At 40.7% G+C, this 60,948-nt stretch overlaps 1 protein-coding gene and 1 long non-coding RNA gene across 4 annotated transcripts in view; both read right to left on the bottom strand.

The window, feature by feature from the left end:
- Positions 1 to 659: 659 nt before the first annotated feature.
- On the bottom strand, positions 660 to 42,816 carry USP3 (ubiquitin specific peptidase 3). 3 transcript variants are annotated; one of them, XM_053987975.1, is made up of 15 exons: positions 42,395 to 42,815; positions 24,433 to 24,493; positions 22,555 to 22,686; positions 16,566 to 16,649; positions 14,391 to 14,472; positions 12,147 to 12,229; positions 11,485 to 11,598; positions 10,700 to 10,813; positions 5,175 to 5,321; positions 3,201 to 3,307; positions 2,950 to 3,030; positions 2,156 to 2,274; positions 1,891 to 2,004; positions 1,708 to 1,775; positions 660 to 908 (listed from the first exon to the last, which is right to left on the bottom strand). In XM_053987975.1, the coding sequence occupies exons 1-15, from the start codon at positions 42,522 to 42,524 to the stop codon at positions 743 to 745; spliced, it is 1,602 nt and encodes a 533-aa protein (XP_053843950.1). In that variant the 5' UTR covers positions 42,525 to 42,815; the 3' UTR covers positions 660 to 742. The 3 variants fall into 3 exon arrangements, with proteins under 3 accessions (XP_053843950.1, XP_053843951.1, XP_053843952.1); XM_053987976.1 differs by having other exon boundaries at positions 42,434 to 42,814; XM_053987977.1 differs by lacking the exon at positions 5,175 to 5,321 and having other exon boundaries at positions 42,395 to 42,816.
- Positions 42,817 to 60,725: 17,909 nt separating this feature from the next.
- The window catches only part of LOC128813168 (uncharacterized), a 7,166-nt gene continuing 6,943 nt past the window's right edge, over positions 60,726 to 60,948 (bottom strand). Inside the window, exon 4 of the long non-coding RNA XR_008438939.1 lies at positions 60,726 to 60,948. This exon is cut by the window's right edge and continues 719 nt beyond it. This is a non-coding gene — a long non-coding RNA (uncharacterized LOC128813168).

The raw sequence follows: 60,948 nt of genomic DNA, 5'->3' as shown, positions 1-60,948 counted from the left end.
TAAAGGGCAACATAATTTAGACAGGTAAAGATAATTGTTTTAAATTTGCAGGTAGTAGGGGGCAGCATATCTGAGCAGTACTGTAATTAAATTGCAGTATTGATATAATTGAACCAACTGTTTATTTACAATTATTCCTGAAAGTCACCAGCCTGAATACACACCAATATAGCAGCAATTACTTGGTCTATTTAATATTATGATGTTATATTGCCTCTCTTGTGCAGACAAAGGATGATTGGTCACTGTTTAAGTTTCTTGCACGAGGGAAAGTAATACGTGCAAACAATTCCTTGCTTTAAAGAGATTAATTAATATCTACGTAATAGGACTGAGAACAGCATGAAGTTGTATTGCTTTTCATGATCAAAAGCACATTTATCTTGCTTGTAAGGAGGACAAAGTTTTTTTTGATGTAAATGTGCCTCTAGAAAGTGAGAACTGAAAACATTACTATAAAAAAGTCAAATAACTATTTCATGAAACTATATATATAAAAAGTGAGTTATCACAACTAAAGCAGCAAATCCAAATCTGCTGAGGTTTTCTGGTATAACTAAAAAAAAGTTAGTTTGTGTCCAAGTTCAGTAAGTCAAATGCTACCATTGACACAACAAAACAAAAACCCACAAGAGGAAATTGCAAAGTGCACAATGAAATTAGTAAGTCTTGGATCAAGTATTTATGGAAAAATGGAAATGTTTGTCCGGTGGACTTGATAAGTAAGAATGCAAAGGAGGTATTAAAGTTTCTCTGCTCCAGGCTTGGCTTGGCGCTCCACATAGAAGAGGATGTAGGCCTTGGCCTTACCCACGGTCTCCTCGTCGGTCAGGGTTACAGTACTGTCATTGAAGTGGAACCAGCGGCCCTCGTGCGCCGCATACGCTGTGTAGTGGCCAGAACCAACACTGTGGAGCAGGCAGAGGGACAACAGTCAGGGACACTCCTCAGTGAAGCACCTTCTCCTGGGGCTAAGAGACTGCCAGCAGCCTGAGGAAGGAAGGTACCCACAGCCCTGCACAGCAGATGCTTCTTTTTTTGAGCTGTGGGGGCTTAAAGTTCTTCAAATTGAAGTTCTACAAGAACACATTGTCTTGTCCCTTCTACTGTTACTCTCAACAGATCTGTCCAGAGCTGGGAAAAGTTAAAAGACTCCCAGTAACTTTATTTCAAAATATGCCCAGCTCCATCCCTGGGCATGCCTGTGAGCCTTCACTGCTGTGGCAGGAAAGGTAATGGTGATGATATTTTTCACCATATGCATCTTTGGACGGCAGTTGTTCCAAGCATGCTCATACACTTCCTTAGCATAAATGCAAATGCACCTTCCAACATGAATAAAAAGAGGAAAAAAAATAATCCTGTTTTGTAGTAAGAATTTCAAAATGAGACATTAATTCCTGGAAGGCCCCCTGCCTCCTGCTCTTGGTTTAGGGTTTTTTTATTTGTAGAGGCACTAGATTATTTTAATTTCATCTCAAATATGTAGTCATTAACCCCAAAGGCTGCCAGGGGGCATTCACAGGCCTGACTCTATTGGACCTATTGAAATTAACTCAGCTTAGCTCCCTGCCACCTTATAAACTACGGCTTATTTCCCCCAGTTAAAATGCATGTCCTAGGGACAGAAACCCCTTCATTATCTCTGCATGCACCTGAGTGGGAGAAGGTCTGTGCCAGGAGGACAGGCTGGCTCCATGTACTCACCCTGAGCCATGATGCACAACCACAGCCACGAGGTCATACAGGCAGCTCTCTGGGCCACTGTTTTCAGGCTGTGGTAGGAAAAAAACAGAAAACTCCTCAAATCTCAGTAGCACTCTGTAATTTGTAATAGAGATGTATGCCATGGAACAAAGACCTGCAGGAGGCATCAGTAGGTCTTCTTACCTCTAACAAGTAGCATTTCATGTCTAGGCCTCGCAAGGGAAACTCAACATATGTATCAACCTTGTTTCTCAGATATGCTGTCCAGTGAAAGCGTTTCAAGTGTAAGCATAGCACCTACAGGGGGACAGGTATAAAAGGTGTGTTAGAGGAGGGGGCTGAACTCAATGCTGGACACTGCAATAGCCATGGGGAGGAAGAGGTCTCAGCTGAACCATTATTTCCTTTGACATTTTGTCACACTGATATTTCTCATGTTTATACAAACCTTTGGTAGTTTCTGAATCCAGAATTTTTTGGTGGACTTCTGTTTCTTTTTGCACTTGTGACACATGTACAACTCTGTCTCATCAAGTTCTTCCAGGTCTGTAAAACTGCGAAGACAATCTAGAAAAAGCAGATACATCAAGTGGTTTTTGTAACATGAAATACAACAAATACAGCAATATAGATGTGCTCATCTGCTGCAACCATTCTAGTTATATCCATCTAAGCAGCAAAAAAGCTGTGTAATGTTTTAATACAATAATGTGTTGTAACATGCAACCTTCCCTGTTCCTGAAAGCAGCTAGAAGTAGTTTGAAAGAAACAAACAGGCATTCCCAAAATCTCCATCTTCCAAACAAGATTCCATCCAACATTCAGCAAAACTGCTTTCAAACGAAGATAAATTATTTTATGTTGAATATTCAACTTTCAAAGCTTGTTTGGCTTTAGATACAAAGTGAACAGACGCAACAACAGGGTTTTGTTGAATATTTTCATGATTTTCAGCAAGTCTGTTCACAAATCTGTAAAAAATAACATCCTGTAAAAACTAAGGTCACTAACAGTACTGCTGCCCAACCTGCTGGACTGCATTGATTTAGTTTAAATGCAGAACCCCCAGGAGCCACCCTCACTGTGGGCACAGGCACATGCATCCGAGGACAGAGCCCCAGTGAACGCCCATAGGAAACACTACAGATCGGTGTCTGGAAGAGTGGACTACGTTAGAAATGCTCTGATTAGAAAAAAAATCCTCTTAGACCTGGTATGATTTCATTAGCCAGGCACTCTTACCTCGTAGCGTGCACATTGGTCCACTCTCTTGGTTTTTAGTACGTTTATTTCTGAACTGACTTGGAATATCTAGCGAAAGGTCTAGAAAAGCAGTGATTTAAAAAACAAAATTAGGGCTGAATAGAACAATGCCTAGTCTTTTCAGGCTGACACTCTGGGACTGTCACGTGACATCTAAATATATCAAACTTCAGATTTAATTTTCTGCTCTAAGTCACACAGTATTTGCAACACAAGAGGCAGCATCTTACCTAGGAATGGGTCAAACTTTCTAGATTCAGTCCCACATATTAGGCAGTTGACTTCATTTTGAAGAATGCCTCCGAAAATGGCAGTGACAACAGTTGACGCTCCATTTCTAGACAAACCACATCAGAGAAGTACAGTCAGCCAGAAAGCCTGAGCTGAATTCCCAACACCTGTCCAATGTTTGGTGCTCACACCTCCTGCTGTCAGGCCGAGCCAATGAAACAGGGACTGGGTGCTCCAGGCAGAACAGGCACTGCAGCTGCCCAGGGACACACACCTACACTGCTTTATCTTGGACCTAAAGAAAGAGTGAACTAGGGGGCTCTAAGCAGATGCTCACAGCACTGAAGGTGTTGTGCAGCTGGGTGCATTTCTATACTAGAGCTGTACTGGATGCTCACACAGGTCCAGGATTTTAACCCTGTAATTAAGACTTTATCTGAAACAAAAATTCTTTCTTCTTCGGTAGGTCAAGCATATTTTTGTTTTAACTCTACACCCTTTCTTATATGTGCTTTTGACTTCTTTGAGCACATTTCTGCACTTCACTGCCAATGGCAGCTTAAGTTGCATTAAGACACAATAAACAATGTGCAAGATCAGCATTGTTCTCTAAGCTTTCAATACTCTCCTACTGAATTTTTTTAGCAGATTGTGTAATGGGCCTGCTTCTCACAATCCAATTTAAAAAACATACAAAACAAATTTTAAGTTACATTATTATACAATACTAAGGCTTGCAGAAACCTGTGTTCCTTGCCTGCACTCCACCTACCTCTTTACAGCTCATCTCAACACTTCCTGAACAAGAGGAATAGCTGCTCAAATTGACTGGTGCACAAGAAGAGAGCTTTCACAGCCTATTTATTACTTTACTGGAAGCATTAAAGTGCCCTCACAAGAAGGGCAGCTTCCTGTCATCTTACCCCATGTCACTGAGCAATTGAACAGCCCTTCTCAAGACAAATTTACAATAGATAGGTGAACAAATGTTAAATTCTCCTGGGATTTTGACATCCAAAATACTGACAAAACAAAATCAGTTTAGATTTCAAATATATGTCAATTCTACAAACATTTTAAGATTCTTCTTTTTAAGCATCAGCAACGCAATATAAATGCAGTAAAGAGCACAGTCTGAACTTAGTTCCCTAGCTTTCCCTAACAAAGCATCTATAAAACCCTGCATCTCAGGCCTGCTTGCTCTGTCTTGATCAGTATAGAAGGAAAAACTCAAACTCTAGTTTTATGTAGGGAATTAAGGACTTAGGGATCAAATGTGCAGGCTGATCTGACAACTTTCCCTCCTGAAACAAATAAAAGGTTTTCTCACTTGTGAGACTTTCAATCTAAGAGAAAACACAGCTAGGACAGAGCTCGGAAAAAACAGTATTTTGAAAAGTACAGAAAGAAGAGTGAAACACCCAAATTACACCTGTTTCAAGGTACACAATAGCATGAAAATCAAAATTATGCACAAAACAAAAGCACCAACTGTAACTGTCAAGTGATACACGAGATCACCTGCTGGAAAACTGACTTCAAGCGCTAACTGCACTACTCATTTATCCAGGAGGTCTGCTCACAGTTTAAACATCAAAATCACTGGCCATCATTTTCACTCCTGCAGCATTCAGGCTATCACTCTAAGACAATTATATTGTCTGGGGAGAAGAAAGAATTCTATAGGGTATAGAAAATACAGTTTTTTATTTCTGAAAGACTAGTGAATTAAAATGTCTCCACAACTTAGCCTGTATGCTCACTCACACCTATGAAAACTGCTAATCTAAGACACTTCCTTTTGAAGGGACACCGATCGTGCAGAATGCTCATCTTCATAACCTACAGTTTTGCACTGCCTAAAGTTAGAAGCACTGAAGAAAACTTAAAACAAGGAAGCCTGAATCTGGAATTCCAGAGCCACCACATGCAAAGGCATGAAGGCTTTGAAGAAATTAAGAATTATTTCTTACATGCAACATTTGTTGCTTGCAGACAGGTTAGAATTTTCTTGCAAGATTACTGAACGTGAAACACCGTTGAAGCCACCCTGGAGTTCCAGGTGTAGATGGTCCAAAAGGTAACGCATGAACTCGTGGGCATCCTGTTGCTGGTATCCCCTTAAGAGAAAAAGAAACAACAGCAAAATTGCTTTACAGGCAACACACAGCAAGCACCAGGATCACAGGAAAAAAAACCCTTTGCCTGTTTAATCCTACTGAGCAGACTTTCCATATGTGCTTGGTACCAAGAAAGTTTTCCAAGTAGCCTCTGGAAAGACATGGCAATGCCCTGACAAGTGATTTTGGTCCTTTGCAGCTTGTGCTCTCTGCATGCCTCGTGTGAGAATGGAAAAACCTTTAAGAATATACAATTCAGATAGGAAGAGAAAGCAGCAGGGAGCAGCAGAAACCTGCCATGTGCTCACACAACACACTGGGCCTAATGGAGCTGCCACATTGTTATCTGGCCTCACCAGCCCTGCCGGTGCCAGGGGCATCCCAGGACTGCGTCCCTCTTAACTGAAATACACAATGGATCGCAGCAGTGGCTTCTCCTCTGTCTCCTTTGGTACTGACTATGTTTGATTTGTGCCTCAGCAGAACTGCTTTGAATCTCATTCAGGCAGGGCACTATTTGTCCCTGCTTTGAATCAGCCACAGATTAAGGTCAATATATTGTAATCTCAAACCTGGTAAGATTCTAAAGAAAGACACCACAAAATGTATTGTTCATGTGGGATGCAGTCAGTATTTCCGAGTGGTTCTCACTCAGTCACTGATCCCACTCACTTTGCAAGTATAAGTGTTTGTTTGTCTGTTTAGTCCCCTCCTCACCAAAGGCAGGAATTTAGTCTCTAGGTTTGTTTTCCACATGCATCTTTCAGCAGCAATATGAAGTCTGAAATAATTAGGATGAGAGTACCATTTCTTCTAGGATGAGAACTACAGCCATGCTCAGAGTTGCACACTTCCCCTGCATAACTCATTCTCTGGGAGAGGGAGGAAATAGTGGGGGTATTCAGAGCATCTCTTGAGTATTTAGATTTGGTAGGACAGGGCTCCAGTCTCACATGTGCTGTTCCATCAGCAGCAATGCTGCTCAATCACTGTTATTATTTCACCACTAAGAAACCTTACCGAAAAGAACAGAGAAGCCATCAGGGTAAAACATGCCTTTTAAGTTATTTAAGCTAAATCATGCATCAAATTCAACAAACAACTGCTGTTCACTTGCCATTAAGCTGCACACTGAGACAAAGCATGATAGGCTACATAGTGAAACACTGAAAGCTTTGTGCAACACTGACACAAGTATGTGCAGGTCATTGTAGGCCTAAGCTACAGAAATCCCTACACAGCAAGAGCTGGCTTCCCCTCCACCTCCTGTCTGTTCTCATGAACTGTTTTATCAGGCCTCCCCTTTTCCACCTCACTACTCTGCCTAAGTGCTGGCAATAACTGTCAGGTAGGAATGTCTGGGAGAAAAATACAAATGGGTATATAAATGTGAGTACTCAGGGGAGGGAAAATCTTATAAGATTCATGGCAGAGTACCCAGAGGTGGAGAGAAATGCTAACAGACTGCAACAGAAATACGCAATGTGAGGCTGATGTGCTTAGTGAGGAGCACAGATGTGTCCAATAAGAGTATTGCTAAGAGATAACAGAATAAAAATAAACATTTTCACCTTGTAGGATTACAGTAATGCTTTCTTCCAAAGCAGCAGCTTTAAAATGAAATCAAGGAATCTGTATATAGGCACATGGGCAGCACTGCCTACCTTTTACAACAGAAAACCCAGCACCCAGAACCACTGCTGTGCTTCAACAGGCCACCATCTCTTGGCCTGTACAGCCAAGATAGGACTTACTGTCCCAAAGCTGCAAAGTAATTATACATTTGGTAAAACAAAGTAGTAAAACCAAACTCTGCTTCAAAGCTGCATGTTAATTATGCAAGGCTTTGAAGTTGCTACCATAGGATTTGCTTCGTTTACTGAATACAGGTTTCTTCATTAACTACATAAGCAACCACATTAAACAGCCGAAGATTAAATGTATGGAAAGTCTTTGCTTCAGACACCTTTTCGACATGAAATTCCTCTAAAAGAGCTTGGCACACTTGGTCTGCAACAAATGAGTCTCAGGAATTGTTCCACATTGTTGGCTGTGCTCCTGGTGCATGTATTTATACTTGCATGGAAGTATGCTAATTATAGATGGAAAATTCTTTGGATTTGTTAAGATGCATAATTATAGATACAGATCTTTAAAAGGACACGATGATATGCACAATGCACTGTTTAAAATAAATTATGTTAAAGCCCTTCAGCAAAAAGCAGAGTTACTCTGATAGTCTGCTTGTGTAACAAAACTGATGTCCATCCACCTGAAGCAATTCAATTCAAGCCCACTCCCAACACCTTTTCCCAGTGACAAGAGGATAGGATATAAAGAGGATCAGTTACCAGGAAAATAGAGTACACTAGTTATACAGCAGTAAATCAGCAAAACACACATCTTGCAACTTGGCATGAGGCTGCAGAACTGCAGCACAACTGCAGTCAGGGAGCAGGAGAGCCCAGAGGCCCTGAAGCTGTGCCTGTAGTTATTACAAATGGCATTCTCTACTCCCTGCTGCAGAGTGAGGCAAAGGGACACAGAGGGCAGCAGAAGCAGCAGCTTCTTCTATAGCCCTCCTCAGGGAGAGCGTTCACAGTCCTTCACTTTAACAACCAAAATCTCATTGGACTAAAACAACTGAACCTATTTCCAGCTGCTCCTCCCTTGCCCCACCACTTCAGGCTACATAAGCACACCCCAAAGTGGCTGGTGTGCTGCTAGCAGACTGCTGGCTCCATCTTTCTTCCACACATCTGGCCACCTGCCTTCTCCTCCCCATCTCCCAGGGACCACACAAGACGCAACTGGAATTTCAGCATCATTAGCTTTTAGAAGGTTCAACTAAGCACTGAATAAATTCAAATTTTCTCCCTGCATCATGTGGGAGTAGGGACCTGCTAACAGTGGCTGACTCTATTCTCCATTTGATTTTATGAGTTCCCTTATCCATTAATTGTGGACATGCTCCCAGAAAACTGGGAATAAAAAGGGAAGAGGGAGAACCCCCAAAAAGAGCACTTTTTCTTTTAAAAGCTGTGATAGAATCCACAGTGCTGAAAATGTGCTTGAGGAACTTCAAGGAACAGGTTCGTCACTTGGTCTAACAAAAATTATAGAGAAGCCTGTAATAGGGAAACTGGCCACAGACATAAGGGATGGTATTTCCTTGCCTATAATGTTTTGGTCACTTCTGGCAACTACTGGTATTAAACTTCCTTGATTCTCGTAAGCCAAATGAAACATAACTAGCAGCGTGAAGTACAGAATAAACAGATTTATGTTTTTTGGGTTATTCATTGAGCAGATGTGTTACCAGCATCTTTTCAGCACTGCTAGAGATATAACAGGTAAGAGAACATCTTTATTATGTGAGAACATGGAGCAACTGTAGTGGTTTTGGTTTGCCAATCTGAGTTTTTTGGTTAACACACCAATTAATGCAGTGGGTTTAGCCCTGGCCAAACACCAGTGTACTCACTAGAATTATTTATTCATTTTTTGCTGCAAGATAAGGATTAGGAGGAGAGCAAAGCAGGCTCAAAACTTTAAAGGGTATAAAGAAAACTGTATTGACCAAACTAAAAGAAAAATAATAAGCAATCAGAATAAACCTTCAGAACACTTCTCCTCCTTCCAACTCTTCTTTCTTTTCTCTCTGACAACGTAAAGAAACAAAATTTGGTATTTTCAGTCAGTTCATTACTTTTAAAATACTCTTTCTTCAGTTTACTTAGGGAGAGGAGTCTTCCTTGCCACGTCATGGAGATTTTTTCACAAGAAACAGTTCTTTCATGGTTTTAATTTTCACTAATAGCAGCCACCTGGAAATTTACAATTGTGAAGTCTCTCCTACTTTTGGTAGTTTTTTCACAACTACTATCATGAGTCATTTCAGTTTATTGGGGTGCAGTTTTAAGGATGAGCTGTTCTAGTATAGAGACAAAAGTTTTCTTCATCTATTTTTGGGAAACAGAGGTCTCTTCTTCTATCCCTGGGACAAGGTTTTCATCTCTTTCATTTCACTTTTTCTAAGCTTTTCATCACATTACAGCTACTTCGACATCTGCTTGCTTTAGTATTGGTGCTTCTGCTCATGGCTGTGGTTAGAACACTACATCTCTCCAAGGCATTTTATGAGTTATAGGGAAAAAGAGTCTGATGCATTAATTATATCTTCATCATAGCTTTATAAGAGAATTTTAGCCTAAGACTAGGGCTTTTTTTTTTTTAATCTATTTGGGCTTTGGCTCTTTTTTCTTATAGATGTTGGTGTCTTAATATTGTCCTTTTTACGTGCTTTTAATTTTCTTTTTTTTGCAGTGGGAGAAGTGGCACTGGCAGGTTTCTTTGTTTTTAAATGGAATTTTAGCACTGAAAGAGTTAATTTTATTTGGGCTTTGCATTAGGAAACAGCTTTTTCTTGTTGGTCACATGATTTCTGCCAGGCAGTGGCTGTGGAGGCTCGCAGCGTTGATTTCTGCTGTTTCTGCTCTTCTGAATGGGATTTCATTGTTAGTGGTGATTTCACAGAGGCGTATTTCACTTTTTTAAGTGGTTTAACAGGGTGTCAGTATTTACAATTAGCTAGCTGATTGGTTTTGTCGGGTCCAAAGGAAGCTGTTAAGGTTTTTATAGAGAATTACTTCCATAGTTGGTGGCTCTTTCCTTAACTAAAAACCAAACAATGTTAAACTACACCAGCAACTTACCTTCATCACAATATATCCTAACAGGTTTTAGTGCTCCTTTGAAAGAGGTTCAGGGGTCAGGACAGGGAGACCTTGGAGAGGAATAATACTTGGGTTTACTTGGGTAATCTTCTTTTCCACTTTCTCTTTATCGTCCGTTTTGTAAGTATGGGCCCAAAATGCTTATTATGCACAGGATTTTTCTTTTATAGCCCTTATATCATGTCCAGCTAGTGACTACTGTATTTTGAGAGAATCAAGGAAGTTTCAGCCAGTATGTTTGCATTTAGACCTGTAGGTGCTGTATCTTTTTTAATCTACCTACATAATTTTCTTATTGCAGCCAAGCCTGAGTTCTGTCAACACCCTGCACTTGGCACTTACCAACCAGTCAATAGCTTGATTGTTTCAGAGCACTAGCTCAAAGGTACAACTACCAGTGTTTCTCATGTGAGAGCTCTATCCTCTCTGAAACTGCTACATGTCGTAGGGCAGAAGGAAAAAGCAAGCACTACTGATGAACAGAAAACTGTTGATCAAAGCAAAGATCCTTTTCAAAGCACATCTGTAGGCATATGGAAAGCTGCACAAAGTGCATCCTGTGGATGCAGCCCATTTTAGAGTAGGACACCAGCAATATGTGGTTGCAATCAAGAATAATGTTATTTTTTAAAAAAAACTTACCTAAAATTTGGCATTATTTTCCAAACAACGTAAAATAAAGACTCTGGACTAAATGCAGTTTGGCTTCCTTGCCATAAAGCACAGAGTGTCTTTCTGAATTCTTCCACAAGTGAACTGTAAAGAAAGTAAGAGCTGGTGTTTAATGTGCGTTTGTTTAGAGCCCTTAGAGGTTTACTTGTTCAATGGTACAAGTATGAGACATTAGCTGGGTTAAGACTGTAACAACTGGGTAAATATCCTTTCCAGTAGCTTCAAAGATTTTATGTCCAAAATCCTACTCAAAATTGTTGAAGACACACAGATTCAGAAAATTATATTTCAGATGTTCAGGACACACTCATGTGAATACCTATGCACTGTTTGTCATTTTAGTGCTGACTCTTCTAACATCATCCTTTTAACACTTGCTCAAACAACCTATAGATCATCAATCACCTAATCCTGGACTTTCTGCAGTAGCAGTCACAGTAGGTTGACTTGCAGTCACATCCTCATGACCCTATTTTAGCTGGAAGTCAGTAGCCTAATGTCTGCAGCACATATCAAGAGGACTTCTTAACATGATTTAACATGTCACACTCCAGCACTACCTGATGTATCTGATTGCAGCATCAGACCTGTAACAGCAAGCTGCAAGTGATACAAGTTTCTTTCTTTGTAGACAACGATTCTCCTGTGTCTCTGTCCCCTGTGAATTGTGTAATACCAAAAGTGTCTAATGGCCCCAGCAGCCCAAACTTGCTGTTCCTGCACAGTGAAGAACTCACAAGTCATACACAGCTTACACATTATTATCCCCCTGGCTCCTGGTGTGGTAAGTTCGCCGCCCTGCCGTCTTCCCATTCCTCAGCTCCACTGCAGGCAACTCTTTGAAGTAACAGCAAAACTGCTGAATGTTACTAGGAAAAACGAAGTAAGAATGAAATCCTTAAAGGGCAGAGAAAAAAGGATAATATGTATTCTGGAGCTTGTTCTTTGAAATGCATAAATACCACTTCATGCAGTGATATAGGAATGCAATCTCAAACAAGAGACAAGAAACACTGTAGCAAATACCTTCTGTCAGTAACTACGCAGATCTGCAAATATCACTATCATTGCAGCTTCCTAAAATAATTACATTTTGGCTCTGTTTTGACTAAGACATACCCTACCAGATTGAGCTATCATTCCTAACAACCCAGACTTGCATTTGCTGAGGAAGTTAACGTATTTTACTGGCCTCAGCAGTGAAGGGGCACTTTCCTGTTCTGCCAAGGACATGGCACATTTCCTGTGGAACGCTGTACCACAGGATGTGCCTCACACCATGAAACACAACTTTATCAACCCACGCACTCCTGCAAATTCAGGTACATTTCTGTCCAGTGGGAACATGCCAAATTCACCTGCCCAATGCTGCAGCACACAAGCCCCCTGAGACTGGTGGGAGATCTGTGGAAGGTACCTGAGTGACTGAAGGATTGCGTTCATGAAACAAGTGTTCCCCAGGTTCCGAAGGCCTGTGGCACAAAGGGCAGTGGTGCTTCCCTAGAATGAGAACAGTTAGGTTATAGAAAGATTTACCACTGCTCCACCACCTTCCCTCCCTCCAGAGCCATCACTGTTGGATCAAGCACAGATCTGAACAATAACCAACTACACTGAATGCAGCTGCAAAGCCAAAGCACCTACCTCAGCAGCTCAAACTACCCTGAAGCTCCATCTTGACATGAAAACTCTTTCTTACTCATTCCATGTCAAGAGAAAACTATACTACATCTTTTCCTGTGCAAATAAATCCAGAATAGGACAACACAGTTAATCGCAGGCTCTTGTTGCCAAGGATTTGTGAGTGTGTATATTAAATATTCACACTCCAAGTTCAGTGAGAACTGGACAACAATTTCCCTACAGTGCCTTTGAAAAATGAAAGTAGCAATCCTCATCCATCTCTTCCCACGTCTAATATGCACAGTGTGGCCACCTCCAGGTTGTTTTTAGGTCACCAGCACTAGTCTGAGTCTCAGTGGGATTCTGTGGTGGCCAGAAGGGCTTTTGAAAGACAAGACAACAGCATTTATTTGGGAAATAAACAGTCAAGTTAGACTGTGCAAAGAAGAGGCAAAGAGTTGAGAAAAGAGAAGCAAAATACACACCATTTACAGCCTAGAACAATGAACTCACTGATGAGCTTGCTTTTTGTCGAATTAACTCCAGGGTGGGTGGGGAGGAAAGGGAAGAAAAATGTGGACAACACTGCATTTATGATTCTAGAATCTGCAACATTTGGACACATTCCACTATCCACAAAATACCACACTGGAAGTTCATCAAATTTCTGGGCATTCCTCATTGTTCTAACAGAATTGAAAAGCTGGGCTATCTCAAAGTGCAACCACCACAGTGTCCTGAGCACATTCTTTGCTCACTCTTACCCCAAGCACCACAGCACAGCACTAATGCACACAGCATTACCCCTGCAGTTCAAGATAAGATTCAATATGCCAACAATAAAAAAGAATCTGTTGTTAGAGGCAATACAGAAGTAGTCAAAAAACTGACAAAACAGCACAAAGTAGGAAGAATAAAATAAGCATGTAGTTCAAGCTTCCTGTCTTGTCCTTATCTAAATGTTGCCTGGAAATTTTCTTTTGGTTTTTACCGGCTTTCAGTTTTTCAGACAATGATGCTGTGGACAATGATAGCAAGAAAGCCCCACTATTTCTCCCAGGCTTCCTCAATCTCTGCAAGATTGGGACAGTACAGGAAGTGCAGACAGCACATTCAGACAACCCCAAACTGACTATAATAGTGCATTTTTTAAAGTAACTAAACTCCTCCAGACTTTGCCAAACAGCAAAGTGCTGCTTTTCTCCACCCCAGGCTCTTATTCCCATTCACATCCTCTCGGGCAGTTGTTCCTATGGCTAAAGGAGCTGCTGCTCCAGCTCTCTTTGGTGACACTGCTGTCCCACAGCCTAAAAGCTCGGCTCCATCTCTCCCCCATTTTTCAAAGGGCGAAAATGAACCAGTTGAATACAGCTGGGTCAGTATCTCCCCTCTCCATTCTCAAATTCTGGCAGAAATTATGAAAATAAGAAACTCCCTTAATCCAATCTGTGCAAGAGAGACATCTGACTTGTGATTATTCTTTGTTTGGAAGAAATGATGCAGCCCTTCAGCCATCTAGCCAGGACTGGATCTTCCTCTCCTGGGTGCTATCCTGCAGATCTGAAGTTAAAATAGCAAGAAGATGAAATGAGGAGAGGAGAAGAAAAGCTTAAAAATAGTCCATTGTTTCCTCTTGAAAGCAAGTTTTACTGAGCTCTTTTAAAAAACTGGTAACATTTTTTACTTTTTCCTAACAATTACTCTTAGCCTCCCTCAAGAATGTACCTCCTCCTTTGCCTTCTGTACCTGGGAAAATAAAAACCCAAAAAACCAAAAAATGACAAAAGCTCCTTGCCTGCTAAGAAAAGCAAAGCTCCATCTTGACATGAAACCCTTCTGAAGCCCAGGAAAGCTCAAGTCTACATCAACAGAAATGCAGCAGGGTATCAGTCATGTTTGTGCGTGAAGGGGCTTTTTCAGGTGTGTGGCCAGAAGATGCTAAAGTGCACCAAGCACAATTTCGGCCTAGGCCAACTATAAAACTCAGCAGGTTTACAAAAACCCTTTAAACTCACTGTACCAGATCTGTTGTACTTACATTTACTTTCAATAACTTGCTGTTCAGAGATGGGTTTTCCAATAGTTTTCTTTTCCTATGTCTGTCTGATGTAAAGGCTGAACTGTTGGAAAGCAATTAAAAGCAGTTATTTACCAGAAAAAACTAGGTATTGTGTGGAATGGACCAGAGAAAATCAACTCATGGTTAACAAAGTGATTCCATCTGTCACCAGTTGTCACTGACAGCAAAAAGGCTCCCCACTGATGCAGTCTGAAATTGGCTTCATCTCCCTCATGGCACAGCCCCACGGCCCACCAGTAAGTTAATGCAGGATGTTCTGCTCAGGGATGTGTGTCCTCAAGAGTGGCCTTAGTAGCAGCTACTTGTCGTCTAAAATATTAATCCTTCTCCTAGGTCAAAGAAATTTAGGTCTTCTGTCAGGAAAATCATCTAAGCCTTTAAAGATACAACTTCAAAAATCAGGACAAAATTAAGTTACCAAAAATCAAGAATATGTGAATGTTAGTACTTGCATATTATAGCTGACTTCTCTTACTTAAATAAAAATACATGAAGTTATAACATTTGTGTAATACTAAGTTACAAAAATAACTGCTTAGTCTTTTGCACATCAATGGAAATTAATGGCCCCTCAATCAAACCAGTTGATGATTTCTCTCTAATTTGATCCTGAAATCATAGCTTGCTTCAGGGTTTGGTTGTGTCCTAGGGTGACGTTATGGTGCTTGTATCCCAAATCGTGTGTTCTGTTCATGCCTGATATTATGTTCTGTGCCTTCAGGACTGACTCTGAAAGTGAAGGATTGTTTTGTCTTGTTATCAGCTGGCTCACCTCCCCCCATGGTCTGTGTCTAGGAGAGGCTTGGCTGGCTTGGCTTGCTTGCTTTTGCTTTGCTTTTGCTTATTAGTTTAGCTAGGCAGTCCAATTTTTACCCTGGACTGTTTTTTTCCCTTCCCTTTCCCTTTCCTGAATATCATCTAAACCTGCTCTGGACCTGGACCTGGGAAACATCAAGAAACACCAAGAGTCTGCATTTTGTGACCTGCAGCAGCCATCCCCAGCGCCAGAGACTGATAGCTGGGCGACCACTCCCAGGAGAGACTTTCTGAATTTGTCATCTCTTCAGAACGGTGAAAGGGTTTTGTCATCTGGTGTTGTTTTTTTGTATTGGGCAGTGTATTTGCTTGTTAAATAAACAGAGTTTTTTTTGCACTTCTCTCTGAGGAAATCCTTCCCGAACCAGGTGGGGGAGGGGCTGTGGGGGGTTTGCTTTCTGGGGGCTCCTTCCGGAGGTCTTCTCCCAAATTTGCCCTAATCTAGGACAGGTTGGTAGGTTTTTTCTTTTTCTTTTTTTTTAATTAAAACGCCCTCCAAGCATTCAAAAATCACCATTACACAGAATGGAAACCTGCACTGTATCTTTTACCTCCCAAGAAGTTAGATCACTTGGATGTTTCCAATTCACTTCTTGTTATACTTAACATCTCATAATGCACCTGACACGACCATCAAAACAGGATGGAAAATAATACAAATATTAATATAACCTACCAAGTAATTGATACACTTAGCTCAGGGAGGATCCAGAGATTTCCCCAGATCACAGGAATTTCATAGCAGGAGTCCTGTGTGAACTCAGGGGCATTCCGATGTATACGGAAGTACTGAATGCACCCGTATTTCTGCTTGGCATTAGGCAAGATTTTCAGGGCAATTGTGCAAGCACTCTTTGCTCTCTAGGACTGGCCACGGTACATACATCATCCAGGATCAGACTATCTGCTTTCCAGTGGATCAGCACCAGACAGAGGCAAAGGAAAAAATGTCTCTTCTGTGCAGTTCCAAGTTCGTAAGTCTTCTTAATCTTTTTGCTAGCAAATCAAACTGTACAATTAATATGAAGACTATTTCCACTTGCACTTCTTGAATTTCTCTGATACAAAAAGCTTATTCTTGTTTTTTTGACAAAGCTGACAACAGAACAAGACGATCATACGATCATGATCAATCAAATCCATTTGTTCTGCACCTCTGCTTGTCAGTGATGAAAAGGTTTGTAAACAGTGTCAGACACATAGAAGGATTAAGACATATGTAATTAGATATATATACACATATGAAACAAATGCCACTTCAATGAGGTACTATTACAAGTCTGCCCAAGGCAGTCTGGGTGCAAACAAACTACTTACTTTTCCAAGTTCTGTAGGTGCTCTCTGACCTTCTGTACCAGGCCGAGCTTGGTATCATTGACTACAAAATCATCACAGCGATAACTGCAAGAAAAACATTTTTCAGAATATGCAAAGTGCCTCAGTGAAGCAGATCAAACCACACAAGCCTTTGTGTGGAAAGCACCAAAGGGATCCAGTGAAAGATTACGAGAACTGGGGAGCACACCACCTTACATTGAGCTTGGTTCCCTCCAAGAAATACCCTCCAGCAGAAGAGGGTACCAGAGGGTACTTATTACATGGGTTTTCTGCTAGTTTAGTTCTTTATTAGAAATCAAAATAATGTACTGCCTGGCCAAAGGCAGAATTCCAGTTCAACAAAAACTGAAACAGTGTAATGAAAAGCAGACTCAGTAGTCTATCCACAGATTCATCAGAAAAGACCAACTGACCCCTGGTAAACAGAATACAAAGCTTTTATTAATTTTTAAACTAGTTTAACATTGTAAAGTTATCACTGAAACCTGAAGTGCTGAATACATATATACAAACATAAAAGTCTGTGCTACTGAAAAAACACCAGGGAAGATAGACTAAGAAATCACTTGACTTTTCCAAACTCAGGCCAGAACTCTGTGGCAATTTGCACCCCGTGCTTAACCACAAATATCATTCCATCACTCTTAAGTTTCTGTACATACTGTGAAGTGTCAAATTACAGCTTCAAATTTTGGCAGGCAAATGAACAAATGAGGAAAACTAGCTTTGGATATGTTTAATATCAGAACTGTAGCTATGTCTCTCCTTTCCCTTTGGCATAAGAGTGACTCAAATGCAAAATACATCATCATCATCACCTCAGGCTGTTCCTCTTCTGGAGCAGATCCACATTTGCTTCCTAATTTAATGAAGCTACTGACTTCAGGCACAACTGGAATTCACAACACTCTTTGTTGCATAAATCTGCAGGTATTGCCAGTGTTACTTTGAACTCTACATTCTTGAAAAGGCTACAGAGTTGAGAAAGTAAAGGTCCTTGCCACTGAATGGAGTCCCTAAGATCAGTGTGTTCAGTACCTTTGATTTTTCCCTCTGAGAAATTAACATGATGACTCTCAAGACACCCAAACATTGCACACAGCAGTTATGGGGTGGCAGCAGCTCTCCGGCCACAGAGAGCAATGCACAACTTTCCCAAGCATTGTCCTGGGGAAAGGCTGTGAGAAGATCAGAGAAAAGAATGATAAACAATTCTTCTCTTCACTTGCTGCACCCGTTGTTGTGAACATGTGGAATGGGTGATTTCTTAATTGGCCAATGGTGATGGTGTTTAGATTGAAGGATCAATTGGGTCCACCTGTATCATGACTGTCTGTAAGGGCAATGGGTTTCTTAATAAGTATAGTATAATAAAGTGACTGATCAGCCTTCTGAGAATCATGGAGTCAATGCTAGTTATTACCCAGCTGGGGGCCTGTGAAGACATTATGGGTACTTACACAAGATCTAGAAATTAGTAAGATTACCAGCTTGCTTTTTTTTTTTTTTTTACATTTTTAAAGATAGCCACAGACCAAGTTAGTTTGGGAGGGGGAAGAAGTCTGTTAATGTGCTTATTTTTCAGCCACGTCTTAAGTAGTCCTTCTCAGCTTTTTCAGCCACCTACAAAAACCTAATGAGGTGCTCCTGTATTTGGCACTCCCACAGGACCCAGCTCTCAGGCCCATGCTTGGAGCACATGAGCCCAGTCAGCTAATACACAGCGTGGGACTCCTGAGCAGGGGCACCCCGGCTGCACCAGCACAGTCACACTGCTACTAATGCTGGAGTAACTACTGTGGAGAAAGCAGGGGATGGAAGCAGATACAGGCTCACTGAAACCCTCAATGAGAACTTATTGCTGAAAGGTGATTTCATTGCTTCCATGCCCTGAAGATCACATTAACCTTATTTTTACACACCAGTTTAGCACTTGCCCCATGATGGAAGAATAAAACCAAATACATCAGTAAATGTCAGGGTCCTTCCAACACTGGAAAAGTAAGTTTCACTTAGAATCAAGACAATTTTCTATTTCTCATTTTTTAATAGGTAGGTTTTTTTTAAAAACCTCTCTTGCAACACCAAGGGTATAGCACTGCTATTAGAAAAAACCAGTATTACCTCCAAACTATTTTGGATAAACCAACTAAACAGATTTAGAAGTAGTTTCTGTTTTAGTAACTTAAATTTGCTTACACCTTAAGGGTAAACTGCTGAGAAATTACATCCTATATCTGAAGTTGCCATTCAACACAGCTGCTTAATTTGTGATCCTCAGGATTATCGCAAATTAACAAACACCTTTTTTGGATGCAGTAGCTCTAAAACATGCTTTAACAGCAATGACACAGAACAAATTCTATACCTTGCAGAGGGTCCCTTATATGGCTTAGCACAGTATTTTCCCCTATACACTCTATTTTTAGTACTTCTGCTACCTCCAAGACCTGGCCTCATTTGCTTCTAAAATGGCAATAAGCCAGTGAATGTATGCAGTGCTCTGGGAACATAAGCGCTTACTGCTGTTACAGTGCTTAGGAGGGACAGAACTTCATGCTGTGTTTAAAAACCCTGACTAGCTTTGAAGAATTTGAAGGATAAGAAAAATTAAGAAAACCCAGGTTTCCTTAGTTATGCCAACATCTTATATGAATAAACAAAGAACTAAAGTTTTACAGTCTGGATAAAAGGCTTTTACTCTTCTTATTTTCACTGATTGTAGAATATAAAACAATAGTACTAAGCAATCTCATTTTCCAATGCTCATGGCACTAGCACAGTAAGTCTGGTTTGTTTTTTAAAGAGGACCCTCTTCACAGAGACTAAAAAAAGAATTTTTCTAAGTCCTTGACAGTTGATTATTTTTACCCCAGCCAGGAACACACACACACCCCTGACACAACTGTGCCCCTTTACGGGATAACAAGGAGGGTAATGGGTGAGAAATCTGACCTGCAAACTGTGTCTGGGATTAAATGAACACAGGAAACATATTATGGAAATATATAAACAGAGGAGCCTTTCTTCTTCTGTGACAACTGTCTGTTCACCAGCACTGAGAAAACCAATTTACAAGAGTCCTCTTTCAGGAAAGCAGGGCTCTTACATGTATCATTTTACTTCTCGTGCACAAAAAAAACCCCTAACACAGAATGAGAAAGCACCCTATGACAGTTTGAAGGCAAAAAGGATCTGTGCTTCTTGCAAACTCTTTGTGTGCAGTACTTTAGAACTAACTGAAAGGCTGGTTACTTCCAAAAAGTGGGATTCAGGACTCTTTTTCTCAGCAGTTAAGGTCTCAAGCATAATTTAGTCTGAGCGTTTAGTATTGCATCTATTGTCTCAAAATGACCAAAGCATCAAGAAGAGAGTTGTACTCTCATAACAAAATATTAACAAATTCTCTCAACTTTTCCACTGGTAAAACTAAGCAGTTGAATAGGAGGACTGAGTAAGCAAAGAACATAACCCTCTGGAAAGACTGCATTACAGGTTATGGCAGAGCAAAGGAAGGCAAAGGATCAAATGCTGCCTTCTTAGAAAGCCCTGTGAAAGGCCTGTTCACTGATACTATCACGCAAGCCAAGGAACACAGTAAATTGGGATCCATAGGATAAAAATGGAGTAAGAGCATCCTACTCAACTTTGTGCAGGAAACAGAATTGCAGATAAAAATATAAAAGCCAGCAGTGCATCAAAATATCAGCATTATTTTTACAGTAGAAATAAAATTCAATTAAGTCTTAGGATGGTATTTTATTGACTTTAAAATTATTGAGGCAGCCCACACTGGTAGCATGAACTATTCATCTTTACATAAAAGTTCACTTAAAAGAACCACCATGGCATAAACTTTGGACTGTCTACTGGATTCATGTCTACACTGCAGTCCACAAATAGGCTTTTCAAAGCTATTGGAAGCCCATTCATTCTCCATAATAACTAATTACGTCTCAAATTTACTGAACTATTAGCTTTAACTGGCAGCAGCCTCCACAGTACTGTCCAAAACAAAGGGGGAAAAGTTGATCTGGATGCCTTCTGTTTCATCTTTAAACTTCTGTGCTCATTTCAGCTAGGTGCAGTAACAAATTCAAGTATCTTTCCCTGATTATCATGTGGGAAAAACCTGAAATATCCTAAATGAAAGCAAAGACAAACTGCTTTTGAAACTTGTTCACCTTCACATTAGCACAGGAGTTATAATTTGCTGGTGAATTACCCACACAACAGGAACTCCCCAAGGCAAAGCTGGCTACAATTAGTTCCAGTTCATCCATAGATGACTCAGCTCTCGACTGTAGCAGAAAACACATCACATGCTGAACTGCTTCCCTTCTGTGCTCCCACAAACACACCTCCCCAGGTGCAGGTCTGCCTGTCCTACCCAGCACAGCTGGGGTAATAGATCCCACAGCCCCCAGTCTGGCTGCTGGTATTCTGCAATGCCCACACAGGGTTTGGGATAAGGTCAGCAGGGTGCTCAGACTTGCTGCTGTAACTCATCAAGCCTCAGCAAGTTCGGAACGCAGTTTGTCATAATGGAGATACAATCAAAGACTTCAAATACCCTGCTAAAATTCCTCCACAGATTATTACCTTTGGAATGACTGGAAGACAGGGCATAATTCAAACAAAACAAAAAGCCACAACGTAGAACTCAGCTGCTACCAATATTGATTGGGAAAGTGAAACTAGCTTCTCCCAGCTATCGCAATGCTGGTAACCTGTGCATATTTACTCCTTGGAAAACTTGACTATTTTCTCATGCATTCACACAGGTGCAAATAAAAATGTTGGTCATTAAAATAAAATGCAAATAAAAGCAAAATTCTCCTGCTCTTTAATCTATGCTTAAATACCTACAGCTGCTTCCACCATCTGAGCAGTTTTTGAGTTCTCCGAACAACATTTCTTCAGGTGAAATCACATAACTGGGGTTTTACTTGCAGGGGATAAAAATATTTGTTACAGAAGCATTCCTCATAAAACTGGATACCCAAACTTCATCCAACACATTTCTTTCCCTAATGAAGTACCCAAAAGTCACCTAACTATTTGAACAAAATACCTATTAGAGCAGCCACATATCCAGTAATTTTACAAGACCATAACAGGGATTTCCCTGAGATTTACACTGCTCAAATCCTGCACTGCCACACTGCACACATGGGAAACCATGGAGTAGCTGCAAATGGGGAAGCACCTGTCAACAGGTTTGCTTAAGGGGGAGGAGGATGGAGGATGCTGAGGCAAAAAACCAGTGCTTTCCATTTACTCCCAGTCTTTGCCCTCTGGGGAACAAGGACCATGGAGAATCCAACATTTGCAGCATCGGTATTAAGTTTCCCTAAACAGTGCATATCACACTGCAAGAACCCCACAGACGGAATCAGCGCAGGCCACTGTGCTATTCAAAGAAGTATTTCTGATTGTTTTCCTTACTCTTGCCAGAGACTTGAGTGCTGCTTCCCAACAGGATCAGCCACTTTCCCTGACTCTCCATGACTCGTGTACTCAGAAGGTACATGCACAAACTCAACTCGAGTTCAGATCTCTTGGGCAGGAACTACAGTGTAATAGTTTACCTTCTGAATCCTGACAAATTAAGGGTACGTGAAAGACTCACCAGCTTGATGGAAGGAGCAACACCAACCAAACAGCTTTCGCAATTAAGAAGTTTGGGTCTCCGCATACCCCAAAGCAAATAGAAACAACTCCAAACCCCACAGCACTTATTTCAAAAGGTTTCTTCTCTAAGACATTTGACATGTGAGAGTTTAGTTATAGCCAGTAACTGTACAGTGCTACAATACACATGGGAAAAGCAGAGTGTTCCAGAAAGGTCTGGAAATCAAAAGATGAAATGCTCAAAAATACGTGTAATATAATGCTGCAGAAAAGTCTGATGTTTTCACCTTCTAGTATATAAAAAGTTGTCAAATTACAGTATTTAAACCCTTACCAGTATGTACTGTAACTACTGCAATCCATACACACAGTATGCTGAACTTTCTCCTGTTTTTCTGTTTTCTTATGATTGGTCATAGGAATCTGTGCATCTTCATAATGCTTTTTTGCATGGCCATTCACATATCTAAAATAAATGTAAAAGAAAGAAGTTTATACTTCTAAACAGCTAATCAACATTCATTAAAAAAATAGGAATAAAAAAGGCATCCAATATTTACACCAGCATTAAAGAACAATTCACTTCTGTGAAAACACTGGCCAAATTTTCTGATGTTTCCCCCCTTTACTCTCTCCTGTGGTCCAAACTGGCCCCTCCCTCTCCTTGACGAAATCCCAGGATCTGTGCTCCTAATAGACTAATGCACTTCCACAACTGAGAAAATCCTGAACTCCCTTCTCCCATACCTGTAATGCAGTTAGTTCTCTGTCATGCCTTCACATATACTCTTCTTACAGCTCTACCTTTTCTCCCCCTGCACTTGTGTCTGGGATCCCTTTAACAGAGTGCTGACTCCCATTTTCAGATTTCCCATTCTGCAGCATGGTTTGATGTTACAGTCATAGAGTTCATGAACTTGGGCTCTGGAGCTTGTGGTTACATAAGGGAGTAAGAAATCTAAAATTCTGCAGCTCTTTTGCTGACACAATGAGCATTTTCATGCTCAAAGTTTGAGATATAGGAAATTAAGCACCTTTAATTAAAAAAAAAAAAAAAAAAGAGCCCTAAGGTGTATTTTATCTTCTCATTCAATTATTTTCCATTCTAAGGATGGGAGCCATTTGGAAAGACAAAAAAGCCCTGCATAAGTAACTGACTCAATATCTACCAATTGCACATAAGAAAGGCTATCTGGAGACAGCAGTAATTTTTTTAAAGATTAGTAACAATTAAAATATTCCAATTATTTATTGCACACCATTGCATACCATGAAGTACCTCCCCCTCTCTTAGCTCCCACCAAGAATAAATTTATTAAATAAATAAATAGAGGGGAAAAAAGGGCCAGTGTCAAAAATTCTTCATAGGACACATTATTAAAACTGTAGCACATAGTGATACCCAGATCAAACAAACAAAACCTGGAGTTCATTCAATCCACTTTAAAAGACAAAATCATTAAGTTTAGTGATGCTTTCCCAGAATAACAGCACACCAGCACAGATGTTACCCAACAGAAGAAAACAGGTTCACATGTCAGATACTAAATGTCAACATGAACTGCATTCCATTAATATGTGCATCTCAAACATTTATGTAGCAGCACATTTTCTACAATTATCTTGACATAAATAACAGCTGACTGTATAATTCCTCCACAATTTATTTGGTGTACTTCAACTAATACAGACATCAAGGTGAAGCCAGAAGGAATTCTGATGGCAGTTACTTCTTACATGCTATGGCAATAACTTTAGGTCCAAAACTACACTGCAGTACATTTAAGCTATTTTCAGTCTCAGCTGAATAGTTGCTGTTTCTCTCAAAATAAGCAACTTGTGGCTTTGCAACAATTCTTATTCTGTTTATCTTATCACAAAAGAGACATCTTCCACAGAATGGAACTTTACAATAACCTACTAAATTATCAGTTCTCCACACATTTTTGAACTGAGCAATCAAATTTACTGTCCACTTTACTTTAAAAACCCAATGAGATAAAGCCCCCATATCTTGAATATAATCTCTGGACTCTCATAAAGAGTCCAGAGCAAAGAGCAAAGAACCATGTTAAGCATAAACATACAATGTTAAATGAGATCATGAAAGGTTTATTTCAGGGAAATTTTGAACGAACTGCTTCAGAGTCAAGCAACAAAGGAGAAAGATAAAGGCCTGATTAAAAGATTTGCACACTAACACTGTACCCACCTTCCACAATGGACACTCGAACACGTCAGACAGACCCAGGGACTTTTATTTGACCGGCACACTATAAAAGATTTTTTAAAAAAAGTGTCAAATGAATGAAGTCTATTTGATTTTAAAATACAATACAAAAATATCAGAATGACAAAAAAATTGGCAAACCTTCCAATTTTTTCTTTTGGCTTATAATAACAGTCCAGTGAACAAAGGTTAAAAAGCTATGGCACTTCTGTTTCATAAAACTTGTTCTACAAGACACCATTTTAAAGAAGATATTGCAAGAAAGCCTGGCAATCTGATAAGAAGCAAACAATAAATTACTGTGCAATGCATGCTAATACACACCACTTATACAATGTGCATTCCTACAGTACAGTGCTGATATAGAATTTATCCATAATGACTTCACCCTCAGTCCCGCACAAGCAGCTGAAAGGTTAACACTACTAGTGCTGTGCTTCACAATCTGCTCAAGACATCAGAAGATGTTATCTAAGTTTTTGGCTGTCATATTTTAAGTCTAGAAAATTTAAAATATGGATGTTTTAAACTAAAGGGCTTAAACAAAACAAAAACAAACAAACAAACAAAAAACCCTAAAAAAAAAAAAAAAAACTAAAAAAAAATAAAAAAAAGGCAAACACTAAAAAGAGATGAAACACCATCCCAGGGTAGGGCCATAGAAATGGGATATTCCAACTCTAGTTTTCAACCCAGCAGGTCACTAAAAGAGGGATGCTATGAAATACGACACTTAGATTTGAATGAAATAAAATTGTTAACAACTATCCATTACCACAGAATTTACAAAAATATTACACTTCCAAACACCCAACTAATATGATGAGAAAATTAAAATAAAATGCTAAGTGCACTGCTACGAGGGCAGAGAACAAATATAAAAAATAACTTCGATTATCCACAAAATACAAAACTGTATGATACCAGTCCCATAAATTTTACACACCATAAATTTCTGCTGCTTGGAGCAGCCAGTGAAGAGAGTCAGAGACGAAAGAAAAGGCATTGGGAACTTGAGGGTCTGTGAGGCCAGGGAGTAGAAAGATAAAGAGGACTGCCCCTGGTTGTACATGTAAATTACTTATATTGTTCATTGAGGGAAAGCTTGAGAACAGCCCTCCTTTTCTGGAGTCACACCTTAAAATAAGAACTGAAGCAGTACAAAAGCTGCTCCAGGGTAGGATCATATGAGCAGGCTAATTCAGGACTTAAAGCAAAACTCAAAATACAGTTCACCAAGTGACGAACCATGGTACATAGTAAACTGTTAAGATCCAAGACTATCAGAGAAATCTAAGCTAGGAAAAGTAGTTTCTTTATCAAATTAAATGTTCATTAGAAAGGAAGGGGTCAATTTTGATTCAACAGAGAACTGACAAGCTTAGCTATTTAGAAGAGCTAATACATTTTTTCCACTACCAGATTTCACCTTTTTTATTTAAATCGGGTGGGAAAAAAAGAGTACACTGCTTTTTAAACAATTGCTTTTGCATTTTATTTTATTATTACAAATGGATGCTGTATTTCAATTCAAAAGCTAAAAAACCAAGGCACGTTTAAAATGAGAATGTTACGGTGTTACATGGGGGGAAAAAGGCACATTCTCCAGAAATATTTTATGAAGTAACTTCTTCAAACTCTTTAGTCAAGACACCAGAACTGCTTCCTTCAGCTACTTCACTTGAGAAACAGATTTTCTCACATGTCTCAGTTATCTGGCACTGGTTCTGCAAAACCCAATTTTTCTATTTCTAAAGCCGCTCATTCCCATAGTTGTGATGGTCATCTTGCAATAGATAGAGGGCAGCCAGGTAGAGCTGTTTTGGTTTACATTTCAACTCAGGAACATGGAAGAAGTTTGTCTAATTTGAAGAAAACATTACCAAGAAACCCAAAATTTAACACTGGCAAACAGAAGAGAAAAGGAAGATCTTAAAACAGCTATTATCAATTAAAAATGGGCTAAAGGAACCACTGGAGTACACTGATACAGCATTATTTGCTTGAATTTACAAACAGCAGTGTAAAATATTAACCAGAAGGAAAGAAAAAGAAGCCAAAACTATTCATGTGCTTAATCTGTGTTTAAGTGCTGTGTGAAGAAAGCACTACCCCCTACACTTTCCATGCCAGGAACATAAAAAGGTCTTCCTAGGATTAAAATCCTAGCAGAAATTTCCCACTGTGAAATAACATGTTTGCTTTCACTATGTTATCATCTATGCATGGAACTTGTTCTCAACCAGTAGGTCAAAGCATTATGATTGAAACTATTACTCCTACTTTCCACTCCTACCAGACAATTACAATTTCACATTCAGGTATTTTAAATACTTGTACTGCTTGTTTGTCAAGTGTTAAATTATACTGAAGGAGTGCTCATTCTGCAGGTTTAAGAGTTCTGCACAAAGCCAGCAAACAAGTCCAACCTCTGCACAATACCCAGAAAAAAAAATCACATACACTAAAATTTTCCATCTTTCCTATCAGGGAATAGGAAAAAATGGCTCAGTTGTTTACTTTAACTTTTAGGAAGAACTTTGCCCCAATTGCATCACATCAGAAATGTGTAGTTTATCTTCTGCACAAACATTTCCACCCACAATGAACTCACACCACATGGACGTGACTCCCACTAAGATTAAACACAGAATCCAGTGTCAAATCTGTGACTGACAGTTGCTCTGTTCTCAGAGAATTCCACAACTGATTTTTTTAAGACATTGCTGGAGAGTGCATTCTGTATTTCTCTGAGGCTGGCTCAGCAGATAGCTTCATTAAAGCCTGGCTCTCCAGGCATTCTTCAGTTCAGATCCTGAAGCAGTCATCATCTTGCTACTTTATAAATTAAATTATACTGGAAGTTTCAGGCATTACTTAGGACTCTATCAAGACAGGCACCATGGAATACACAGCAAAATCACTGTCACTGTCCAGAACTACTTATAATCTAAACTAGAGGTAGACAGTTTGGCTTCATGTATAAAGACAATGCACATTATTCCTTTCAGATGGGGTACTGACATGAATACATTAAACTTCGAAGTAGGCCAGAAGTGAGAGAGAGCGATCCATAGCAAATCCCTTTTCAATTCGAAGAACATTACACAGCCCTGGAAGTTGACCCCTAAAACAGATTTGGGTGTTCTGGACTTTCAGGTCACACAAACTAAATCATGAGGAATGATTTTCAAAATCCATTTGTACAGGTACCAATATATTCACTCCATAATCAGTTTTCCAATTGGGATTTGGAGGTTTGGTTTGTTTTTCCTTTAGCACTACTGAAAAAAGAGAGGGGAGCATTACATTAGCATCCCTTACTTCGGATTAAAATTATGTTCACGCACTGTAACCAACCCCATTAAAAAAATTATCTGTCTTATTTAGTGGTATAAAGACCAAGGAACATTGGCTGCTTTCTCAGCTTGGACAAAAGTTTGGCTACTGAAACAGTTACCAACTGCCTCAATTTGCTGTATTTTTAGAATAGATTCAAGTGGTTGGGCAAAGACAACACTAACGTGTCAAAAGGGAAAGCAAAGCTGCAATGCCACAGTATTATCTGAGGCCATTTGCCACCTTACATCAAAATCATCTTAATTCAGAAACTGAGAAACACAATTTTCTATCATGTAATAGGAAGAACTCTTTTACAGAATGATTTCTCTAAGTAAAACCTGAATACTGATGTGTTACACAGTCTGCAAAGCCCACTCTAAATGAAGAGGAATTATCAATACATCCCCAAGAGAACAAAGACTCATACATAACTTTGGGAACACTCAGAGACTTCCACGCAGCTTCCACTTTTTGCAAATCACCCAGATAAGGTTCACAGTTATTAGCAAGATAGGGCTAATCAATTTGGTGTTCTCACCACAGGGTCCCCACCCCATCCCACCCCCATGATCATGCAAATATGTATTTTTCATGCTTGATTTTTTTTTTCTTATTGAAAACTGACTCCAACTGTGCTCTTGTGAAGCATGACTGCTCCTGGCAAACACTACATTTCTTACACAGCAAAGATGCAGACTGTCACTGAAGCAAGATTACAGCTATGTAAAAGCACAACAGGACCTGTGGAATTAATGGGTTTGTTTAAACAGCACACTGCATAGCTGAGAAACTGGCAATAGAAAAAAGCAGCAGGAAAAGGAAGAGACACACAGGAAGCAGTTTTTGTAAAGCAGCCAAGCTCAGAAACCTGCAAGATGCAGTGTCCACCAGAGATCTGGCAGCAGCACAGCCATGTGATCGACACAGCGAGACCCTAGGCCAGAGCTGCCACAGAACGGTGCTTACAGCCACGATTTAAAATAGCCTTTCATTGGTAGACTAAATAAAAGGTCACCAAATATCAGCATATTAAGAGCAATACTTTAGTCCTTCTGTTAAAAGCACTTTGACTAGAAACAAGATTAGGGTCACTAAACTATTTCCAATAGTCTCCATAGCCTTTACCAGACAGCCTGGGCTTAGCTCTCAAAAAGAGCTATAGCAGCACTCCTATGTTACTGGCCCAATTATAGACCTCAATAACACAGTGACCTGCAGAGAAACATCTCCGGACTAATTGATCTTGGGTCAGTTCACTTTATGCTCACACAATGGGTCAGCTATACCAAAACAAGCTAAACTGAATTTAAAAACCCCACTGTTGCTCCATTCAGGAAGAAGGAACAACATTTACAAACTTGTGGTATCAGTGGTACACTGACATTGTGCTGAGGAAGTAATCCCACAAACACGAGCACTTGATGACACATACCTATGCTACGTAAGCACAGCGTGCTCTATCATGTGACATGTGCCTATCCAAAAAGCCCACAATAATACTGTTACAAGAAATGGACTACTTTTCCTTTCCCATACCTCTACCTTAATTTTGTCTTAAAAATCTCTCAGTGTCCTGTTTAATTATGATTTAGTAATGGGACTCCCATTTTGCTCCTTAAAGAACCTGTCAATTGCAGTAGAAGAGAGCTGGGCAGTCTCCACTAGCAACACGTGAAGGAAAAAAAGCAGCAACAATCCACACAACAAAATGAGAAACTCCTTCCTGGTAAAACATGAACCTTCTGCTGTGACACATCAGGCCTAAGGAATCAGACTGAAAGCTACCTTTTCCAAGAATCTGGAAGTAAAGGTGGGAGAAATTTGCAAGCAAAAATCCTGGTGACAACAAAAAATTCTGTACTAGTAGTTAACCAAATTTACAAAAACTCCTTTAGTAATAGCATTTCAAATGCAAAGATTTTCAGTCAAAGGATTCAAAGCATTTTTCAGAAAACCCATTTCCATTTTACAGATGAGAACAAGAGATTGAATCATTTACCAAAATAATTTTACCAGCATAGATCAGAAGTGAGCCTACTACCCATACACCTTAGTCCTTTAAATTATTTTAACTGCAGCCAAGGGGAAGACATCCCAAAAGCCACCACTCTACGCAAAATTTGTAAGGTGATTTGCCAAAACAGCTCTGAATTGAACACATAAAACTTCCCATATGCAATATACAACAGGCATCAGGTATTTGAGAGTCATCCACCTAAGCTGGTGTTCTAAGTAGGGAATCATGCAAGTTATTAACCTATGAGAAACATCAACACAAAAAGAGTGGGAAGGAGGATCCTAGGAACCATAGACCGGTCAGCCTGACCTCAGTATCTGGCAAGATAATGGAGCAATTTATACTGAGTGTCATCATGCAGCATCTACAGGATGGCCAGGGTATCAGACCCAGTCAGCATGGGTTTAGGAGGGTTAGGTTGTGTCTGACCAACCTGGTCTCCTTTTATGACCAAGTGACCCTCCTGGTGGATGCAGGACAGGCTGTGGATGTTGTCTATTTGGACTTCAGCAAGGCCTTTGACACTGTCTCCCACAGCACACTCTGGAAAAGCTGCAGCCCACGGCTGGGACAGGAGCACTCTGTGCTGGGCTCAGAACTGGCTGGATGGCCGGCCCAGAGAGTGCTGGTGAGCGGTGCTGCATCCAGCTGGGGACAGTCACCAGTGGTGTCCCTCAGGGCTCTGTACTGGGCCAGCTCTGTTCAATATTTTTATTGATGACATGGATGAGGGTATTGAGTCCTTCATTAGTAAATTTGCAGACAACACTAAGCTGGGAGTGTGTGTTGATCTGTTGCAAGGTAGGAGGTCTCTGCAGAGAGACCTGGAATGGCTGGATAGATGGGCAGAATCTAACAAGATGAAGTTTAATAAGTCCAAGTGCCCAGTCCTGCATTTTGGCCACAATAATCCCCTGCAGCATTATGGGCTGGGGACGGTGTGGCTGGACAGTGCCCAGGCAGAAAGGGACCTGGGAGTACTGGTCGACAGCTGGCTGAACATGAGCCAGCAGTGTGCCCTGGTGGCCAAGGCCAACGGCATCCTGGCCTGTATCAGGCATGGTGTGGCCAGCAGGAGCAGGGAGGTCATTCTCTCCCTGTACTCGGCACTGGTGAGGGCACACCTTGAGCGCTGTGTCCAGTTCTGGACACCCCAGTTTAGGAAGGACCTTGGGACGCCTGAGCGCATCCAGAGGAGGCAACGAGGTTGGTGAGGGGCTGGGAACACAAGCCCTATGAGGAACGGCTGAGGGAGCTGGGGTTGTTTAGCCTGGAGAAAAGGAAACTCAGAGGCGACTTTATCACTTCCTGAAGGGTGGTTGTAGTCAGGTGGGGATTGGTCTCTTTCACCAGGCAGCAACTGACAGAACGACAGGTCACAGTCTCAAGCTGTGTCAAGGGAAATTTAGGCTAGATATTAGGAAAAAGTTTTTCAGGCAAAAGGTGATAAAGTACTGGAATGGTCTGCCCAGGGAGGTGGTGGAGTCACCATCCCTGGATGTGTTTAAAAAAAGACTGGATGTGGCACTCGGTACCATGGTTTAGTTGAGGTGTTGGGGCTGGGTTGGACTCGATGATCTTTCAGGTCTCTTCCAACCTTGTGATTCTGTGATCAAGGAGACAAATGCACTGGATGTGGTCCCTCCTCTGCGCTTACATGCTAGAGCTGCAAAAAGGTCCTGCCCACTGCTGGAATCCACAGCTCTGGAACTCCCTCTGGATGCAGGCAAAATTTTCTTCAATGATTGAATAAATCAGCAGAGGCGTTTTCTCCACAAAATCCCCTTTCATTCAAGATGTGAACATCCCAAGTTTAATGCACATACCTCCTACCCTTGAAAGACCTTCTTTACAGACAACTTCTAAATGCTGAGGTAGGACTGCCAATTCCTTCCCATGAGTAAGTACTTCTTTTGGGGAACGGTGAAATAAAGCAAGGGACCAGCCTAGCAGTTACAGCTTTCACCCAGGCTGCAAGCTCCACAGCAAGGAACATCTGTGCACTCTACATTCAAAATCCACCAAACTAAACACTCAGTTGTTAAAATTGAGACTGGAACCAAGGATTTTCCACCAAGATGAATGGACCAAATCATAACATTCAAGAGCCATGTGCAGTCTTTCCTCCTGGCCCACAAACTCACTTATAAACCAGCATATACAATAAACAGAATCTCAAGGCAAAAATTACAAGTCTTCCTCATCACAGAACATCAGTCAAGACTGCAGGGTAGGTGGATATGTGCAGAATCAGACACTCTGGCATTGAAAAAACACCTTATTACCAGTAACAAAGAAGCCTTAAAGAATACAGGTAATTAGTACTTTTACCAGCAGCATGTAAAAATGCCTAATAGGCAATGTAAGTTCCTTACTACTAAGTACACCCACACCAACACAACTGATCAGGTTCCCAGATTCTGACAATCATTTGTGTATTTAAAAAGGCAGTTCCTTCAAGTGTACACAAAAGCTTTATTATTATCTAACCTTACTGTATGTTTACATTCAGGAGGAATCAAAAATACTGAAAAGACAGGGTAGGCCTTAACATACCCAGAAGTGCAGTAAGAATACTAACCCTATCTTATAATCTAGGAATATGTTCTTCAAAGTTAAATACAGAGTTAAATATTCATGCTTGTTCACTGTGGGTTTGTTTTTTTTTTTTGTTTGGGTGGGGAATATTTAAAGTATGTATGCATGTGGGAAAAGCATCTGCTCCACATTTAAGAAGGCCAGCAATTCCAGGTGAATAACTGTAATGGAAGTCAGGTGACTGAAAAAGGAAGTAAATGTTGCAAGAGCATTTTTTTAACCCCTGAGCAGATGAAACCCCCATTCTAAACAAAGAATGCAGGAAAAAGGAACATTACAGACTTTGAAAACCAGTGACATGTTCTACACTTAGAAGCCAGCTGGTCTTACTGTTCAGGTTTTAAAGAATACTCCCATTTGTTTTCAAACTTAATTTCAAAAAGTTTTTCTTTCCCTCCTTCCCTCTGCCCCATTAAAAGAAGTTTATACGTGCACTAAATTTGCTCTAAACTCTTAACTGTTACAAAAAAAAATCTATTTAACAATATGTTGCACAACTTTCACGTGTAAGACATCTTTATTGCATATTTTAGAAAAACAGCATTCTAGCCAAAACTAAACCAGACAGAAGGGAAAAAGGTTTTCAATTAATACTATTTTAAATGCTTTGTTTTAAAATGAGCTAACACACACATAACTAAACTAAAAGTTAAGAAAATACTAAGGAAATTTCAATTACATTTATATCAAAGCAAGAGAACTCACAAGGAAGCAAGTCTCCTAGTAAGCATTGCTAAACATATAAAAATGTTAAAATCTTCTTTCACAATGAAAAGTCTCAACAATATCAAATCATAGCCTGACTCAAATCACATTCAAATATAAGAAAATTCAAATAAAACTCCAAAGAACATTTAAAGAAAGAAACAAACAATCCTCACTTGCAGCTATGAAAAAAAACCCAAGTTACTTCCCTGTCTTTATCTTTCAGACAAAATCCAAAAGATCGGGTTTCTAGTACGAAGACAAGTCATTTAGTGATAGTTTGTGAACTACTATTTGTGCTCATGCATACCTGTACATGTAGTTTCCTCCCCCTTGTGCTAAATAAAAGCATTGCTCAGTCTCATAGAAGAAATTTCACGTGGTTACAGTGAACTATTCCCATTTACAGTGGAAAACCATAAATAATTTAGATATACTAAGCAACATTTGCGTGAGAACATAAAGCATGGTTAGGTGCACAACTTCTCACAGAATAGGTAGGTCACTGAAGTGCCCAACACATTCCAAACGCTGAAGAACGTCAGAGAACAAGGTGGTCAGCTTCATCGGCCTGAAATTCTCTTCCCCACACTCAACCACACTGGCTTCAGTTCGGCATTCAGATTATGCAATCAGAATTCCACATTGAGAAACAGGGATGTTACAAAAATGCAGGCGTTTTTGCTTGCCTGTATTCTCAGTTCAGTGATGGAAAAGCAGACAAGGAGGTCAGGAAAACTACTTCTAAGCAGTATAAACAGGTCCCCAGGAAGTGGCTGAACTGGGGGAAGGAGGTGCCAAACCAAAGTCAGGTCACTCCCACCAGCACTACAGAGACAGCCCGAGCTCACTGCACCGCTGCTCTGGGTAAGGGAGGGAGAGACAGGATCAGCGTCGCCAGTCACACACAGACATCCGGCTCCCAGGCTACACCAACGCCGTTTCTTCTGAGAATTTCATCTTTCTGTATGTCCAGCCAAACTTCAGGACAACGCAGATGTGTCAGCAGTTGATCTTCCCACATATACCACAAAAATCACATCCTACCTGAAAGCACAGTGAAAAGTATGGAAAGACAGACTGACAGAAAGAAAACAATAGGAGGCAGTCTGATCTTAATGAACAGGCATAGACAAAAGCATTTTTTTTTTAATTACTGCCTCTATTTCTCCTTTACACTCTAAAACCACTACTTTGGCTACTTTGATAACGAATTAGCATACAACTTTAAATACATATATTTTAGAATTGAATGTTTTTGGCCTGCACAGAAAAACAGATATCATTCCTCAGTGTAGCAGTAGCATCCACAAAAAAAAAAAAAAAGAATATAGTAAATCTTTATATTAGAGCAAGACACATAAATGCTCATTTTCAGACAGCAGCCAGCCAGAAAAAATGCACCAAAGCCAAAGGTGTAATGTCATTTTGAATAACTCAGCAAATAATAGCAGGTCAAAATACGCAAGCTGGGAATAAGAGGGAAAACAGAGGAAAAAACAGAAAGAAGTCTTCTTGTTTTCTTTATATAATCTAGTAATAACCTGTTTGTTTGTAGTTGCCACTATTACATTCCTACTTCCCCAATACCAGCAAAATATACATTAAACCATCCCTGTGACCAAAAAAAAAAAAAAACAACAAAAGAGAAAGAAATGCATGGTGGATGAAAACATTACCAAATCAAAACATGAACTGAAGGGTAAAACCTCCAAAAAATTAAAAAAGTCAAGGTTATGGTGAGAAAACGTTATAAGTAAGTATGTAGTTATTATCTTTCACTATTATTAGCATTTGTAAATTATTTTAATATAGTACAGTTTGTAATCGCTTTTGATATAGTGTAATTTGTCAGCCTTTTATGGTTAATACCCTAATCTCTATGTAAACTGTATATCTTAGTGTAATAAATATATACATTATAGTTTAGGCTTACGCAAAATATTAAAATAGAGGCTATGTACTGTGTATTATAATATTAACTTTTGCAGACGTAATTGTAGTTGTGAAATAATAACTAATCCCTTTATTTTTGTAGCTGACTGACAATAGTGAAATAGCTAATGTTGATTGAAAGTACTTGTAAAACTAGCTATAAAGTCTGTATGATAACATTGGAAAAAACCAAACAAATAACACCAAAAGCACAAGGAAGCATATAGCACAGACCCTTCGGCTAACAATAAAACCACAAACCACAGACCAGGGGGCCCCATGAAGAAATAAAATACAAGACTCTCAGAATCCCATCTGCATTGTGGCATGTACTCTAAGAAGATGTGGTCAAGGGTCGAACTACGATAAAGAATTTTCGGACCGTGTAAACTCAAAGGAATGTTTGTATATATATATATATATAATATTCATTAATATGCATTTGACCAATGCAATGAGAAAGTGTACAGGAAGAGTTGTTATAGTTAACGGTGTGCTTCTAGCAGTTCATCGTGCACCCCAGCACTGGGTACTATCCCTTTTATCTCTTATTAAACTTTTAAAAATTTTAAAGAGTGAGCTTTGTTTCTCAAAATACACCTATTTTGACACAGACAAGCAGATGCTCACATTCCCACCTATGAATTACCTTGAAAAATCAGTGTTTCCCTGTTTGATATTGATAAGGACCTTCAACCCCCATCCCCAAACCTGAGGGTATCACCTTGCTTCACAGGCAAAAAGCTGTCTGCTTGCACCACGGGGGGCAGGCCAACTTCCAGAACCACCACCTTTTTCTGCCAGGCTGCCTGGGGGTATTGGGATTAGATTCACCTGGGTAATTAAATCTGGCACACAAATCCCAAACTATGTTTACAAATCTAAAATTATGCAAGATATTCCAAAGGGGATATCTCCAGAGGATTGCTTTGACATACCAGATAAGACTGCTAAATGCCAAGTGTAGTCATTATGTTAAGTACCATTTAACATATCCTCTAATAATCGAGGAAAATAATTTTTAAGGACAAAATCTTACACTACTCCCATAACAAGGGCACCATAAAGCAATTCCAATTCACTCTACAATAAAATCTGTTTCCTCCAACAGTACTGAAATATAAATCAGAACAGCCTTAACTAGTTTTCAGATCCAAATTTTTGAGTAAATTGCACTTTCTAACCTTCATGGAATATAAATTTTAATTAATGGCTTTTAATCACTTTTTACCTAGGTAAGGAATGTTAGTTAAAACAAAAAGCAAAGCATGAACGGGGTACTAAATGAAGTGAGTGCTACTGATCAAATGAGAAATGGCTCAAAGCTTAATTTCATTCCAAACGCTAGGTCTGAAACTTTCACTCTGTCAACCTCAGACACACATGTGACTAAAAAAAGCCAAAACTTAACGACTTTAAGTGTGCCAGCCTCAGCACCTTGACACGATCAAAGCATAAGGCACTGATACTGTTTAACACCTGCATACCCTGAAGAGCTTGGGAAAGGCAGGTGCAAATCATCCTGCTTACATTGAAACCAGCTGTAATGAGATTTACCCTAATCTGAGGTAAATCAAGAGTCTGCCATGCACACATAAGTGCCTCATCCTGCTTCCACAATGTCAGACGATCCTGTCTCCTTACCTGCCACACCTTGAAGAGTCATTTCAAAGCACTGGATACTTACAACAGACAGTAATAAAATTTGCCCTTCAAAGTTGATCTTCAAAATCATCATGAACATTAGATCTAGTTTCTCAAAGGCAACATATTAAATGCCTATTTCTTTCCTCTGAAGCACCTCTTCCCCAATCTAATGTTCAAATTTTGTGACAGATTATGATTGTTGTGTAGAGTATAAACAAAATTTTCAAAAGAAAATCTAGGAAATATTAATCCCCACCAATTTAAGTTTACTAACTTGTAAAAGATACTAAGCATCTGAAAGACTCACTTCTTTTTTTGCAATTAAAAGAAAATTTCCATCTAACTCATGAAACCAAAATTAAGACTTTTATCCTATCTCAATAAATGTCTATCTTCTAACAGAACTGGTTCCAAAGCAGTGTGCTCTACCTCACAGGCCATGGTAGCTGCTGACCCCATGGTCAGTTCACACATCAGTAACCAATTCAAACGAGGAAAAAAAAAAAAACAAAACAACAAATTTAAGGAAAGCAAGACTGAGTCTGCAAAAGCATAAATCTAACAAGCTAACTTAAAACAACAGCCAGGGAATTAATCTAAGGAGATATTACAACCTATAAAATAGAGTTACTAACAAGCATTCCTGCATAGCAGTGACCCAGAGAAATGAAAAGGTGAAAGAGTACCCAACTCTGAAATTAAAGTTACTAAATAAAAAGGGGTATTTTTAAAATTGCATTTACCTTGTCATTTAAATTTCAGAATAAATCTGGCAATTTCAAGGCCAAATTAATTTTCCAGGTATGAGGTGACAAATAATCCTCACACACACAATACAGACTATTAGATCCACACACTGTCCATGATCTCACCCTGAGTTTACATGCAGAGAACTCAAGTTTTCTTAGGAATAAGGTCCTACCTACCACTCTCCAGTTTCAGCAATTTTTCCCTCCTCCTACATTACAGTAATCATGAAAAGACAGAAGAAATCAGGACCTCTACTAATAAAACTGGAAAAGCAGACAGAGACAGAAATACTTATGGAAATGGAGAAGCAACACTAAGAAGCAGCTGGGATGAAAAGGAAAGACAAGAGGGTAAAGTCTATACCTGTGCTTTTACACTCGACTTGTTTTGGGACCGACTGCAATGGTCCAAAGCCAGAAATCACAGTGTGGCAGAATGGCATTACCGACCCCAGTGAAAGCAGAACAGTGAGACTAATTTAATTGAGAAAACCAAATCTGATGGGAGGTAGGCTGGGAAGCAGCAAACAAACAAAAAAAACAAAAAAAACCAAAAAACACCCCCCCCCAAAAAAAAAAAAAACAAAACAAACCCAAAAAAAAAAAAAAAACCACAAAAAAAAAAAAACCAAAAAACATCAAAAGCAGCCTGACCCAGTGCAGTCACGTTCTTGAAAGCTCTACGCAGCCCAAAACATTTGATCTCAAATCTAAATAAGCACTCAGGGATATCTGGGGTTATTCTGAACAAACTGAATTTACCAAATATTTTAGTAACTTAAAACACACACAAAGAGAGTCGTTAACTCAGCATGTAGATTTCCACCATAATCACTGTTTATGAGGCCTCACAAAGCATGCTCATGCTGGTTCTCCTGACTTTCATATTCCCAGTGTCATTTCCAAATCCCACAATGTATGTTTCTGACCACTGGTGCAATTACAACTCTTATGCAACAGAAATCAGAAAGCAAAAAATTGATGCCAGGCACATGTATTCAGCTTTTGCAGGAAACACCAGTCTACAGCCAGAACTGCTCTTCAATACTTAACAAAATTTTGTTCTTTAAGGGGGAAAAAAAAGTATTCAACTGACAGTCATCTGAAAAAACAAGTTTTAAGCATCTTTCACAAGTGCAATTCCCCTTTAAAAAAAACAAAAATCACAGAATCTCTACTTCAGCAGATGCAATCCTATCAGTCCACAGTTGTTCTTCTAAAGAAAGAACTTCCAATTCTACACTGAACAACCAATGAGCCCAGTGAGAACAATTAATGAATCCTCAACCACACAGAAAAAAGTTGGAAAACTGCTCCAGCCTTGCACAGGTGTGCTTAGAAGATTGCAATCTCACTTAGGTGGGGCAGGGCTCCCTGTGGTTTGATGACTCTATGAAAAGCTGTTGAGAAATACCACATCTGAGCTGTTCCAGAGTACTTTTAATAATTACATGATTTGCACAACAGTGCTGAAGGTGTGGCACATCATACAAATGCAACAGCTTCAGTCTGTGACACAGTACTGCCAGTGCCTCCAGCTACTCTGCTTCCAACTTCAGCACAAGTTTCAGAAATTAAAGTGGGTGGAAAGACTGCAGTCCAATTGGAATTAGCAGATATCTGCCCACATTATTTCACATGACAGCACTGATTAAAAGCCATTTTCAGTTTCTATACTATTTCTACTTTACATATATATCTTCTCCTAAATGCCCAATTACAACAACCTGCCTATAGATCTGGGGGGAAAAAAAACAAACCAAACCACAAAAAAAAAACCCCACAACACAAACAAACCAAAACATTCTGCACTTTCTTTTGATAATTTTGAAGCTTCTCAAAGCAAATACACGCTGCTTTCTGCACTGCTTACTGTACACAGCAGGCCTGACTGGATCAAATACCCAGGGGAAAGCACACCACTTTATGAACGGGGGGGGGGAGGTCTTAAATTCTCTGACTTCCAAACTACCTAACAGGAACATAACAGAAGACGTAGAGACACTTAAAAATGAACATAATTATTACTTATTAACTGAGAGCAAACCCGTTGATATTTGGATCACACCCTTGCTGGCAGTGCTTCCTCCCAGTGCTTTTTTAAGAATCTTCCTCCATCACAAGACCTCCAAAGCAACTCTGGCAGGAAGCTTTCAAGGAAAACTTATTTCAGCCAACTGAGAGCAGCTCAGGCTGATGCACACTCCTCTAACCGACTCGCTACCTTCAGTAAGGCTGGCTTCCAAATACCAGCAACAAATGCAACACTCCTCCACTACACAGTGACACAATATTCAAGATCAAGTAACAATATTCAAAAGTGCCTCCATATTACCTTATTACCTCTTGCAATCAAGCGTTTTTGTGGAGAGACAAGGAAAAGATACTCCACCAGTGTACATCACTCAGCATGGCAACTACAGCTCCACAAACCTCTAGAACCCCCGATAATGACAAAAATAGCCACTGACAGTCTGAACTAAAACTCACTCTCCAACCTATTCTGCAACATTTTGCTATCACTAGCACATCAGGTGGCTGCCAGAAAGTTTCTTGGATCACTATCCTTTACTGGAAAGGTCAGCAACAACTACAAACAGGACTGACAAGTTCTGATTTTAAGACAACATAGTTGATGAGAGATGCCTTGTAATTACAGACTGTAGAAAACTGCCTTCCAAATAGTTTTCTACAACTGGGACACCACCACCACCAAACAGAACTAAAACCACACAATTTTAGAAAACAGCATCAAAAGTAATAGAAAATGCATTAAATTTTGACAAGGTATTCATTTACATGCAGCATTGTCTGTTTAATTTTATATTGCAAAATTACATCAAACTCAGCAAATACAACATAGTATCTAGCGTGACCTGACATAAACCAGTATTATGTATCTTTAAAAAAAAATAGAAGTCACCAAAATGAGTACAAACAATAAGAAGACAGTACTCTACATACTATTAGGCAGTTAATACAGCAATAATCACATACTATTAGCTGGAAATGAGAACTGAGGCACTATAGCTTTACTATACTAGTAGAAATGCAACAGGTATTTTTAAAAAACACGCAATTTCATTTGCTTTAAATTAACAGGAGCCTGCTGTTTGTTCACTGGACTGTTTTAAATTCTATGTAACTAGCTTTTTTCTCTGGCCACTTGTTAAGACTTCAACAGTTATCTGTGCGAGTACTGTGTGACTTATCTTTATTTTCTTAAAAAACATTACAAACAAAAAGCTCCCTTAGATATGGTGCCATCATTATTCAGTTCCCAAAAAGCCCTCATACCTTCCCCCCTGCCTCAGTGCTGTAAAATAACTCGGGTGATTGCCCAGCAGTTGGCTCTCCTTGTAGGTGCTGGTTTGTGAGAAACTCCTCTGAACAACAAAGAAAAATTTGTTCTAAGTGCTGAACTTCTTTGTTGAGAAGCAGAATGCATAGGAGGGTAGCCATAAACTGGCTATTATTTTAAGCTAGGAAGTTATATTAATACCTCAGAATATCTTTTTAGTTTTGGTACTTTTATCTAAGTTCTCTGAAGGGTGGTTCCCATATGCTTCTTGTTGACAACTTTGCTTACCCTTGACATTCTGAAGATAACAGATGGACTTACAGAATTAAACTTCTTGTCAACAATTTGTTTGTTTTTGTAAAAAAAACATTAGGGACAACAATTTTTCCTGTACTTTTCCTTCTAATAATTTCTCCACATGACTCCACTGTAAAGTGTACACCCTCTAAATCAAAAGCATTACAGAGAAAAATAACTGGTTTTGCAAAAGGAAGCAGAAACACTACCACACCTTGGCTCCCGGAAACTGCAATCAGGGAACAAGTTAAGTAAGCAACAGCCTTCCCACACCGAGGCACTGACACTACGAGACAAAGAAGAACCATCTCTCCTTTAAAAAAAAGGAACACCTTAAAATACATCCAGCCCTTCAGTGCTCCCTAGTCGGTCATTCCCAAAGGAGGCTCTCTCTCTTTCTCTCCAGTATCCACAGGCACAAGTCCCGCTACGACTCTACGCAGGGCCTACTTCCCATGTGAAATCGATGTGGTTGGGTCCGCTTTCGTACGGAGCACAACTGAACACAACTACAGCAAACAAACAACAACAGCAAACATCGGGGGTTAATCTGTGTAGAAAGCTAAATTTAAAACACCTGGCGCACGGCACGTTTAAAGGGAATGCCCCTGAACAAACAAGATCATGTGAGGGACAGTAGTGTCGACGGGATATTTGCATTATTAAATCAAAGAGCAAAATACTAGAAAAAAGACGACCTCTACACTCCTACCGATTCACAGGCAGGTGAGCGTGACTCCCAAACCCCCCACAGACCACCTTCACTGAGATGCTCCTTGGTCTGAAGGGGGGGTCCCAAGCGACGCCTTAAGCCGTAACAGTCTTATTAAAACTACACACTCTAAACTCCTTCCAAAAGCGTGTATTATATTAAAAAAAAAAAAAAAAAAAAAAAAAAAGGGAAGTAATCTCCAGCCAATTTGAAGAACACACTGACCCTGCAGCTGCCAGCGGCTCCTCTCCCCTCAGCCGCGGTCCCGGGACAGAACCGAGCACGCAGCTCCTCCGGCAGACAAAAGGAGCGCAGAGCGCGGCCCCTCAGAGCTCCGCGGCGCCGAGCGTCGGCCCCGCCGGGACAAAGTCCGCTGCCCACCTCGGGCCGGACAGCGCTGCGCCGGCAGCCCGGGGCAGGGCCGGGGCTGGGAGAGCAGCCCCCGCTCCTGCCTCGACACGCGGCTCCCCCGCGGGCGCAGCGGCGGCTGGAAGGCGCAGCCCCCCTGAGAGGGTCCTGCGGGACGGCCCCGGCGGGTGGAGGCCGGTGCAGCCGCCCTCCCCCGCGCCCCCGAGCCCTCCCCCGCCCGCAGAGCGCCCTCCCGCCGCTGGGCAGCGAGGACAAAGGAACGGCCGGGCTACCTCGGGCCGGGAGGGCCGCGCAGCGCAGGCCGCACTCACCGCTGCAGCACCAGGAGGAGGGCGAGCCCTGCGGGAACTTGGCCGAGTCGGGCGCGATGCAGACGCTGGAGCCGAGGTGCGGGCACTCCATGGCGGGCGCGGCGAAGCGGGGCGAGCGGGCGGCTCCTCGCGGCGCTACAGCGGCGGCGCCCCGCGCACAACAGCCATCTTAAGGACGGCCTCCCGCTCCGCGCCGCCGACAGCCAGGCCGGGCTTTGCGGGCAGCCGCCCTCTCTCCCGTCCGCTCCGCGCGCCGCTCCCCAGCCGCCGGGCTTTGCGGGCAGCCGGCCGCCCCGGGGCAGCTGCGAGCGGCCCGGCCCGGCCCGGCCCGGCCCGCGGAGCGCGGGGAGTGCTGTGGGGTGAACGGACCTTGGAGAGCATCCGCTTCCAACGCCTTCCACTAGAACAGGCTGCTCCAGGCCCCATCGAACCTGGCCTTGAACACTTCCAGGGATGGGGCATCCACAGCTTCTCCGGGCAACCTGTGACAGTGCTTCACCAGCCGCACAGTAAAGAATATTCTAATAACTATTCTAAACCTGCTCTCTTTCAATCTGAACCCGTTCCCATTTGTCCTCTATCACTTCATGCTCTGCCATATAGTCATGCCCGATCTTTCCTTTAGGTTCCCTTGAGAATTAGGTCATTCTGAAGCTTGTCTTCTGGCTGAACAATCCCCAAAATTCTCTCAGGCTATCCTCACAGCAGAGCTGCTCCACCCCTCTGGTCAACTTGGTGGCCTCCTCTGGACTCACTCCAGCAGCTGCACGTCCTTCCTGTGCTGGGGGTGCAGGTGGGGTCTCACCTGAGTGGGGCAGAATCCCCCCTTTTCCCTGCAGCCCAGGACACGTCTGGCTTCCTGGGCTGCATGCACTGATCGCCAGCTCATGTCCAGCCTCTCATCCAATGTTCTGTTCTGTAAGATGCACAGCCTGAGGCTTGTGCCAACATTTTTTTTAAGAGCTACATGGCCTCAAATTTAGCTTGTTACTGAATTTCCTACTCTATGACTGTAACACTTAAGTGGTAATAAAAGTACAGATGTTGTGTAACAGCTTTACAAGATAATGTAGAATAACAGTTCTCACACTCAGCAATTTTCAATACCAATATGCAGTTCCTTTTAAAATAGAGCAAATAAAGTCCACCAGCATAAAAGTGAGGATTTTTTAGTCTAAGGAACTGTGACAACCATTGTATATTACGAGTTTTAGACCCTTTCTCTTACCTTAATGTGAGAAACACAATTTTGCCACTGGTTTTGCCCATTGTGTGACCTTTGTGTAGACACGAAAAGCATCTATCTCAATGTATTATATGTGGTACTGCACTATTTCATGGAGGAATACTTTAGAAACTGACAGTTCTGTATGGATTTTCAGATGAGCTACTTTAAATATTCACATCAAAGATGTCTTGGTGGTCACTAATCTCATTGGCAAAATGCCATTCTTTACTCTTTGTTCTTTTTCACCCTGTTTAAACAAGGGGGGGAAATTCAGAGCATGAAAGACCCAATTCTTCACAGCATCAGAAACTACTTGGATTACACTCTATGGAATTAGTTTGCATTTCTAGCTGTATAGCTAGAAGCAACATTACCTCATTGATACCAAACTGTGAATAAAATGGCTGCAAATGTTACCTTGACACAAAACAATAGATCTTCCTCTCACGCTCCCCCATCCTTCAAACTTGTAATATTTGATCTATTAAGTAAGTAACATTCCCATCATATACTTTACTGGTTATATTATATATAACCTGTATAAAAATTTATATAATATTTTATAAAATTTGTATTTATATAAATGTATATTTAGAAAATTAAATAAATCTATTATTTATAAATTTTTATTTATATAATATTTTATGTAAAATTTATGTATTAAAATGTATATAATTTTTGAACAAGCAAATACAAATAGAGAAAAAAAATCAACTGGGCAAACAATATTTAAATTTGCTTCATACAACATACAAACCTTGATATACATCTAAGAATTACTAGTTTAAGGAGCTTTTAAAAAGGTGGTCATGTTAGCATGCTTTACATTAGCCAAAGGGTCCTTTTGTTTACTCTGCAACCTCTGCCACAATATATAATGAAGACAATACATTAAAGCAGCAGTTTGACTGCAGTTGCTGTGTTTTCTAAGCAATGCATACATTTAATCCTCGTGTTGTGCCCCACCCATCCTTACACACAAACAACGTATAAGAAACCTCAATTTCTTTCTTAGATCTGCTCTTCTCACTTTCCCCTTGTACCTGCATCAATTGGCCTTCTCCAAGCACTATAAACCAGAGTTTAATAAAACCAGTCAGTTCTTACCTCTGTGGATTATGTTAGCAGTATATTTAGTCTTTCAAAGTAAGGAAACAATATATTAAAAAGATTAAATTTAAATATGGTAAAATAAACACATTTATATGCTTTTGGTTGTCTACTTTCACTTTAGCACTGCTGTTACTGACTTTATGCCTTGTTCCTTTGCAAGATAATGGAGTTTTCTTTCTTTTTTCATTTGCAGCCATTCACTGCATCTTTGAACAGTGTAATTCTGTACAAAAATGTGCTCATTTCTTTGTTTTAGTTGCTATGCCCTCCGAAAATGTGGTAGCCTTTAAGTGTTTTTATCTCTAGCTGACAAGATAAGTACTTTAAGTAAGGATGATTTTATCTCTTAGGGAGTAATGATGCATAGCAGTTATCACATATGTGAAGATGCATAAGGACCAGTAGAAGTATGTTTGTAATGCAGCCTCTTTGCCGATTGAAAAATAATTGATCAGTAATGCAACTCTTAGCACTCAGATCTCAAAAGCTTTGCTTACAACAAGGGTAGTTTTAAGTGGCTTGCAGTGAGGTGTACATGTTGAGTTCAGAGGAAAACTGGAGTAGGGGCTCTGGGTATGATTTTCCTTTTTGGTTAGCTTTTTCAGTAAGATTTCTTCAGTTCAGAACCTCTTGCTCCCATCCTTATGAAGCGATACGCGGAATAAATCAATAGACTCCACACCCTGGGGTAGTTATGAAGTGGGTCTGTATGTCAGCGCCCGGCACAGGTGAGATAGCTCTCCAAAACTTGTGCCCCGAGCCTCAGTCTGACCCACACCTTTATTCCCAAAGCTGTTCCATATGCAATACATTGCACAACTTTCTCATGCGTATTCAACCCCTGGCCCCGCCTGTCCTCGCCTCTCACGCTAAATAAGTCCACGCCCTTCTGGGCATGTGTGGTTTGCCGTGGTGGTCTTGCAGGGGTCTCTGGTGGTCTCTTGAGGCTGAAGATTGTGGTCTTCTTCATGGTTGAACTTTTGAACTTTTCCTCTCTGCGCGTGTGCTTTTGGTCCTTTGGTGCTGATCTGAGTACGTCTGTCAGTCTTGATGGGCTTGGAGACAGAGGAGCTTCTTTATCTGGGTTCTTTGCCTCTTCTGGTATTGTTCTTTATGCAAGAAGCTTCAGAAATTTATATTTTCTTATGCCCTTTGTACCATGGCAGAGGTTTCTTAAGTAAAAGGTTAAAATTTAACACATAACTCTACAAGGTAGAATATAAATGCTTAATTCATTTTGTTAACCTAAGTGAACTCCAAAAATCTCTGTTTCACTTCCTCAGATCAGAGTACTTTTGATGGTAGTTAATATAAATCCTACAGGCATGCTTATAATGGGTGCAATCAGTGCAGAACAGGAGCTTGTGATTTAGCACTGTATATTAGAAATTTCTATTTAATATAGCATATCATCTCTACTACAACATTTCACACAAGGTCCTGTTCTGGGATGTATGTAGTCATCCATATATGCTATAGGCTCCACCTGAGAGCATTTGAGCTTAGAATTTGGTCCTGAATTGGTATCTTGCATATATACTAAGAATTTACGGTGGGAGTGGGGAAGATTGCGTGGAGAGTTCTTTTGTTCTGCTGTACTCCTCAGAAATAAAATTGGTGGTGTTAAATATTTGAAAACATTGAAAACATTGAAAACATTACCTGCCATGAGTATGTATTATCATATGATCTAATGATGCAGTAGCAGCATTTTTCCTTGTGCTCTTGGCTTCCTTAAAAGCCACTAGATAGAATATCACTCAGTGGATCAAGTGAAGCAGATTGTTGCCTTAGCTGACTTCCACATTTGTTGTGGAAATTGGAGAGCATCAAATGAAGAAGGGATGATGCTGTAGAAGTGGAATGAATGATGGCCTGAAGAACTGTAGTTTAGTCTTTGCCAGACAGTTCTAGCATATCACCTGGCAGATTATTTAAACCAATTTCTTTACAAAGTAGACCTGTTTGCTTGTTTGAAGACTAATGTCCTTCTCAACTACAGCTGTGAAAAGAGTCCAGCTCTGTTCAGAGCACACACATTCGACTTTTCCTATCTATATGGATACACATCCATCCTCCACTTCTAGATTAAATGCATAAAGATAGAAAGAATATATTCTCCTGTTGTAAATGAATCAGTCAATTTAGTAATTAAAGGAATTTATTAAATTAGATCAAAGTAAAATTGGAAAAGCCACAAGCAAATCAGCACCGAGCCAGGCGATCAGTGTTGGGTGAGCTGGGTCTGGACTAATGCAGCACCGTACCCTAGCAGTTCACAAGGTACTGATTTCACAGGGTCTTTTTTATACTGTTTCCAGACTTAGCGGGATTCTGGGGGGGGGGGGTTGTCCTCCTGTTTCCTTTTGTCCTTTTTCACATATTCATGCATGTTCTTTTCTTGTGGTGCTTCTAAACAGAGGTTTTCCCAGAATACTCACGGAATACTCCCAGAATAGGCACAATACTCTATCCTGTTAGACGGTAATCCCTTCGAATATCTTGTTCTGGCGACAAATATTCATTTTATCATTCAAGGCATATCTTCTAGACAGAATAAGCCTTCAGAATAACCATCTTTTGAGACAGGAATTCATCCTGTGTATATTGCTCTTTCCCGTCACTTGGTTCCATTAAAAAGGATACTGTATTTTTTAGTCCTGAGCACGAATTTATTCTAAATCATATATTACATCTCCCATGGCATGTTTCTTCTCATTGAGAATGAGGGACATTGGCCAGTGCTCTGACAGCTGAAATTAATATTAGCAAACCTTTTGATCTGAGCACTGGGTTTAACCTCAAGTGGCAACTAAGCTCCACACAGCCTCTCACAGTGACCACTCTGAACACATACACGCCAATCCAGACCTAGTAGCAACTTGATAGATTGGGCTTTCACCTCTAATTTCCCAAAGGTATGCCACTGAAACATTCAGGTATGATGGCAATAGTGATGGAGACCACAGAAGCCCAGAACAGAGTCCTTTACTTGGTGCAGGTGCAACTCTGAGGCATATGCTGGCAGGCGAAGTATCAATACAATGCATCAGCATATAGGTAAGTTGTAACACGAGGTCTCAGCTTAATAAAACCTCTACTGAAGTTGGCCAAGCAGTTTTGTGACTGTTTTGCCATCTGCTGCTTAGCTGCAGGCAGCTGTGTATGAAACTATACTAGAGCACATTAAATACGACAAGCACATTTCTGCTGACATGTTGTCTCGTTAACAAATCTATTTCCATTTCCTGTATGGTCTCTGAAAATTAAGCTCACACACTTTTTCAGTGTTTGATTATAAGAACACAAGCACCTCCCTTTACAAGGTTCAAGATTCTTCTCTGAAGTGCAAGATCTCCAAGGTGAAGGACAAAGCATTTAAAAGTATTCAAATGCCCATAGCAAGTGATTTATTAAAGAAATATGGATATTGATCTAGCACCGATATCCAACTGTGACGGACAAAAACTCTCTAACAGTTTAAAGTTAGAAAGTGTATGTTTATTGCGACGTCAGGCAGCGTGCGGGATAGCTCCCAAATACACACCACACCTTTCCAATGATTACAGAGTCCTTTTATCCACACAAGAATTGAATACCCAAAATACAAAGACATCATCATTTAGTACATCCCATTCCTCGCTTCGTATGCTAATCATTCCCGAAGCTGTTAAGCATGCGTAGTTTGTTCCTTGAAATGGGTCGGTGGTCCCTTTCACGGGGAGGGGTCCCAAAATGAGGAAGTAAATGAAGTCTTCCTCATTCTGACCTTTCTACCTTTTCAATGCAAATATGACAAATGAACTCTTGGTAGAACTCCCATTCCTTGTCTTCAATTGGTTTCAGAACAGAGGAGGCCCACAATTGTCTTATGTTCCTAAAAGCTATGTGTCAGTTTCTATATTCTTCATTATAAACCCAGCTAACTAAACATTGTGTTGACAAGCAATCAATTATTGGTTAACTACTAACTCTTAACTTCATCAAGGCCTATTCATTTATTTTAATTAACTCTAGTAAAGCTTATCTCTAACTAAAATCTTAGCTCCTCTAAAATCTCTAAATCTCTTAAAGTTTATGTTTCACAAGCATCTGTGACAGTTCAGAGCCTGAGACTGAAGCGTGTAAACGGCCAGGACTTGGGTCCCAGCACGCCCAGGATGCTGCCGAGCACACCCCTTGAGGGCGGTGTGACACAAGGCACGGAGCAAAGGTTCCAGGGCCAAAGGGCGAGTTCTACACTCTCCCTCCTCACATCGGCACTGCAAGAAATTCCCGGCACATCTACTGCCACGGGATTTATGGTTCTCTCCAGTAATATGGAAGCATCCCTCATTTCTTAATGAGTTGCTTCCTGTGGGAAATAAGGTTGACTTTGGCAGTACAAACGACATTGGGCTGATACAGATTCCATCAGAAGATTGTGTTTATTTTTTTTAAGTATAATTCAAATATGTATCTGAGATCTAATTTCTTTCATTTCCAAGAGCCTATACTAATTTTATATCACTTTTCCAAGGATTCCAGAAGCATCTCATTGAAAAAAAAAAAAAGGCAGTGCTTTAATTCTGCCCCAAACTTTGCCTGTTCTGCACTATCCCAGCTTGGGCACAATGTAAGGGGATAAATAAAGGTGAATGTGAGTAATCTCTGTGGTGGGTTTTTTTGAACAAACGAATGAAGATGCGATAAACAAATGGTATAAATAAACTCAATGGTTTTCACATAGGTATTATTTGTACAGACAAAGGGTTATTTTAAATTCATGCTTTAAACAAATGCCTGAAAGTTCTCATATGTCTGGCAGCTACCAACACCAACTTCATCAATTGTTTATTGTCCTTCAGAGCCTGCTCAATAATGCAAGTGCATCAGGGTGATATCCACCAGTATTAATTAATGTCACTGGCATTTAGTTTTTACTGTATTTGTTATGTAAACTTTATATTACATCATTCCCAAAGGCAGTCTTGAAAATAATGATTCTGTATTTCTGCTTAAGCTTATTTAAAGATCAGCAGACTTTATTTCATCCCATCACAATAGAACATTTTATAGCCAAAATAACCAAGTGTTCTTCATCACAACTGAACATGGCTTACTCATTAATATTTGGCTAATGAGGGAAGTGCAGGTTTATTTAAAAAAAAATAATAGGCAGCTCAGCTTACATACTGTATCAAAGCACGGAAAAGAACTTCCAAGCATCCTGTTGGAGGAAGACCTAGTAGTATCTATTTGCCTGGAAAACGTCATAGTTGGGACCAGCTCATCCATTTGATCAAGGAAGAAAAAACTGTTCAAAAGCACTTGAGTAACTCCAGAACCTAAAACTCACTGGTACTATTTTTTGTGTCGCAAGGGGCAAACCCATAGCTACTTCTAAGCTACAAGTACTGCATGTTTAAATGACATTCAGGTTTTCAATTTCACCACTATGATTGGTTAATTAACAAATCTAAGAAAAACAGACAATAATCCAGACACAAAAAATGTAAGAAATATTACTCTGGTAATAATCTGGGAGGATTAGGAAGATAATGAAATGGTATAGAATGATACTATTTCAGATAAAATTTAGGAATCAGAGTGCAAAATCTACTTGCCAGTGAAAACATAATATGTAAAGAAACTATTATAAAAGAAATATTAAAATTAATTTCTGAACTCCCATCTCAAACACTTACAAATGGAAAGTCCCAAGATGAACTGGGTGATCTAAGATTAATTTTTTAATCTCTAACCTCTGTTACAATATCTAATTGTATATACTAATTATATCTGTAGAATATTACTACAGTAAAAGTATCATGTGTCTGTGAACTGTGATTCTACACAAATGATATCTCTTTCCTGCTATATTAAACAAGATTGTTGATAGTCAAAACACTGTACAAGCTATTTCTGCTTCTTTGTTTGCAGTAAGCTACAAAGGCATCCCACCTGTCTCTCTTCTGCACGTACTTGCCTCCAGTTTTGTACAACAAATTTTGTACTGTACTGCACACATATTAGATCTTGGTTCTACTTTACTGTCCTCAAATAACTGTAAATGCTAACTAACACAAAAGTGCCAGCATCTCAGAGCATTTTGGTTCTAAAGTTTGACTCCAAAGTAAAGTATTCCTGGAAAAAACTTGCCATTATACACAAAGACAGTATACACACTTCATTGATAACTGAGTTGATTGAGACTTGCGTTAGCAAAAGGGCACATTTTACCCTGTTTGGAGATCAGCTCATTACCAGGGAAACAGGAATTTTCTTGCCATGCCACTAGGATTACATTATTATGTTACTAATATTGTTATTATGTTACTCTTCAGGCCCAGTTATTCACAATGCCGAGTAGCAATCTGAATTGTGAAATAGGAGACCATTGGCCCAGACTTCCTTTCCACACTCCCTTCACTTAACATCTGTGAATTCAAGGACTGAACAAGTCCTTCTGAAATGTTCCTGCTGTAGCTGGAACTTGAAACTTGAGATGGCAAAATCTCAAGGGAGACGGAGATGTTCAGCTTGTTCTGAAATAAGAAGCTGTTGGGACATCCTGTGAGCAGAACTAAACCTTGGAAAGCAGTCTTGCCAAGCTCCAAAGACTCCAAGTTACTGGGCCGCTGATCAGGCTGACCCCAAACTTTGCTGCACCCATCCTGCCATACCTCCCTCCTTCTGCCTGAAGACCACCCATAGCCAGAACCAGCCTGGCTGGCTGGGGCTGGGGCACTGGCACTTGTGCTGCCAGCAGGCTGCTGTTCCAGGCATCTCTTTAGCCAATGCTCAGAGTCACCCCTGGCTGTTACTACAGAGAGAGCTGTCCATCACCTTGTCATGAGAAAAGGAGCAGATATTGTTGATCATGCTGTATAAGCATTAGCAATATTAAATTACCAAGTATCTATGCACAGGAAACGTAAGACTTAGGACTACCTGCAAACTTCTTCCTGCAAGAATGTGCACTGTGTACCTTTTGTCTCTGCAAACTTCTTCCTGCAAGAATGTGCACTGTGTACCTTTTGTCTCTGCAAACTTCTTCCTGCAAGAATGTGCACTGTGTACCTTTTGTCTCTGTTGTTGGCACATGGTGCTTACAGTGTTGACAAACTATTCTGTTCTCACAGACACCTACAAACATTTCAGTAATTTGAGATTATATTTACTCAGCTGACTACAAGTTGTCAGGGGTTGTGAAGATGCATCACTAAGGGCTGAAATGAAAAGTGAAATTAAAGAATCCATGTGACTTGCCATCATCTGGACACGTTTGTGGAAAATGCGGAAATGCAGATAATGCAGAAAAACTCTTCGTGCATTGCCTGTCAGTGAAGAAGTTATTCCCATTCACCTCTGTAAGCAAACAGCTGCAGCATTTCTTGGTTCTGTAATAAGAGAGGCTGCTCAGGAATGTTCCCACTCTACAGTGCTGGGCTATGCTGGTCCCTTTCACTCTATTTGCTATGATAATGTGGTTATCAGTGTGCATGAAATATCGCATTTTTCAATACCACAGCAGCTCTGGACACAAGACTGCTGCAGCAAACAAGCTGGTGGGACAACTCCAACAGCTCCATGTTCCAAGGCTGCCTCAAAGAGTCCCTTGTGGGGAGATTTCAAACCAGCAGCTGCACCACTGGTGCACTGCCTTCCCAAAGGGAACACAGGCCAGCAGATGGAGACTTCCTGCATTCCTGGAGACAATTAATATTTTGAAAGATTTTGGGGACATATTATTAAAATGTAAGCAGAATACATTTACATTTAAAACTATTTCATGCAAAAAAATGGCCCCCATTTCTCTCTCTCCCCACTCGTAACTCCCTGGCTTTTACAGTCACTATGAGGGATTGACATTTCTGGAAAACTACAACACTGACTTTTTTCACATTGGCTTTTAAAGCTAACATATGACTGGCAAAGTGTTCACCGGCCAGACAAACCAAGCAAGCTTTTTATGTCTCCAAAAGATATTAAAATAGTGCTTGGAGCACAGCCTGCCTTGAGTTTCTGCACAGAGCTCCACAGAAGGAAATAGCTATTTTAATCATCCTGTAGTTTAAGCATAGGTTCTCCTGCTGATTTAGAACAGGCTCAACCCAGAACAATAAGTCATAAATACATTTGGAGCTGAGGCTGAAGCAGAATTAATATTCATCTCTCTAGTTTTATTTTAAAATATACCTTTAGATCTCTTGATGTGTAGCAGAGTCAGTGAGTCACTCCAGACAATTTAAAAATATTTTGGAAAAAGCTGTAAAGTGAGTTTTTGGGGTTTGTTTTTCTTTCTTCCTTTTTTTTTTTTTTTTTTTTTTTCTCAGTCACAAGCAGACTTGGCTTTGTTATTTGGTGTTTTTGTGTAATAGAAAAACTAGAGTTGTATAGGTGTTAATGAGCACATCATCTCCCCCAGTGACACAGACACTCCAAGAGAAATGGAATGACTTCTGGTTGGACTCTAGCCAGCCATCCTGTGTTGATGGAGCTGGTGGAGGGGCCTCTGCATCCTGTGCAGCAGCAACTGCAGTGAACCTCAATGCTCAGAGCAAAGGGCACAACTGGAAGGAGGTAACTGGCCATTTTTCCACACTTCCCCAATTCATATTGCCTTATGGGTTTGGCTGGCCGCAGTGTGGAAAGTATGCAGCACCTACAGATATTTAGAGGGACAGAAATTAAGCAGAAGGAAGTCATTCCCAGAGTCAGAAAGTGGGAGTCAGAAAGAGTCAGCCAGCATGGGAACTCCCAGCACCCTGCCCAGCTCACCCTCTTCTGGTCTGCCAGCTTAGAATCTAGACAAGGCCAGAACTGATAGTGTAATACCCCTGTCTTCTCTATAGCAAGGCTTTAGTCTGGCTATTCCTAGCTCAAGCCAACACCATGACCATGTGTGGTGAATGAAGCAGACAGCAGAGGCCAGCAACAAAAATGATCCAATTATTCTGAGGAGTATTTCGGGCAGGATCCAGGGGTGCAAAGCAGTGAGCAGAAAGCTGTGTTCCATCTTTAGCAGAATGCCTCACTTTGCTGTACTGTGTTTTGTGACTTGTTTGCTTGAGCCTCTCTTTAACCACACGTTTGGGCTTTTCAGTGTGTGCAGACAGGACAAATATAATGACTAACAAGCATATACCTGTTATTTAGTTGTTACATAAAGTGCACCTGAGTACACCATGAATTCACATTTTAGGTTTGCTGGAAACTTCTTTTGGAAATTTGTTCTGGGCTGTTGCCACCTTGCAAGCATCCTTTCTCATCCCCCCTGCCCCCACCTCCTCCTCCCCCAAGCAAATCCTCAGCTTGTTTTTAAATTACTACATAGAAGCCCTGTTAGTCACAGCAGTGACCACAACAACACTTTGGCTTTGGAATTCTTATTTCATGCAACTTTCTTAGGTAACCTTTCTTAACATAGGATATCATTTGTGCTTGTCATGTGGTGGCAGGATCACCATCCTGGGAGGCGACAAAGAAATTTGTTGGAGTCTGTTTTAGATAACAGATCTTCTTGCACATCATTCATAGCCATCACTAGGAACACACAGCCCACTACCCTGCATGGGCCCCAGGAACACACATCTGAGGTGACCTTCCTGCCCTCATCAACAGAATGAGCCTTGCAGAGCGTGCAGCAACCATGCCCTACAGGCCAAAGTAGCATATCCACCTCATCCCTGTGACTGAGAACCTCTGTTAAGTCATATTATCTATTAGCACCAAAAAGCTTCATTACCTTTGTATATAATCAGTGTTATTCACTACATACATTCCCTACATGCATCTAAGCAGATACTTAACAGGTCTTTTTCTAAGAAACTGAATGTAGTGCCTTGAAATTAACTGGCAATATATTTGTACTTTGGACTCACCTGCATGCCAAGATTAGCAGTATTTCTAACTGGTTACAGTCACAGACACTGTAAATACAGCATTCAGTCTGCTACTTTTATGGGTGCTGTTCAACCTATTCTAAGCATTGTAGTTTAGTCTACTGTTTAAATACACATTGGGCTTTCCCAACAGCTGGGACCTGAAGTCAGGTTGCTTTATGGTCATATTTTACTGTAATAGGTTAACTTCAGTCCAGAAATGCAAGAGAAATTAATCCTTCTGAAGACATACACTGAACAAAATCAATATATGCACTCAGAGGGATCTTTAGGTCTGTGCCTGATGTGATCTTGCATGCTCCTGTAAATCTGTTTGAGAGCAGACTTCAGGGAAGACAAGGACTAAATCTGAATATCAGTTTGAACAGAAAAAAAAATTGGGGAAAGTGATTTGAATTTGTGCAAGTGGTGACACACAACAGTGCCTGACGTTCTCTTACAGGAAATCCTGGAGTGCTGCTCTGCTCAGTCTGCCAGTTCCCAGCCTATTTAGCATCTACTTCAGAACATGCAAGAACTCTTGAATATGGCTTCACTAGGCTACTCTGCCACAGCAGAAACTTCTTTCATAAGGGCATAATATTTTGGGGAGGGCAGATGGGAAATTGCTAACATATAGGGAATTTCAAGAGGTAGAATAATTTAGAGGGCAGAGGACTGGATTTGTGAATTCCTGCTCTAACTCCATAGCTTGCAATGACCATGGATCAGTATTTTGGTTCTGTGCATCATCTGCAATATGATTTTTTTTTTAAAGCAGTTCTTACCTTGAAAACTTGGAGATGTAATGAAAATGAGGCAAAACCAAAATGAAAACACAGCAGAAAAGTATCTACCATTATGCACTGCACCTCAGGATGCACATACCCACATTCAGATGTGATATAAGCAAAGATACTGGACAATTTCCAAAACTTCACAGTTACTTAGAAATGTTGTTTTGAAAGACTAAAAGGCTTGAAGGAAGATCATGTCAAGGAAACAAGGAACTGTCCTGAGTTCATAATCCCAATCATAATCAAATCATAAAATAATCATAATCAAATCATAAAATCCCATAATTTGGAAATGGCCAGTTTAACAATAGAGTTTAACAATAGGGTTTCTGAGACAACTGTCTCTCTGTCAATGCTGTGCCCTTCCTCAGACAGCTCTGGGGTTAAATTTTTTGCTTACAGACAGCAGTTACATGAGTTTGTATTATTTGAGCCTTGCATTCAGGCAGTCTCACTGGGCCCCATTGCCAGCAGTGCTCCCAGTACCCACCAGCCTCCCAAACTGGGGAGTTGGTGAGACACCACGAGATGGCCTTATGACCCAGACTGACTTTAGTTACTGCAGATAGTGAGGTAATTGCTTGTTTTGGATCCAACTGACCCTCTTTGCTTTCTGCTTACAGTATACAAGGGGTTCCATAGTCTGTTTGTTATGGCCATTTATCTATATGTTTACTAAAAAGTTTTTTAAAGAAATGCAGTATCAGCATCTCCTCCAACCTTTGACATTGCTCACATCAGAACAGAATCACAAAATGAACTAGGCTGGAAAAGACCTTTGAGATCATCAAGTCCAACCTATGACCTAATAACCTCCTCATCAACTAAACCATGGCACTGAGAGCCACATCCAGTCTTTTTATAAACACATCCAGGGATGGTGACTCCACCACCTCCCTGGGGAGACAGTTCCATTGCCCAATCACTCTTTCAGTGAAGAAGTTTCTTCTAATGTCTAACCTAAACTTCCCTTGGTGCAACTTAAGACTGTGTCCTCTTGTCCTGTCAGTGGTTGCCTAGGAGAAGAGCCCGACCCTCACCTGACTACAACCACCTTTCAGGTAGCTATAGAGAGTGATAAGGTCACCCCTGAGCCTCTTTTTTTTCCAGGCTAAACAACCCTAGCTCCCTCAGTCATTCTTCACAGGACTTGTGTTCCAAGTCCCTCACCAGCCTTGTTGCCCTCCTCTGGACATGCTCAAGCATCTCAATGTACTTCCTAAACTGAGGAGCCCAGACCTGGACACAGCATTGAAGCCTTTGCTACCCGTGCTGAGTGCATTAGTGTACATGCACTTCAGCTGGGCTGCTGATTTTACCCCCGACTCTGGCTTACCACCCTTGGGTTTGTTTCTGGAGAGCCCGGTTGCATCCCCTTCCCACTTCAAACCTAGTTTAAAGCCCTCTCAATGAGTTGGGCCAATTTGTGGGCTAGAATCTTTTTGCCCGTAATAGAGATGGAGCCCATCTGGCTCCAGCAGACCAGGTGCCAACAGACCAGGTGCCATAAAAGTTGCTCCATGATCAAAGAATCCCAAAGTCTGCTGATGGCACCTAACCTTAAGCCACTTGTTGATAATGTGGGTTCTCCTGTTCCTTTCATCATTTGCCCCTGCAACTGAAGGCACTGAGCAGAACACGACCTGTGCTCCTGCCCATCAACCAACCAACCCAGAGCCCTGAAGTCCCTTTTAATTACCCTGGTGTTCTTCTTTTCAGTCTTGTCATTGCCAGCCTGTAGTATTAGCAGTGCATAGTAATCAGAGGGCTTAATCAGCCCACAGAGTCTCTCAGTAATACCCTGTCCCCCGGCCTCAGGGAGGCAGCAGTCCTCCCTGTGGGATGGGTCCGGTCAATATACGGGGCTCTGTGTTACTCTCAGAAGGAAGTAATCTACTACCACTACCCGTCTTTTGTTTTTAATGCTAGAGGTAGTAATCTGTCTGACAGATGAAGTGTATTTGGAAGGCTCTCCAGGCAGATTATTTTCTTCTGTGTCATCTGGCTCTCTGGATCCAGGGCCTCATACCTATTCTGAAGTGGCACATAGGTAGGTGATGGGGGTTGGGAGGAATTTTCATAACCTCCCCGAGAAGGGACCTGTTTCCACTCTCCTTCATCCACCAGGTGTCCTCCTCCTGCCTGATGGTGGGAAGCATGGGAGTCCTCTAACTCTTGGTGGGCTTCTCTCGAGGATGGAAGGGTGAAACTCCACCAGTCTATTTCTATTTCTCTTTCTCTAATGCTCCTCAGTCTTTCTACTTCCTCCTTAAGCTTGGCCACCAGACAGAGGAGATCATTCACCTGATCGCACCACAGGCAGGAGTCTTTTGCAACATCCTGTGGTGCTAGTGGCAAGCTCAAACATTCCTTGCAGGAAGGGGTCTGGACAGATGTGTGCTTCTTGGGGGGTTCTGTTTGGACTGGTGTACTTTTACTAGCTATAGCTTTTGATTGTGTGGAGACCGTTGCTGAAAAAAACCCAAAACAAACCAACCAACTCCCAACACAAAATGAAAAGCCTACGAGCAGGAGGATGACTGCAACCCTGCCTGCGCAAACTGCAGCGCAAACTGCCATGCCACGCCCTCAAAGACATGCCATGCCCTCAAAGATGTGCCATGCCCTGGGTCACCACGCTTCCTAGAGCCTTCTTTGAATCAAATCTCCAAGGGCTGCAGGAAGCCCCACCCAGCACCTGAATGGTTGGTGAGAGGACCTTATTTTCTGTTTTATTACAGCTTCATCTCTGAGGTTAAACACACCAGGAAGAGGGAGTGATTGGGGTCAGTCAAATGCTCACAGAATTTGCAAGTGAAAACTCCAAATGTACCCTGTAATGAGAATGCCTTGTCTCACCCATTGGCCTTGAACTTGTCCTGTACACTTTCCATTATCACATCAATCTTTGCATTACTACTGCCTTGGCAAAACACCACCAAGGTTACAGAACAGTACAAGTTAAAGACTGATAAACCCATACTGCAGAATTTCAGCCTGACCTTTCACACTCAGGATGAAAATCTACTCCTACTCATGAGCCACAACCCCCCCCAAATCCATGAAAATGCTTCTCTGTCTCTGCCTTGGCCTGGTACAGAAATGAAAACTGACTGCTAGCAACATAAAATTTCTTAAAGCCAGAATAAAATGCAATCCCTATGTAGTTTGTGCAGAACACTGGCAGGTAACTGTGTCAGGGAGCTTTTTACTCTTTTTCTATGGCTTATATTTTGGAAGCAAAGCGCTTTCTCTACAGCCAGCCTTGAAAGCACAAGCACTGCCTGGAATTCCTCTCCAAGATGTGAAGCCAAAATGGCTTCTGCTATAGCAGGAACTAGGGGAAGAGAGATACAGATTGTGAAAATGCAAAAACGGTCTGAGGGAGATTCTAAGAATCAGAGTATACTTCACCACGGTGAATGTTTCAAGAACACTGGCAGAAAAGATGAAGGAAGGAGATAAGAAAACACAGTTTGGCAGAGATAGCTCAGTCCATACACTCCTACACAACATGATCTTTTTGTAGAGCAGGTAACTTTCAGCTATTGATACCAACCTTAGCAGCTTGTCAGACAGACTGCCAGCTATGTGAAGGCTGATGACAAAACCACTTATTCTACAGAAACCTACAAAATGGTGTTTCCAAATTTTCTTCAGGTTAGGAAGGTCCTGCATGCAGCAACAGCTGTGTGCTGATAGCCCTCATGCTGAACACATTCAGTATGCCTTTTGTACCAATGTGGTAGACAACACCAATGTGTTGTCCCTTTGCTACGGACAATGGCATTTGCAAAGTCATGTTAAAAACATTTTCACTATAGCTTACACTCTCTAACTCTTGATTACATCTTTCTGAACCAGAACAAGTAGAATTACAATCTAGGTTTCAAAATGCTAAGGAGAAGTATGAGAGGAAGTGTTCTCCACCACAGCTGCTTTCTAAAAGGCTACAGGACATTAATTAGTTGGTGCTGCTCCTTGCAGACTCCTTCCACCTAGACTGGGAGGAATGGGCTATGGATGAAGAGCAGCAATGGACCAGAACCATGCTTTACAGTAGGGCCCTGCCTGGGATCTAGGCAGAAGTGAGCCATGCTACATTCAACTTTCCCTTATCAACCTCATAAATGATAGGAAAAAATAAGCATGTCTAATAACACTGAGCAATTACACAGTAGCTGATAAAGATGTTGAAAATAAAGTTTGATCAATCAATACTAATACTTGATAAAGCTGTTACTGATATGTAGCAAGCAGTTAATAACAATTATAAATAATAATGTACTCAAATAAAACCAATGGTCTCTTCAATCCCACCTTCTGCTCCTCCGCTATCCTCACTTTAAGAGCTTATTCCTCAATCACTGACAGAAGAGGATGTTAACTTATACCCTGTGCTCCTCTTTACCCTGGTCCATACATGTCCTGAATAATATCAGATTCTGGGACTGTCGCTTCATGAATTTTCAGTCCTCCTTATTTCATGTATCCTCCTGGTTCCAAGAGCCTTCAGCTCAAAAAAAATCAGTTCCTGACAAGTTGGACGGTTTTTGTGGGAAGTGTCCATGGTCCCTTTGAGTTATTACCAGTTCCACACAGGGCTTCACTTCTCCTCCCTTCCCTCCAGTCCTCACAGTGGGCCATTATACTACATCCAGCTGATCCAAAAATGGGATGAGGGACACTCTCTGAAACAGGCTAGAAAAACTCTACTGTGGTATGGGCCATAGGAGTACAGATTTTTTAAGCATTTTTGTCTCTGCTAAATAATTTCTCAAGTTCCATGTTTAAATTCCCTAAGTGCTGGAGTCTTCCCTGTGAGGACCTCACTAAAACTGAGGTAATGAAGGATATGATCAATCTTCTGAGAGTGTTCTGAATAGAGGGCAGGTCTGATTACATAATTTGTTTTGGGTTGAGTCTCAGGAGCTTTATAAAAAGCAGTCCTAAAGGTAAGGAGAGAGAAAAGGGGAGAAGAGGGCAGTAACTCATTAGCAGAAGCTCTGTATATGTGCATTCCGCTATTTGCCACATGTCTACAAGGGAATTTCTTCAGAGTGCAAAGAAACCCGTGAACTACTGAAATATTATAAGTCTTTCCATGAGATGTCAGCCAAGAGATTCAGTATAATCACAGTGGCTACAGTGCTTATTTTCCTCCTAAAGATACAGCTCTCAATGCAAGCGCTGCTGAATGGTGAAGTCTTTCAGCTTTCTATTTTATTGTCTCTTGTACCTTAAGGCAGCCATTTATGCAGAAAAATGGCATCCTTTCATTATTACTATTCAATCATGCTCTAAGTTGTATATTGTTGCAGTCTGCAGTTGTTTGGAGTTAGTATCCTTATTTCAATTGCTCAGAATAGGTAATCTGACTTATACAGGGAAGAGGAATTTGTCCTCTGATTTAATTGGCATTACAGACTTCTTGCATGCTCAGTATGCTTTGATTTGTGATTTTTATTTCTCATAAAATGAAGCAGAGACTGGCCCTTTCAGAGTTAGTGT

Source organism: Vidua macroura, chromosome 12 (genome assembly GCF_024509145.1).
Source record: "Vidua macroura isolate BioBank_ID:100142 chromosome 12, ASM2450914v1, whole genome shotgun sequence".
Classification (NCBI taxonomy): Eukaryota; Metazoa; Chordata; class Aves; order Passeriformes; family Viduidae; genus Vidua; species Vidua macroura.
The sequence above is the reverse complement of the archived record's forward strand: the minus strand, read 5'-3'. Positions and strand labels throughout refer to the sequence as shown.

Bases quoted from the DNA above. Each gene is read 5' to 3' on its own strand.
- USP3 (XM_053987975.1), bottom strand. From the start codon at position 42,524: ATGGAGTGCCCGCACCTCGGCTCCAGCGTCTGCATCGCGCCCGACTCG. The intron at 12,230-14,390 runs GTAAGTACAACA...TTCTCATTCTAG, and splicing joins GCAAGTTATTGAAAGTAAAT to GGAAGCACCACTGCCCTTTG. The intron at 11,599-12,146 runs GTACCTTCCACA...CGTTTTTCCTAG, and splicing joins GCAATCCTTCAGTCACTCAG to TAACATTCAGCAGTTTTGCT.